At 33.5% G+C, this 72,089-nt stretch overlaps 1 long non-coding RNA gene across 1 annotated transcript; it reads left to right on the top strand.

The window, feature by feature from the left end:
* The first annotated feature begins 14,244 nt into the window (after window positions 1-14,244).
* Window positions 14,245-32,269, top strand: LOC145258175 (uncharacterized). Its single transcript, XR_013864065.1, has 2 exons — window positions 14,245-14,310; window positions 32,063-32,269. It is a non-coding gene; the product is annotated as an uncharacterized LOC145258175 (long non-coding RNA).
* Window positions 32,270-72,089: the final 39,820 nt, after the last annotated feature.

The raw sequence follows: 72,089 nt of genomic DNA, 5'->3' as shown, positions 1-72,089 counted from the left end.
ATTACCCTGCTTTCTGTTGTGTTTGAAAAGTGATAATTATCTACTGAAGAGCTGCAAAAGACATGCTACGAATGAGGACTGGTGTTGGGATGATTAATCGGAAAATCGGAATATTTAAAGGTATCGGAATCGGAAAAATTTGTTCCTATTTTCCGATACCAAAAACGATTCTCTTAATTATTTTTTTTATTTGATTTTGTTTAAAGCAAAATCTTTGCTGCTGGTAGTGATGATAAAATAATAAATATTTATTTTATCCCCAACAAGTGTATTTTTATGTTTAAGAAAATTTAACATGTGTTTTTGCAGTAATCAAAAAAAAAAATATCAACGCTATAGTTAAATATTTAGAGATTTATAAAGCATCGGAATCGTGAATTTAGTATGGAATCTGTAATTGTATCGGAATTGGGAATAAATGTTGGCATCGTTCCATCACTAATGGAGACTAAAAGATGAATGCAGCAAAAAATGGAGACTAAAGGTAAATGCAGCAAAAGTAAAAACATTCGACTAGTTCAACCATTGTAGACGATTTCTCCCACTCTCTATCTATGCCTAAGTCTAAATGCAGATTCCATGAACAAAGTTTCTTTCGCAAAACGCTGTTCCGCTGTCCTTCCCAGTTAGATACATGGTTGCCTTCAAATCCAATGTAATCAAGTTCTTGTTGAGCTGTCCCGAAAAATAATCAAATTCTACCCAATTTACACCATTAATTATTACTACACTACCACCTTACATTAATTAAGTCTTATCCTTGAGTGGCCTTTATGCCTTGATTAGTGGTGACTCCCAAGTGAAACAAGTAAAAAAAAATTAAAAAATTAAAAAGCTTATGGACGACACAAAGAAGTTAACATGGACGCATTTTAAGAACAAGGTGATAATATAATGTCATACTAGCGTGTTCTTAGAGTTCTGAATTTTTCAGATGAAGTATGAATGTTTGTATTGTTTGGATTAATCAGACAATTCTTTCCCCTATGTCAGAAACGTCACTCATAAAATGTGAGAACTAAAGGACAAAATGAGGGAAGCAAGAGTTATGAGGTCGCCGAAAGTAAATTTTACAGGTAAAAGACTTAAAATGTTTTTGACTTCTAAATGAAGGTATGATTCCAATGATTTTGACGATTGTTTTTATAACCACAGTTATAACAATCAACCAATCAGAAGCTTCAAAAGTTATAAAAAATGTCGAATTTTGGATTCAATCAGTTCACTGAGAAAAAAAAATTGAAGTGTAGTATCAGATAGATACTACACTTTGATCTTGGCCCCGAAGGATACTGCTGCTTTTGGTAAGTACCATTAATCGTTTATGACATCATAAAGGATTAATGGATTTTGGCCACTATTATTCATCCTTTGTGATGTCATACTTCTTTTAGTACCTAACTATGTATTATGTTAGATTGCTTTTAACAACTATTATTTATCTTTTGGCTAGGAACAAAATGTAGAATCTGTTCTGCTACTACACTTCACCTTTTCTGATCTCAGAGAGATGCAGGAGAAATCCTTCTAGACTGAGGCAATTCTAATTTTTGTTCCAAATCCAGAGTGCCCCATTTTTGGATTTTCCCTACATTAAAAACTGACCTTGTGTCTAACTCTGCCCCCGTGGGGAGGCAAGTAAATGGGAACTACTGTTTATCCTTTATGATACAATCTATTTTCAATGTCTTTTCAGAATGGTAGGACTCTATGTGGGATATCACAAAAAAGAGTCATTTCTCCTCCTTCGCCCAAAAACCGAAACAGTTTACACTTTGATTTGAGTTTGTAGGCCATGCAGTTTGTTTGTTTTCATTTGAAGATAATTATTTTGAAGAGGTCATCTTGTTTGCGCACGGTGACAAGCAAAGAATATAATAAACATGATTTAAATCCTCTATCAATTCTGTATTGGCCACACAAAAGCATTTCCCTAATCTTGAGTAGTCTATGTATATCTATATAATTTACATAATGTGCCTGTACACCACAAACACATATGTAAATTAGATGGCAAAGTAACAAGTCTCTTTACTTTCATATAAGAATAATTTTGCTTGTATACAATACTATTACGAATAATATAAAAGTAGACACTTGTTATCTTTAGTAATACAATAAGAATATCTATCTATCTATACTCTTATAAATTTGTGTGTTTTTGTGTATTGATATTCATATTAAAAACCCTTTTTTTCTTTTTATTTAAAGAGAAAATACAACTTTGTTATATATGCGTCATGGAATTGCATTCATCTGCAAAAGATCTGGCTAATTTGTATATTCTTTTAAACATTGATTTTAATTGAGATCTCCAGCTATGGTATAGCTGGAAATGTCTTTTCAATTATTAAATCATTTCTCTCTGATAGGGTCTTAAGAGTAGTGGCTGATGGGCAGAAATCAGAAGCTCATAGTATTAATGCTGGAGTCCCTCCGAGTCCATCCTGGGTCCAACTCTCTTCCTGATCTATATTAATGATCTTCCAAATCACATCCTTATATCATTCATAGACATTTTTGCTGATGACACTACCATCTGTGGCAGCACATCAAAGGCCTTAAACGACCAAGTTCTCTCTGATTCTTTCTCCTCTGATCTTAAGCATTTGGTACAATGGGGGGAAAAGTGGCTGGTTACTTTTAATGCATCTAAAACCAAGCTTCTATCTTTGCATCATCAACGTTCTGATCCCCATTTGGCATCAATTGAAATGAATGGCTCTCGTCTTGTGGAGGCTCCATGTTTTGACAAGCTTCTGGGCTTGACCTTTACTCCTGATCTAAAATGGAATACATACATCAAATCCGTTGCCAAGATCACTGGAAAAATATTGGGATCCTTCTATCGATCCAGTAGATATTTACCTGCTGATGTAATTCTCTTCCTACACAAGAGCCAGGTACGTCCAAGGATGGAGTATTGCTGTCACATCTGGGCAGGAGCTGCTAGGAAGAACTTATCCTGCCTTGACAGAGTTCAGAATAGACTTCGTAGCTTAGTGGGGGACGCCCTTTTCTCTTCCCTGCAATCTCTTTCCCACAAAAGAGACGTTAAGAGTCTGTATCTTCTTTATCGTTATCTTCATGGTAAGTGCTGTCCGAGCTTCAATCTATGGTCCCCCCTCACCAAACTTTCACGAAAAACACTCGTCTAGTCAAAACCACTATCAATACTTTCTAACACTCTTTATCTGTGCCTAAACCTAAACGTAGATTCCATGAGCAGAGCTTCTTTCTAGGAACTGCTCATCTGTGGAACTCTCTTCCGTTTGCCTGCTTTCCAGCTCTGTTTTATCATTATTTTCATGGCAAGTGCTCGTCTGAGCTCCAATCTATGGTCCCCCCTCGCCAAACATTCATGAGAAATACTCGTTTGGCTGAAAATACTATCAATAATTTCCCCCACTCTTTATCTGTACTTAAACCTAAACGTAGCTTCCATGAACAAAGCTTCTTTCTAAGAACTGCACACCTGTGGAACTTTCTACCGTTTACCTGCTTTCCAACTGACTACAAGATGGCCATCTTCAAGTCCAATGTAAACAAGTTCATGGTGAGCCGTTCCCCTTAAGTAATCCAATTTACCAAATTTACACTTCTAACGCTTACTATGATATTGTCCTTTTGACTACTGTACACGCTTGGACCCTTATCCTTGAGTGGCCTCTGGGCCTTGATAAGTGGTAATTCTTTTGTAAGAAGAAAAAAAATTCCCTATTAGTTTTTTCGATTTTCTTATGGGATGATCATCTTTAGTTAACTATTATGTGTAATTATATTCATGCAGATACATGATTTATACTTGCATAATATTTGTGTAAAAAGCTTATAGTAAACCTCTTTCTATATATATTTATGTATGCGTATATATGTGTTAGTGTGTTCATCAAAAACGAAACTGGAAGAAAAAGTGCAAATTCTAGAACTGCCCTCTATCATGAAAGAGGAGATAATTTGAGGCTGGAATGCCTCCTTGTGAATGTATGCATAATTGTGTAGAAAAAGAGTAGGTCATGGTACATATACAAGAAATCGCATTTGAATTATCTATGGAGAACTGTTAACAGTTTAAATCTCTGACTGGAGATATAAAGTTTATAAAACAAAATCGAGTAGAGTTTACTATTGATGCACGATAAATTAAGGCACAATAAATGTACAACAAACTATGACAACTGTTTCAACTGATATTCTATTAAAGTGATACTTAGATGCATTATTCTAGCAACCTGGGGTCCTTATGTCAAGAATAACAGGAAACAAACAATTTTAATTTAGACAGACTGGCATGTTATTTATTGTTTTCATTTTTCATATTTTTCTATTTTTGCTAAAAATCTTTGTAAAAAGTAAAGAATTTTTTTCATATCGACGAGGCAAGATTGAAGGAAATTAAATAATCTTTTGATACAATTACTTTTCATTGGCATTTTACTTTATTGGGAGATGACAGTGGTTCAATGGTTAACGACATGGACAGATGACCTGGGTGTCTCTGTTATGTAAGGGACAGACGCCAGTAAGTAATAAAGCAAAACTATATAAGTTTGGAAATGATATTAGGAAAAGGCTAGAATCGAACCCAGTAGGCAAATGTTTAAAGATAATAGATTTTGAAATCATAGGAATGCAGAACGATTTAAATTATTCTTGCAAATAACTAAATATTATTTATGTCAGAGATAGAGTGATTGTCCATTCTTTTAGAAATAACTGGATATTAAATATGTCAGTTAAAAGAATGGCAATAACAAAGTTGAAAATGTTATGCAACAAATAGGTTAAATGATACAATTTAATTTACGGATTTCTTTTGTTTATTCAATGTGTGTATATACATGTGCAAAGGGCACGGGTAAATTGAAACGTGATAAAGTCACGTTAGTTGACCACACTTCTGACATATAAATATAAAAGCGAAAATGTGTGTATGTATGTATGTATGTGTGTGCACTCTTTCTGTATGTCCACAAAAGGTTTTTTTCGTTGGCCTTCTCGTTTAGCTCGCTCCTTCTTAAAACTTTTTATATCACGTCTAAATCATAATAACTACGACTGAAGAATGGGGGTTGTGGCTATCTTTAATTTGCCCAACTTTTTCCAGCTATTTTCGATCGCTGCATCTTCGAAAAGCGAATGGTGGGGCAGGGGAAACAGTAACTGGCTTGCAGCGCAAAACTAGGTCAAACATCACACCACTTAACTTCCTCGCACCTATATATTTCACTTTATAAACCTTAACTTAACACATTTATCAGTTTCTCTCTCCTCATGGCCGAGATGGCTAGGTCTCAGGTTTTTTTCCATTTCCTTTCCATCTTCACGTCAAGTCTTCGGGGTTCAATCCTACCTTCTTACTAAAACTTTTTTTTTCTTTTACACCTCCAAACACCCAGCCAAAGTTTTTTTTTAACACACACACCTCTAAACATCTGGGCAATGCCGGGTACCTCCGCTAGTCACAAAGAAAGGAGATTCTCAATATATTGAGGCAGGGTTCGAGTTAGAGAGGTCAGTCACAGACAGTGATAGAGTCAGTTAGAGACGAGAGTCAGACAGTGACTTAATGAAGCTGATGCCCTTAGAGGCGAAGGGAGTAAGAGTAGACCATATAGCCATACAAGCTTGAATTCCTGAGTCATCAATCAGCCAGTTGATGAATAAAGAATCACCATCTATATTTTGTAAACTTGTCTGATTTTGTTGTCATTCCACCAACTGAAAAGGTAAATATATTTTCTTAAATGAACTTTGTATAACACCCTCCAAGTATTGTCTGTCCGCTTCTCCATCATAAGTAAAGTATCTCCCCTCTATCTGTGTTAACAAGAACTGTATAAATGTCTCAGCTCCGTATTATAATATGATAAAAGAATTATCATCAAAGTCGTCATAATGTAAACAGATATAAATGTCATTATCATCCCCCGTTATGTGTCTCCAATATGGATCTGCTACCTTAAATCTCTAGTTCAAATCCAGTTCGTTCCACAAAAAAATCACTTTCACTTGGGATGTGTGCAACCCTCACATGGTCTCTCCCGTAAACACCTGATGTCTTTCTGGAAATAATTCTGAACAGAAAAATATCGGGGAAAGCAATGTTAACAATAGAATTTTAGGTTTGGTTTGGTTTGGTTTGGTTTGGTTTGGTTGTTTTGTTTTACGGCATATCAATCCTTTTCGGTTTATTTAATGCCAAATCAAATTACTTTGAAACAGTTTTTATACTTCAAGTTCTTTATATCTTTAAGTATTTTTTTTTCTTTTTTTTTACATGGTAGTCACCACTTATCAAGGCCCGGAAGCCACTTGGATATAAGGGTTCTTGTGTGTACAGTAATCAATGGAATAATATCGTAGTAATCATTAGTAATGGAGATCTGATGAAGTGTCTTACTTAAGGGGGCAGTTCATCAGGAATTTGTTTATGTTGGACTTGAAAACATCCAAGTTGTAGTCAGGTGGGAAACAGGCAAACGGAAGAGAGTTCCACACGCATGCACTTCTAAGAAAGAAGCTTTGTTCATGGAATCTACGTTTTGATTTAGGCACAGATAAAGAATGGGGAAAATTATTGACAGTAGTTTCAGCTAGACGGGTGTTTTTCGTGAAAGATTGGCGAGGGGGGACCAGAGATTGGAGCTCAGACGAGCACTTGCCATGGAAATAACAATAAAACAAAGACAGGCTCGCAACATCTCTTCTGTGGGAGAGAGGTTGCACTATTTATTTGTAAAGTTTAGTTTGGTTGTTTTATGGCATATCAACCCTTTTTGGGTTATTTAATGCCGAATCCAGTTATTTTGGAAATAGTATTCATGTTGCATCCAGTTATTTTGTAAAAGGTTTTTATTCTTCAATCTCTTTGTATCTTCAATCACTAGTTTGTAGTGTTTGGTTTGGTTGTTTTATAGTGGATTTTATTGTTTTTGTTTCCTGTCCTGCATGAATGGGTTTTGCAATGGGAGAGGGAAAAGGTTTACAGCATTAATGTTTGGTACATTTTAAGTTAGGAAACCAGTCATGAAGTGGGGGACATAGGAAGAGGAAGGGGAAATGAGAAGAAGAAAAAGGGGGAAAAGGTGGGTTGGTAATTTTGTTTTTGGTTTTGCAGAACATAATTAAGTTTTGCAAAAGGAAGTCGAAAAACAAAAAGCATTTCATCTCAGGAAGGCAATATCTTCAGGCAACCTGATCTGGTAGCACCAGAGAATTTTTGGATTCATACGATGATGATGATGATTTTTACCTTAACATCAACTATTAAAAAAACAAACAAACAAACAAACAAAAAACATTTACGATTTGAACGAAGTAAACAAATCATTTTTCTTTTAACTTAAGGGAACATTGTTTTCTTTTGATGTTTGACTCACATTTTGTAAAAATAATATTGAAAAATAGATTGGAGGTGGAAGGACCTGAATGCTCAACGTTTCGCCCGATTTATGCAAGCTTTTTCAAGAGGAATGGTCATTAACGAGGAGGTCGGAAGATTTGAAGCTATATATAATGATGGGGGAGAGCAGCATTTTTTTTCTGTAAATTAGATGACTATATACATATATACGTTTTATGATTAGAGAAAATAATAATAAGTTGGAGTAAACTAGCGTACTAAGTTGAAAGATTGCGTCTAAAAATAAAAAAGTAATAAAATACATAAGTTGATAAAATGAAATGAGAAAATTAATTGGGCTAAAATATCGTGGAGATTTAAAAGATTGCATCTAAAAATATAACCGTGATAGATTAAATAAATAAATAAATAAAATGAAACTAGATTGCGAGAAAATTAATTGGGCTAATATTCTCTCTAAGTTTGAAAAAGAAACTTGTTTATTTTTTACAAAGATTTTATAACAAGAAGAAGAAAAAAAAAACAGAGGGAGCCATTTCAAAGTTTAAGACATAATTTTATTGCATATCATTCTTATATAGTGTCCTCATTTCCAGATTGCATTTTTGAAATTCACCAGCTGTGACATCTTCACTGCAATGAGAAGGAAGTAAGTATCAGCTAGCTATGTAAAGATCTCATATTGCTCAGATCAACCACCAACCTCTTCTTTCGGTGCACAAACGAAACCTGCCTTTAGTCTCATGCTATCAGCATCAGCACATATTCTTCAACAGACAAGATGGTGATACGTGAACACGGGCACTTACTTTCCAATGATTTCAGAGAGATAAATACCTGTTAGACGCTAGAAGACTAAGCTGTGTAACCAACTGGCATTGCTCAGATCAACCACCAAATTCCTTTTTTTGCATGCAAATGAAGCCCGCCTTTAGCCTTTTGCTATTGGCACCAGCTCATAGTCTTCATCATACACGTGGATTTACTTTCCTATGATTTCGGCACAAACGTCCAAATTAATCTATATAATTATAAAACTCTGTGGACCCATCCAGCTGCCCAACTGCCCTTACATCTTGTCTATCAAAAACATTGTTGCCATGGAAACCGTTTTGTCTATGATCATATCTATAAAAGTGAGAATGTGTGTATGTGTGCGTGAGAACACTTCTCAACCTATATACTCAACGGGGATTTTTGATCTACAAACTTGAAATTTGGTATACAGCATATTCAGACATGTGTAAAACATTTTAGTTCATTTTTATCCGGAAAAACTGGCTGTTACGAGTTAAATTTAAAAATTGGTATGTGGGAATCGTCGGACTTTTATCTGTTTGCTAACTGTTCAACGAATGTACATGCATGAATGATTCACATGACAGATTCGTTATGTTAAAAATAAGTAAGTTTGAAGACACTTTTTAAAGATCGTGTCAAGCCGGCCTAATAGTTATCGTACTTGACTCACTGTCTCTAGATTTTGGTTTCGATCTCAGCGCGAGTGTTTTCTGTTTTTTTACTTATTAGAAGTAAATTGTTTAGAAAAACATAATACTCGCACATCTCAGTTTCTGTATAAATTAAAATATAATATTTATACCTATTTTACAACAAGAACAATAGCAGCGGCAGAATAACAAATCTATAAAATATTTGCTTGATTTGTAAGCTTGTTACTGATTGGATCAAATGCTTTATTTCGATTTGGATTTAATCAATCAGAAACAATCTCTTATTGAGTTGTGTATCTGTTCTTAGTTATTATAAAGAAGAATGTTTGTAGTTTCCGATTAGTTAGCCGCCAGAAGGCAAAGCTGTGTAATCAACGCATATCGCTAAGATAAACCACCAAACTTCTCTTTTGGTGCGCAAACAAAACCTGCCTTTAGTCTTGAGCTATCGGCATCAGACAATTCTTATAAACCAACTCTTATTCCTATCTACGTATGTACAAACTTTTGAATGACATTCTCCTCTTATGGATTCTCAACAAATTTTCCTCCTCCAGATTTGTGAACTTATAATAAATAACGTTTTCTTTATGTTTCTGAATTTTTGAGATGAGGATTGGCTATTCATATTATTTGGATTCTTCAGACTACTGTTCCCATCTTGAACGCTATTTTCACAACGTTTTGGTCGATGTAAACTCCATTCTTCAAGTGCACCTTGCCAAATCTTTCTGTCGAACTTGGGGAATCTGCACAGAATTTTGAATGGAACCCTTTATTTAATCCACGGGGATAGCAAGCACTTATTCCGTCAGCCAAGTCCTAAGTAATTTGTAATAGAAATCGCGGATCGGTAAATACAGAAGTACCAACTTATGAGAGAATCCTATGCACAGAGATATACATCCATACATACTTAACTTTACATAAATAGAGATAAGTATCTATTTATTAAAGTTTATTTAGTGTTGCCTCAGTTCCTTATTCAGCAACTTATGATTATTCAGAAAGAAAAAAGTACAGTTTAAAAATAGATTAATATTATAATTTGAAATGAAAAAGTTCAAACTCTTATCATTTGGATTTTTTGGACTACTGTTCTCATCCCGAGTGTCATTTTCACAACGTTTCAGTCGATGTAACCTTTGACCTTCTTCAGGTATATATTGTTGAACTACGGGAATCTTTCTGTCAAACTCGATTATCTGCACAGAATTTCAAATGGAAACTCCATGGGGTAGCATGCTCTTGTTCTGTTAGCCATGACTGGGTAGAAGTCCTAAGTAATTCGTAATTGTATTTTGAGTGTCGTCCACACTGAAGATTAAACCTTCAACCTCCAGATGAGTGTAATTTTACAATTAATTCTGTTAAAATAGTTGACGACTCTTAGTTGTGTGAAGATTGTTAGCAACGTACCAATTCTAAATATAACATTTCTGCTATCATTTGTTTTATCTTCACTGCATATCAAGTAAAATTATTTATTTCTCGTTCTGGAGTTTCGGTGTTGTTTACGGCCGTGAGTAACGCACAGATATACGCATAGATAACACATAACGTTGTTTAATCAATAGATGTAATGTTCTTATCAGTGACGTGCAATGTCTCTACTATCGGTTAATGTGAACAGAATTGAATGCTTCCTAAGTCGGCACGTTTTCACAGTTAGGGGTCAAAGGTCACACAGCATTCATCCCAATTAGGATATTGCTCCAACGATTGCAAATGGATTAAGAAAACAGTCATATAAGCTATAATTCTACAGCTACAGCATACTCACGTGGACACAGCTATTCTCGTTAGATCATGGAAGTTAAGCAACATTGAGCCTGGTCAGTATCAGACGAGTGACCATTGAGGAATACTAGGCAGCATATATAGGAGGCCATCGACACCTCCTGGCAAGAACTGCTAACATCAACTTTCCTGACCAGGATAAACATGTAATTGGAGACTGCTTGTGAACGATATTCTAATGAAACTTTCTCCTTTGGAGGAAGCCATTTCAACCTGCCTAGAGTGAATGCCACTGTTTTTTTTTGGTTTTTTGTTTATTATTCTGCAAGGGTTCTACACAGGTACTTATTTCATAAATAAAATACAATGTCACTTTGTTATATAACGAGGGTCATACAATATGGTTTCCGTTGTTTAATCAATAGGAGATGTTCTTATCAGTAACATGCAATGTCCCTACTATCGTGTAATTTTACAACTAAATTTTACCAAGTACTTTACTTACTACACCACAGGACCTTGCGAGTTCGACAAGATCCACTTGAAGAAGGTTGGAGATTACATCGACCCAAATGTTGTGAAAATAACATTCAAGATGAGAAAAGTAGTCCGAACAATCCAAATAATAGGGACACTTTGTCTTGACTCAAGGATTTTCAATATTAATTTTCTTTGACATGATATATGAGTATTTAACCTCTCTATTACAAACACCTGTCTTTTGTTTGTTGAACGCGGATGATCAATAAAGTATGATGTATTATGTATGGATTTAGTCTTTGTCACCAATTTACTTATGATTAAATATAGTTCCACTACAATACGTTTACAATTTTTTATATATAGGATTTTTCTGATATTTGGTTTAATCTTCTCCTATTTTATTTAAATAAGTATTTGTGGGTTTGTATTACTGTACACATAGATTCGAAAAAGTTGTCAAAAAACAAATATATAACAAATAAATATTATCAAAGGGCAGATAAGTTACTTTTCTCCCAAACTGGATACATTTTTTTTGTTTTTATTCAACGTAACATGTTTATTCAGCTCGAAAAACATACAGTGTTTACCGATGTATTGGAAAATTCAAAATGGCGCCCGACACTCTCTTTAACATGGTAAGTTTGGGAAAAGGTGTTATAAATAATAAACTAGATAAAATACTATTTAAAAAACACCGACTATATGTCAACTTATGTCACGGTAACATATAATGAGCGAATTTCTAACAGTATTTTGTCTAGTTTATTATTTATAACATCTTTTCCTGAACTTACCGTGTTAAAGAGAGTGTCGGACGCCATTTTGAATTTTCCAATACATCGGTAAAAACTGTATGCTTTTCGAGCTGAATAAACATGTTAAATTGAATAAAAACACGAAAAATATATCCAGTTTGGCAGAAAAGTAACTTATCTTGCCTTTGATAACATTTATTTGTTATATATTTGTTTTTTGACAACTTTTTCGAATCTATGTGTACAGTAATACAAACCCGTATTTGCAAAATGTAACGTTGCAAACAAGAAAAATAAATAAATAAAATCCAGTTTGGCGTTTTTTTCTGTTTTTTACAAAAGCATTTATTACCGTTACTTTCGGCACCACTTAAAAAAAGTCGGTGCTAGTGCACTTACTGATCCGCGCTATTCTTTTAAATAGTATTTTCAAGTTTAATTAAAGTTTTACGATATCTGTTTTTATTAAATTGTTAGGTGAAAGTACAGAATAGGTACATAACACGCTCCTGTCCCCATGTTAAGAATGGCTTTCTCAATAACAACGTCATTATTTCAGCACGGATCAGTAAGTGCATGAGTACCAAAAGGTCTATTGCTACCACATGTTCATTATTTTACCTGGTACTGTTTCTCCTTCTTCTGACCGCATGCCAGTCACATCCAGCCCATTCTCGTTCTCAACATCACACGTCCATTTTTTCTTGATGTCTACTTTGATTCTGCTCTGAGCACGTGGTGTATTTTTCTCTCCCCCCCCTTTTTCTTCTTGCGCATACTCCCTATTTTGCATATCCGCTTTTTGGGCTGCTGCTGCTGCTAATTTCTTTGCAAGCCAGCCATCCTTTGCAGCTGCCGATACTTTCCCACATGCTCATATGCCCTATTTAACAAAAATAGCAAAATGAAAAAATAATTCCATGTGTATTTATCAAAATTAAATATAAACGAGAAACACAGGCAAACGAGATCGTGTTGGCAATCATGCAATATAGTTTATGTTCATCAACGTTTCGTCTTTATTTCAAGACTTCCTCAACATGATTAAATTCTATTTTGTTTTCTTCAATTTAATCATCCTAAAGAAGTCTTGAAATAAAGACGACACGTTGATGAACATGTAACATGGTTTGTTCCTTTTTCATCTCTCCATCTTGTTGAAATATCATTTCTTTTATCCTCATCATATATATATATATATATATAAATAAAAAATCAATACGAAAAATATATAAATGTTTATACCTTTTCTGTATTTATTTCCTGTGTGTTGACGTGTAGAAATACAAAAACTCTTTCGAAAAAAAAAACAAGACTGTTTCCTTCAAAAGCATATAATTTTCAACCGATCCTTCAATCTTCCTCAGTGTGAATGATAGAAAACATGAGTTTACAGGCAGGGTTAGCAGCAGGAGGGGCACGGGTATAGTCATTAAGGTAAAGATATATTTGGATATGACCCTTCCAACATTTTTGACTTGGAATGGTCAGCAACTTGTGTAGCCTCTATTCAAAACTTAGTCTTTCATAAAACTTTGAATTGGACACCCATGCATCCCACGAACATACTCGCATATGTGAACATACATGCATATACACTCGCGCTCTACCACATATGCTTCTTCATGTATCCATACATACACAGGATACGTGCACACACGTTTATAGACGTGCGTACATATACAGCTTGAGATTGATGAGCAGATGTAAGTGATAAGCTAAGTGGATGCTAAGTAGAATCTTTTTACCAAAAGCTTGGACTTATAGATTTATTATGGTTCTAGGTTCTGGATTGTCTCTTTTTTCACAGTTTGATTAATATATACAAAAGGTACACTCTTTCTCAAATTAATTTTCATACTAAGAAGGGACTTTTATACACTTTTATTTCATTTCTATACAAACTATTTATTCAAAAGAAATCTACATTATAGAAGTTACCTCATTTACATATTACATTAAAGAAATTCTATTTTAATAATTGGTTCTGTATTATTAATGTCTATTAGTATTAGAATGTTTTAATTGTTCTGTTTGGAATATTATATAAAGTTGGTTTATTTAATTTGTTTTGAATTTAATTCATATTTAATTTATCTTTAATTATTAACCGACATCAGCTGCATTTAAAACCGGAAGTAAGCTTTATTTATGAGAGTTTACCCTTTAATCTATGAGAAATATTTCCCCGTTTGTGAAGGTGGATGTGTTTTATACCTCCATAAATACAACATTCAGGAAATTAATTGTTTTGGTAAAAAAAGAAAAAAAAAAAAAAAAAAAAAAGAAGAAATTTTAATTCTGCCATATGACAAAGCTAGCACAATTTTAATAATAAATAATTTCAATAGTTAATTACATTTTTATAGAATAAATATAATTAATATTAACATTAATTCTTAGACATCAATAAAAAAAAAAAGAAGACTTTTGAAATTAAATACGAAAATATAAGTAAACAGATGTGATCTGTTCGTTACACGTTACATTTCAAATTAACGACCAAAAGGTTAGTTTATAGTTTCAATTCTTTTCAATTTTTTTAATTACGTTTTATATTTTATGAAATTCAGTTTGTGGTCCCCTGACAAAGGAGGGATTGGACCTGGTAATTTACTCCTGTTTGTTCATTCACACTTTTCTTAATAACCACGCCTTGGATTTTTTAAAAGATTTTGCACAAATCATGGTAAAAATAAATTTTTTCCAGAACGAATTTTCTGGGATAATTCTGATTATCCCGTAAGGGCATTATAGGAGTAAAATTGCTTCCAAATTGTTCGTCCCATTTATTTGTTTGCACTTTTCTCAATAACCACTTTTTTGAAATTTTGCACAAACATTAGTCATGATGAAAGTAAATTTTTGCCAGAACTAATTTTCCGGGAGAACTCTGGTTTATCCCCTAGGGGCCATTGTAGGGGTAACATTGCCCCCAAATCGTTTGTTTGCTCACACTTTTCTCAATAACCACTCTTTAATAAAAAATTTTTTTTGCATAAACATTAGTCATGGTGAAAGTAAATTTTTTGTCAGAACCGATTTTCCGGGATAGCTTTGCTTGCCTCCTTAGGAGGCATTATGAGGGAAAAATTGCACCCAAATCGTTCATCCATTCATTTGTTAGCATTTTTCTCAATAACCACGCCTTGGATTTTTAAAAAAAGTTTGTCATGGTGAAAGGAAAGTTTTCACTCGTGGAGGGGGATCCTGCATGCTTGGCTTGTTTTATTAGTAAATTACTAACTTTCTGTGTTGTAAGTTATTTTCCAGAAAATAAATTTCGTTCAGTTTACATACGTGACGTTAAAAAGAATGAGTTAACAAAAAAAAAAACAAAAAAAAAATCGTTGAAAACTTTAAAAATGTTGTTTACGTGAATCAAATGATAATTTTTATGTGTGTGTACTTATGCAGAATAAGGACCATGCTGAAACAATAAGATTATTATTTAGAAAGCTATTTTAACATGGGGAGGGGATGGAGTTTTATAAACATTATATAAAATTACAAAAGATGCTGTAAAAATTGAATTTAACTTGAAAATCTTATATAAAATTAAAAGAAAAAAAATAGCACGTTCATATTCTGCAGAAGTACCATGTATTTTTTTTTTTCTTTTCGTTCCATTCCCCCATCTTTTTGTAAATATTTGTTTTGGTAAGCAACTTTATTAGAATAGCCAACAGAACAAAAAGAAGTTTTAAAAATCTATATACAACAAATAAATATTGCCAAAAGCAAGGTAAGTTGCTCTACTACCTATCTGGATAAGTTTTTTTTGTGTATTAACTTATTTTAAAGTGTTTATTATTATTATGAAAAATAAAAGTAGTGGAAAGCTTTTCAAGTTAAAATGAAAAAAAAACAATGGTGTTTTTCTCAGAGCTATAGTCGAGCCCCGAAACAAACAAACAAAACAATGTATATTAAATTCTGTGCAATGTTCTAAGTCTTTAAAATTGAATTAAAAATTCATTATTGGACTTTATAAAGTATGATCTTTTTGAAGTCTTTTCTTTTTAAAATCTCATTGGAGTTTCAAAAATAAAAACAATAAAAGTAGAATATGAAGGTAAAAAATTTTTTCAATAATTCCATCAACTTCAATTCAATTAATATTATGTCACTATTTTTTTCATGTGTTTTTACTATTTTTTCTTTTTTATGATGAAATTCATTTTTAGCGTATCTTAAACACTTATGATTTTACACTAAATTTTTCCAATATTTGCTTAATAAACACAATTTAACAAAATTATTTTTAATAACCGTTACCTTTTGATACATATACAATATTTCATTAAAAAAATCTTCAAAATTAGATTTTTTTATCAGATTTAGTTTTTTTTTTTTTATTGTAACTGTGTAAAAGAATTATTTTTTAACTACAGCAAATTATTTAAAATTTTTAACCTTTTTATCCGTATTCAAAATTGTCTTTACAAACAAAAATTAAGCCGGTGAAAGAAATTTAATTTTTCTTAACCTGCTCAAAGCGTTACATGATTATTAGCCATGCAACATTGCAGCATTATTCATGTCGGCTTTTCCTACAAATGTTTCATTTTAGTTATTTTATTATTATTATGTTTTCCTTAGTGTTGACAGAAAAAAATCATCATAAAAATGAATTCGATAATTACTCGGCTTAAAAAAAATACTTCTTTTTCTCCAGCTATTATGAAGCACAATAGATGTAACCCCATCCATCTATAGCCTTGAGCCCCTGGAGGGGCATAGGCCATTCACAACTTTGTAGACGCTTTTGTAGCGAGGAGTTCTTTTTTCGAGGTGAAGGTGCTGGCCCCACGCCCAACCTTTCCAGAAGGTACATACAGCGCCGAGCCTTAAAGGAGGAGCATTCTGGCCTAGCAAAAATTGCCTGAGCATCCTTGTTGACATTCTCTGGTATCGGCTCCTCAAGCAGCAAGCGATAAGTTTGCCCCACCTGAAAGCTGGGTGATAAAGCCTGGAAGGGTGAACTTCTCTGGTGATATACAGGCGGCATACCTCAGTCTGACAGGTACTGAGCCACATAAATGGCCCTGTACTTGTTGGGCTGATTGTTAAGAATGGATTTTTGACTGGTACTTTCTACACAAGTTTCCAAGCAGCAAGGAGACTCATCCCATGTATGATAGACAAAAAAAAATGTTCCAAACAATTTCTTATTGCCTTACAATCCATCTGAGCTCCAATCTCTGGTCCCCCCTCGCCAGTCTTTTACGAGAAACACCCGTCTAGCTGAAGCTACTGTCAATAATTTTCCCCACTCTCTATCTGTGCCTAAATCAAAACGTAGATTCCATGAACAAAGCTTCTTTCTTAGAACAGCACGCCAGTGAAACTCTGTTCCGTCTGCCTGTTTTCCATCTGACTACAACTTGGATGTCTTCAAATCCAATGTAAACAAATTCTTGATGAACCGCCCCCTTAAGTAGACACTTTATGAAATCTCAACACTAACATACAACGTACTGTACATGCAATAACCCTTATCCCTGAGTGGCTTCCGGGCCTTGATAAGTGGTGACCTCCTTGTAAAAAAAAAAAAAAAAAAAAAAATTGTTCTGGCGATTCAACTGCCATATCAATGTTAAAATTTGTTCATCAATTAATTCAATTCATCTATAAAATAAATCTCACCTGTCTGTTTAAATGTATGTATGTATGCATGTATGTCTCACAAAACTTTCGACAGAGGCGATGGATCCTGACAAGATCGGTATCATCTTGAAGCTCAACATCTCGGACGACAAATATTGAAAAATTGGCCAAAGCATTAATTCCTTAACCCTAAATTCAGCCATTTTGTACAAGTAAGGGTCGATTTTTTTCCCCGACATTTTAGCAAGTCATCGTCACTATTGGATTGACTTCTATTAATTTGAAGGCTTTTGACTTCCGATCGCGCCATGGAGACATTGGCTAAGACGTCAAATTTTCTTTCACTTTCTTTTCCGCCTTTGCAGCATGGGTTTGAGTCTGCCTACTACCACTTTTTATTTTTGCTCAGCACACACCTTCAAACACCCAGGCACCTAGGCTAATCAAATCTATATCAAAGGGGTCAGATCAAGCTGTGCTGTACAAGTCAATGGTCAAGAATTACAGGTGATCAATGAAATCCGCCAATGTCAAAACATGAGATATGTGTCATCCGCAGAAGTAGCATGGTGAGTTTGTAGAAGACTAGGATAAAAATACCCTAAACTCGCTACAAGAAAAAATAATGAAACGAATTGAATGAAGGAAAAAAAGATCTCAAATGCTGGAATAAAATAAACATGTCGTTTATTTTCTGTTGAGAAATAAAAGTCTTGGGTGTACACGTGTTCATTCAGCCGTTGACGACTACATGCGTGGAAGGAAAAGGGAATGCAATAGAGAAACGCGAAGTGGCAAGCCGGCCTGTAGAAAGAGAGGGTTAAGCTCAGTAGAGCGTTGTGCACATGTCTGTTTTGATGGACCAAAGCCGAAGGGGAGATAGAGTGAGAAAGAGTGAGAATATCAATCCAGTTCATGGAGAGAGAAAGCGTATAAAGTGTACGTACTGTCTGTTAGCTCTTTGTCCCACATAGTAGCAAGTGGCGTGAGGTACGCGCGTGCTGAAAAGGCATGCTGTCGGTCCGTAGACCGACCAGCTCGAAAGCTGGGCCGAAAAAGGAAGAAGCCGCTTATTGCTCTTTCTTTTATACTTGTTTCTGGTGGTCTTTTGCGCATGTGTGGATTTCCTTTGAAAGGGGAAGTGATGTTGTCCTTGTGTGCGTACGTGTGCGCGTGTGTGAGTATACACGTGAATGTGAGTGTATGTACGCGAACGTGAATATATGTACGTGTGTGGATGTGGACGCGTATGTTTGTGTGCACGTATGTATATGACAAGTAATATAGCTTGAAATGTGAACGCGTGTTTTTGTGTGAGACTAGAAAAGGCTCGCGCAAGTTCTTGAACATCCCACACATGAGCATTTCCCACCAGTTGTTGGTTTGCCAGTTCATCTTGACAATAAGCAAAAAGTGCTCTTTAATGAGCAAAACAATATGAAAATATATCACTAACTGTTTTTAAGAAAAAACATGTTTTTGCAAAACTCTTTTGGTTAATTATTTTCGAATTAATTTTTTAAAGATTAAAAATTAAAAAAAATTTTTTTTATTTTTTTTTAATTAAAAAAAGACAATAAGAAATATAATTTCGTTGTTGATGACTGGTCTTGTTTATTTTTGGGTTGTGTTTTAAATAAGCACGGTACTAAAGGCTGCTCTTAGCCCCCCCCCCCTCGCCTTCATACAACTTTGACAGATTTTTTTCCAGCTCTATCAAATATAATATTTTGGCAATTCAGTATACTTCAAAAGACTCAAGAACTGGAGAATGCTATTTTTTGCGACTTCTCCTGAATGAAGTGAGAAGACCAACTTCATTCCAAGATCTAAGAATTAGAAATTTTAAATAAATATTTATTTTAAAAAAATTACAAATTTTGCACGAGTCATGCTTTGAATTTCACTTGAATGTACAAAAGCCAGGTATCATGGTTCAATTATGTTGTAAAAAGAAGCATTTATTTCAAACATGCTCCTGTTTTATAAAAGAATCTACAGTTGGTTTTCTAGGCTGGGCCATCTGCTTGTGCAGTGATAATACTTCTCAAATGCACGTGTGATGCTAGATTGTATAAAAGTGTTAACTTTGGTCAAAATCGATTTCCTTCTTTAATCGGCTTTTTTATTATTGATTTTTTAAATACTTATCAAGCGCATTTCGATACAAAACTTACGTAAGAACACTCCCAGACACATCAAGTACCTTTGTGTGAAAATATTTTTAAAATTGGGCCAGCCGTTTCCGAATCCATAGGAAACAAACTCACACATACGCAGTTCCTTTTATATAATAGTAGAGATAGAGATATATTCGCTTTATTGGTTGTTAACTATACTGCATTGTCATTCTGCCTGATAGATTACTAGTTGTATCTAACCGGTCTTGCTCAGGAGTCTTTTTGCTTTCATTTTTGGGTACTTGTAAAGAAATGTGGATGTCAGGTTTTACGAAGTCAGTTCCGAGTATTGATTGAGAATCCCGAGTCAGTCTCAGAAATGGCAGAAGCATTTTATGATTTAATAGCCGTGAAAAAAAAAAATAAATAAATAAAAGACGCGTGACAATGTTAAGGGTTAAGTTAGGGGTAATTAAAAAAAAGGGGGGGGTCTTATGAATAGAAAGGTTGAAAAAACTTCCTCAAAAACGAAAAAATATGGTGACTTTCAAACCGTAAACTGCTTCGGCGATTTCCGGAGTTGTCTAGCGATTGTTCGTTAATCCTCGGAAATGAGTCGAAGAACTCGCATTTTTATTTCGTTTTTTTTTTTTTTTTTTTTTCCTCATATTTAACAAATTATTTATATAAAAAAAAAATATAGGCTTTCGTTGAATTAAATTATTACATTTTGGTCAAAAATTATGTGGGTGTCCCTCATTAACTGCCTCCCTATGATAGATATGAAATCTGACATATTGCATGGTCGTGATATTGCATCGGCGGACATTTTGACTTGTTCTCCAATCGGCTATGTAAGGCGATATACGAAAGCGAAAACTAATAAAGATTGGAGATAAAATCAAATACGTCGCCATCCTCTTGTCTGTATTATTATTTTTTTTTTTTAACAATTATGTCGTAAAACAAAGCACAACTGTAAATATTCAAACATTTTAATAATTAGAATCACAAAATATTTGATTACAAATTACTGCATTTAGCATTAAATGACCACGAAAAGTTGATATGCCGTACCGAACCATCAACCCTTCTCTCTTTTTCTCTCCCCTTCTCTATCTATCTACCCACCCTTTTCTCGCACACGCTTTGATATATACAGTCTTTTACATCATTTTCTCTTTCTCTTTTACACCCCCCCCGCACACACACACACACACACACTCTCTCTGCCCAAAACATTTTCAGTCTATTTATGAAAAGAGAAATTCAAAATAAACCGTTTTTTTTCTCCTGCGTTAAAAGATACGAATTTAGGAAAACTCGTCCCCGGAAAACTCGTCCCCGGAAAACTCGACCCCTTTTGCTAGGTAGGAAAACTGGTCCCTTATTGAATAAACATCGATTGAAAACACATTTTATGATCGTTCTTGAAGAAGATATTGTCTTTAAAAGAGAATACATATCCCATAATATTTTTTTAAAAATATTTTTACTTGTTTACTGTTGTTTTAAAAAAATTAAATTAATTTTTTTAAGTTTTCGTTTTCTACCTAGCTTTGAAAGATTTTGGTCTTTCAACTTATTTTAAAAAGTTTATTTAGTTTAAAAAAAAAAAAAAAGTAATGTTGAGTGTTACTTATGAACAACAAATGTCCGACATTAGAGGATCACGTCTTAGGAGTATAATAGCTCAAAAATAGAAAATTAAAGAAAATATTAAGGTAGATATAGTTTTAAAACGAGCCCCACCCCCCAAAAAAAAGAAAATAAATTTGTATATTTTTAGGTAATAATAGGTTTTTATTTATAACACCTTTTCCCAAACTTACCGTGTTAAAGAGAGAATCAGACGCCATCTTGAATTTTCCAATACATCGGTAAACACTGTATGTTTTTCGAGATGAATAAACATGTTACATTGAATAAAAACACGAAAAATATATCCAGTTTGGTAGAAAAGTAACTTATCTTGCCTTTGATAACATTTATTTGTTATATATTTGTTTTTTGACAACTTTTTCGAATCTATGTGTACAGTAATACAAACCCGTTTTCGTTTTTTACCTATATTTGTAAGTTTTTGGTGTTTAAACTTATTTTAAAGAGTTTATTTAATTAAAAAGAAATAACAAGTAATGTCGCACTCGACATTACTTAGTAAATAATTTTTAACAAAAAAATGTCCGAAGATTAAAGAAAATACTGAGGTAGATATAGTTTTAAAACGAGCCTCCACCACCTCCAAAAGAAAATAAATTTGTATATTTTTAAGTACTGCACAACTGCACAAGTGCCCCCGAACTGACTTTTAAACGATACCCTCTCTTCCCCATGTTAAGAATGGCTTTCGAAATAATAACGTTATTATTTCAGCGCGGTACCAAAATTACATAAGACCATGTTTTCTTTTTTGTTGTTTTGTAATAACACGAGAATTATTTAAACTGAATTAATTCTTCTAAATAAAATAATTGCTTTCTTTGATAATACGTGTTTTCTTTCTTTATTTTTGTTTCGTAATGACACAAAAACTGTTAAAACTAGAGTATTTTTTTTTTTTTAATAAATATTTGATTTCGTTTTTCGTATCTTGACTCCGTGATCAAGTTTATTTTTTTAAAGTAAGAGTTAAAAATCATTTTTAAAAATATTATGGGGGTGCATAATTTCTTTGAAAAACAATATCTCCTTCAAGAACGGTAATAAAATGTGTTTTCAATCGATATTTATTCAATAAGGGACCAGTTTTCCTACCTAGCAAAACGGGCAGATTTTTCCGGGTACGAGTTTTCCGGGTACGAGTTTTCTGGAGACGAGTTTTCTAGGCACCAAAAGATACAGTTATTAATTATAAAACTTTTAAAAATAGACGAACCTATCCGGCGTTGCCCGGAATTTAAAAAATATTTTAAAAGTTATATGTTTTTTTCTTTTTACCACATTATTAAAAAAAAATAAATAAATAAATAATAAACTTGTTGTCACTCAGACTCCAGAGAACGCCACAAGTTGTTCTCAAAGAGAAATCTTTAATGATGGTCTGTGTGAGTAAAATATAAATAAATAACAAGAGTAGTAGTTGTAGTAGTAGTAGTTGTTGTTGTTAGTTAACTAGTTAGTTGGTTAGTTAGTTCAGTAGAATAATGTCTAATGAATTTAATGTAGTTACTTTTTTTGGTTATAGTTACAAGAAAGTTGTAAAATATAAGAAAGGGGGTGAGTTAACTAGTTCATCTATTAAAGAAATAAAATGCAGATACAGATAAACGGATAGTCTCAAGGACAAAAAATGTCATCCGAACTAATCGTATTAAGATAGTGCTCACCTTAGGTGGGTTGAACCAGCTTCCTTCAAAGGAGGAAATATCTAGGAAATAACAAATTCACAAATGGTCTCCAGTCGCCTGTATATCCCCTATCAGGGGAGATGACGATGGCATTAGGTTTTTGCAGTTGTAGCAGAGAACATACAACGTCACTTAACTTTGGTGATCTAGCATAAACTAGTGTGTCAATGTGATTATGCCATAAATCAGAAGCCGACAACTCATTCGACCCTGTGGGCCAGATTGTGTTCTAATGATAGGTCATGAACTGGACGAAGGCCATTAATGAAAAATTAAGGAAAATTACATATACAGAACCCTATCAATCTAAATATTTCAAACCATAATGAAAATAAAAGATTTAAAATTAAAAAAAAAAAACACCTAACAAAATCAGTTTTTCTTATTAAGAAACATCAAAATTCTTCAAAGTGAAAAAAAAAATCACCTGAAACGAAATGGATGAAATTATGATGTGTATGTTTGAGACGATGATTGAAAAGGTAAAAACATTGAAAGATTCTAGTAACTTACATAGGGTAAGGGATAAGAGGGAAGTCACTGTTGAATGAATGAAATAGGAAACCGAATGGGACAACATTGCCATTTTGAAGTTGTCCTCCACTTAATGTCTGTCGTCGGTTGGTTGATCAAATTGGCTCTCAGTTTTTGTTTTATTGTTTATTTTTTTTGTCATTTTTAACACAGAAATGGAAGTGATTGGGTTTTGATTGTGCTTTTGCAGTCATATTATTCAAATTCTGCTGGATGGATCAGAGAAAGATTTGTTGAATTCGAAAGCCTTTCCTATCATGTTAAAATAGAGTTGGTAATCAGGCTTTTGAGCTTGTCTGCCCCACCCCAAGGTTGTAGGTTGCCGGCCCTTGCTGCAAGATCAAGTGGAACAAAAATGACAGATTGCTAACCGTAAAAACAGAAGTGAATTTATGAAAAGGAAAGTGATGTAATAATAGAAAAACAAGGGTTTCTAATGTTAGGCTTAAAATTACACACACTGGAGACTATCCTATATTTTTACAAAGACAAAATTTGTCCAAACGTGGAGTATTATTGCCACATCTGGGCTGGTGCATCTACAACTAGTCTCTCCCTCTTAGACAGAGTCCAAAAAAGAGTCTCCAATCCAACAAACAGCAAAAAGTCTCTAATCCAACAAGCAGCAAAATTCTACCCCTTCACTATAGAGGTCCCTAAATGTCAGAAAGCCTTCTACTCTAATAGTTTCTTCCCTTGGACTGCTAGACTTTGGAATTCCCTCCCTGTTTGCTGCTTCCCTGACTGTACTAAACTGCAGAAGTTTAAATGTAATGTGAATAGACATCCAGCTGCTCAACTCCCCACAGTCCCATGTTAGAGACAAGATTCCCGATAGTAGCCCCTCCAGTCTCAAAAAAAAAAAAAAAATTGCGATTAACCAATAAGAATATACTAAATATGAGTTAGCACAAATATAACTTGAAAGCTGTATACTTCACTCTGTCTCTTTTTGTCAATTTTTTTTTTTTGAGGGGGAGGGGAGAGAGTGCGATAACGGACATGATGTTATTAATTAGTGATTAATAAATAACTGATCTCCCATGCGACACGATGTTTATCTGAATTATTTCTGTCTGCTTTTTAAAGAAAAGAATGTCTATTTAAGTTTACTTTTAGCTCTTTGTCAGCCAGTAGCGACATGCAGGGGACTGTGGTGGTGGTGGTGGGAGAGAGGTGATATGCATCCCAATTTTTTTTATTGGGGGAGGGGATGGAAGAATCATATATTCAAATTATCTCCTCTCTCATAATATTTCTCAGTACTAGGACTTATACTTGAGTCTTTGGGATATGCAATCAAAGAACTGTCTCCAGGCATTACCAGGTCTCTGCTTGCCACAAAACGGAAATAACATTTTCGTAGACACAAACACAGGAAATAAGACAGAGGCATCCAGGCATATTCAGATTACCTCCCTTTCTCATATTTCTCGGTACAGTAGCATCCCAGGATATGGTGGCCCTAGGATACGTTTTTTTCGAGTTATGATGTGGAATACAATGTTTTTTTAGGCCCCTGGTTACGGTATTTGCACCACCTTACAATGTTATTTATAATATTATTTGATTATTTTGTTACTAATTTTTAATGCCGTATCCTGGCGTTCTAGTGTATTAGGACTTATACTCAAGTCTTTAGGGAATACAAACCAAGAGTTGAGTTACTTGGTTGGCAAGCGTAGAAGTAATATAATGCCAGTTGATCTTGAGTTTATTACCGCCTTGCATCAACATGATGATGAGAAAGAATGCCAGTTTGTCTATGTCAAACTGCTTTGTATTTGCCCGAAAAAAAAAAAAAAAACCTGGGCAGAAATCAGCAGGCTTCCAGTGGGCATGTCAGTAATGCACCAATTAACTGCGTATCAATACAGTGACCGAATTACAACTAGACATAATGCAAGATATTGCACATTTAAAAAAAATAGATTTCTCATGTAAGTATTACAGGCAGAATTTTCATGGTCATAGCCTTTTTGCAAGCGTTTCTCACCTGTGGAACACATTGCCACTGGACTACTTCCCTGCTAATTACCACTTGGTCGTCTTTAATTTGAATGGTAACAAGTTTCTGTTAGGGACCAACCAGAGAGTAATGAAACGCAGTTCATAGTAGTGATGGGAAAATTTCAGTGTTTTTTCCGATTCCAATACAGTTATTGATTCCGTAGTAAATTCCAGATTCCAATACAAGTACCGATTTTTTAGAAATCTCTAAATATTTAACCATAGAGGTGTTATGTTTTCCTGATAATTGTTAAATACGTGTTAAATGCAGATATTTTCTCAAATGTGACAATGCACTTGTAGGCGATGATCTATAGATTTTAGTTTTATTATTAGTTTAAAATCAATGAATATTTATTGATTTTTATCATTACTATCAGCAGTGGAAGATTTTGTTTTAAACAAAATCAAATGAAAAACGACAAAGGAATCGATTTTGGCATCGGAAAATAGGCACAGATTTTTCCGATTTCGATACCGATTCCGATGCCTCTAAAAGTTCTGATTTTTCCAATTAATCTTCCCAATACTAGTTCATACCATTGATCAATATAAGTACTTCCGTAGTGTTCTGCATCTTTCGGATGGCATTTATTTCTGTCTCCTTTTAACCCTTATCATTGAGTGGCTCTTGACCTTGACCAGTGATTTCTTCGGAAAGATAAAAAGCAAACAAAAAAAGTATTACATTTCTCAATTTTTGAGATGAGGATTGGTTATTTATATTATTTGGATTCATCAGACTACTGTTTTCATCTTGAGTAGGGGGTATACCGATTAATCGGTATGTAATAGATAATCGGTTTAATCGGCCACTTTACTGATTAACTGGTAATTGGCAAATTTACCGATTAATCGGACGATTACTTACTTTTCTCTTTCCTATTAGATTTCAATCATTTTATCACTGCCAAGGGACTCATCAGATAGCTTTGACACATTAACATAGTAACTATTAATTTAACTTAACATTTAATTAAATGTCTGGTCACTATTATGGCTTTTTGCTTTTATTAAATAAACTTAGAAAATAGAAAGTACAATTCCCAATTCTTAAATGAATATGATTAAACAATTAGATAAGAAAAAAGAAATTACAAACCAACTACAAAGTACAAATTGTAATTCTTTAATTGAATAACTATCAGCTGAAGTTCTGCACCTGCTGCTGCTCTACTTTCCTATTCTTGCTGCCTGCCTCCTCTGCTCTCATAGTCCACTCAATATTTAAAGTTGAATACTTTTAAGTTTATTGAGATGAGTATTATTTATTCATTTATTTATTACGGATTATCCTCCTCATCTTTTAGTCGTTGTTTGATGATGTTTCAGACAACTATTCCTCTGGCCTTCGTCAGGTGGTTACCATGACGGAATAGGAACTCCGAATCTCCTAACTGCATCCTCAGCAATTATTGCCTTCCATAGTTGTTGTCTTCTCACCACGTTTTGGCCAACTAAGCTTCTGGCCGGCTTTGGGTAGGATTGAAACCGGTGTCTTCAGACAATGTTCACTCGGAACAGTAGAGATTCAATATCCCTATCCACTGCACCATGGGCCCATGGAACAGTGGATAGAGACGTTGAATCTCTCAATTTACTGTACAATACCTCAACATAAAAACTGAAGATAATTTGCTTTGACAGTGATTTAAGGTACAAAATAATAATGTTAATTCGATAAGAAGAGATTGGAGGCATGTTTTCCAGATGTTTAGACCAACTATTTGCCTCAAATTCAGTGCACTTGTAAAAATCTATATGTTAACAGCGCGTCATACCTGTTATTTGATAATATGGTGTAGATGATGCAGGTCCCTTCGATAAAATTTAACTGGCAAGCAAAAGAGGAAGTTAACTTATTTTCGTTTATAATATAATTCATATTAGTATTATTTATGATAACAAAATTTGCTGATAAATCAGCATTCGAAAACCTATTAATCAGACGATTATCAAAGGCTGATTAATCGCTAATCGGCTAATTTGATAATCGGTACATCCCTGATCTTGAGTGTCATTTTCACAATGCAAGGACCTGCGGTGCAGTGTACTTAGAAAAATCCATTATCCATTGTGAAAGCGATATCCTCCAGAAGGTTGAAGGTTCAATCCTTAGTGTGGCCAACCGAAAAATATAATTGCAAATTATTTAGGACCTTTATCCAGTCGTGGCTGACAGAACGAGAACATGCTACTTTCCGTGAAGTAAATAAAGGGTTTCGTTCGAAATTCTATCCAAATTCCTGAGTTCGGCAGAAACATTCACGAGTTTGACGAGATACGCCTAATGAAGATCGGAGGTTACAGTGAAAATCAAAATGAGAATAGTAGTCTGATGAATCCAAATAATACAAAAAAAAGTATGACAAACTGATCTGCAAAAAAAAAAAAAAATTACGAAACACCTCATTCATTTGTCTAGAAATCAAGTTGACTTTTCGCTGAGCTAATAATTTCTTAATTTCACATATGAAAAAAAATTTGGAAACAAAAAAAGCTGAAACTATTTTAACAATCCAGAAAATTTATACAACAAAAATTTGGAGACTAAAATAACTTGTTAATTTGACAAACTAAAATTACTCTTCTGTATTGACTGGTTGACTGGTACGCATCCACTGACCTACATACTGATCTATCTACCTACCTATCTATCTATCCTTGTCCCTTCCTATTTATCTGTCTTGATCCTATCTGTCTGTCTATCTATCTATCTATTCATCCATCGATTTATCTATATATCGGTTCATTAATCTGTCTAGCCATCTTACCCATTCATTTATCGATCGACCTATCTATCTATCTGTCATTTATTCATCTATCTATCTATCTTAGTCTAATATCACCTGTCCATCTATGTTTTTAAGTGTCATATTTATATGCATTTATATGTATGAACGTATGCATGTACGCATTCATCTACCTATCTATCTATCTATCTATTGTATATTCTTTCCCCTTTGTCATGACTACTAAGAGCAGAGGAGGGTGTACACGGATGAACAGAAACTACAGTGGGTTTCTCCCTTTCCATGACTCCTTTTTGGTCCTCCCCCCTCCCCGAGAAAAGGAGGGTGGACCTGTAAATTCACCCTTGTCTGTCCACACTTTTCTCAATAACTACGCCTTGGAATTTTTTGAAATTTTGCACAAACATTAAACATGGTATGAGTAAAAAAGTAACAGAACGGATTTTCCAGGAAAATTCCGCTTGCCCCCCCCCCCCCGGGTGCCTTTCGGGTTAAAATGGCTAAAATTGACACTTTTGTTCTTATTAAAAAAAATTGATGCCTTGGATTTTTATAAAACTTTCTGAAAAATTGTAACTAACTGATTTCTATATAATTTTGTTTGTCTATACTTTGCGATAACTCTTTGTCCCCAGAGGCTCTTTTAGGGCTAATAAAAAAACTCCATTTTTGGGACTATTTTACCATATTTGTCCAAACTTTTCTGTGTATGTCTATTTAGCAGTTTTGCATGGTGCTGAACTCAAATTTAAATATGTTAAGGCCTTGGAGACTTTTGGGGCTAAATGGGGTGGGGTGGGGGCAAATGATGGACGTAGTCATTTTTTTTTTGCATGGTGCAGAAGTCAAATTTACATATGTTAATGCCTAAAACTGCACCATTTGTTCATTTTCACCAGAATTTGACGTCCCCTGGGAACTTTTGGGACTAAATGGGGGATGGGGGGGGGCAATGCTGAATTTAATGATTTTTTTTATGCCTCGTTCACTGTGCACTCACGGGGGCCATCCATGCTTCACTTGTTTTTGTCTTTCTGTCCCTTAAGACAATAAGACAACAAAATTAGTGCAAATAATGTGTAATTTTTATCTGTATAATTTTATTATTTCTTATTGTATACGTTTCAGTAATGTCCTTTTTCATATTTATTTCAATAAATCGCTACAAAATACAAATACTGAAGAACTAACAACTGCAAAATGTTTTTGACTCCTAATAGGGGTATGAGACGAATGGATTCGCCAATCATTTTTATAACCAACGGCTGTGCTAAACAACCAATGAAAACGTTTCAAAATTATTATAAAAATTGTCGAATTTTGGATTCAATCAGTTCGCCGTTTACTACGTCATGGACCGCATTTAATTCTTGGCCGCCATCTTGGTTACTGATCTGAACTACGCCGCCATCTTGGTTACTCATCTGAACTACGCCGCCATCTTTGTTCAACACAATATCTCAGAACTTAACAGGTTAACTACGCCACGGACTGCATTTGATTCTTGGTCACCATCTTGGTTACTGATCTGAACTACGCCGCCATCTTTGTTCAACACAATGTCTCAAAACTTAACAGGTTATTCGCCCAGCCACCGTCTTTTCTTTGACGGATCGGAATCTAAATTCGAATTGTGGCAGGTAAAATTTCTGGGATATCTAAGGATTCGAAAACTACACAAAGTCATACAATCTCCAACAGAAAATCCAAACGACTCCGAATTTCTCGAAAAGAACGCGACTGTTTTTGCAGAACTGATTCAGTGTTTAGGCGATAGAAGTCTATCTCTGATTATAAGAGACACATTGGATGATGGAAGGAAAGCATTGAACATATTAAGAGAACATTATTTATCAAAAGGGAAACCGAAAATAATATTCCTATATACAGAATTAACGTCTCTGAAATGTAATGAGGATGAAATGATTACTGACTACGTTATAAGGGCAGAAACAACCGCCAATGCCTTAAAACTCTCAGGTGAAATAATAAGCGATAGCTTGTTGATATCAATGAGCCTCAAAGGACTCGGCATACTTAACCTATTTCGCAGCTCAAAATGCCATAAAAAGGGTTAAATGTATAAAATTCAATGATACATTAAATTTTAAAAATGGCGATCCAGTGGATGAAAAACGTGAAATATTACCTAGCATCTTAATCGATCACAATGAAAATATTAATAACAACAACAATTACAGTACTTCTGATGAAAATAGTAACCAGACACGTCGATACCCAATAAGGGAGCGAAAAAGGCCAAGCTTCTTGCAAATTGGAAAGATACAAGATTACACCGTGGATTACTGTCATTCATTGAACAGTGCACCGGAAAGTTATAATGAGGCGATTAATTCAGAAAATCACCAAGAATGGGAACAAGCTATGGTATCCGAATTGAAAGCTTTATCTGAAAATAACACATACGAAATAGTAGCAAAACCAACAGATAAAAATATAATTTCTTCACGCTGGGTTTTTTCCAAAAAAATCACAGCTTCTGGCAGGGAAACTTTTAAAGCAAGATTTGTGGCAAAAGGTTTCTCACAAATTTCTGGAGTGGAATATTTTGCAACATTTTCACCAACGATAAATTTAACGATAATTAGAATTTTATTACAACTTGCCACTCAATACAATTTAAAAATACATCAAATGGATGTAAAAAATGCTTATTTAAATGCTCCGATTGACTGTGAAATCTACATTTGCCCTCCAGAGGGATTTAAAATAAAAAATAAAAATTGGGTGTGGAAATTAAATAAATCGTTATATGGACTAAAACAAAGTGCACACAATTGGAATTTAACACTCCATAATTATTTAATATAACAGGAATTCAAACAATGTCCCGTAGACATGTGCATGTATACCAAAAATGTAGGTAATAAATTGTTGATTTGGGTTTTTTGGGTTGATGATATATTACTCGCCTCAAACTGTGACAACACTTTAAAAGATGTTAAAAATGAATTAAATAAAAAATTTAAAATGGCCAATCTTGGACGACTGTCATAGTTCCTCGGTATATAATTTACCTGTGAAAATGTATCTATAACTATGAACCAATCATGATACATTGAAAAATTCTGCTCAAGTTCGGAATGCAAGATTGTAAGCCGCGTTCAACTCCCGTCGAAATGGACATAAATAAAAATATAGGGACCGAAACAAAACTCATAGATAACCGAATATAGATGGAAATGGTAGGGAGCCTCATCTACTTGATAACCGCAACAAGGCCTGACAATGTTACACTGTAACAAAACTATCTCAAAACTTATCGAAACCGACAATTAAAAACCTTAATTGTGCAAAACAAATCCTTCGTTACCTAAAAGGAACCAAGGAAAAATCTTTAAGATTTAAAAAATCTACACATCCTCTAAATTTAGAAGGCTTTTTGGATTCAGATTGGGCTAACTCTGAGGATAGAAAGAGTATAGCGGGGTATTGTTTTAGACTGTCAAAGACTGGACCTATGATCTCTTGGAAAACTAAAAAGCAACAAATTGTAGCCCTTTCTATTTGTGAAGCAGTATATGTGGCTCTTACTAATTCTGCGCAGGAGGCAATTTTTCTGAACACCCTTCTAAAATCTATTTTAAAACCAGATCTAAGTAAAAAACCTGTAGTAATTCATTGTGATAATCAGAGCAGTATCTTATTAGCAAATAATTCTATGATTTATCAAAGGTCGAAGCATATTGATATCAGATATCATTTTATAACAGATGAAATAAGTAAAAAATTTATTACTCTTACTTATGTGACGTCTGAAAATAATATAGCCGACATTTTCACTAAACCTATAAAAAGAATAAAATTAAGACATTTTATAACCGAACTTTTTGGAATCTAATTATGAATAAATCTCTTTTCAGAAACCCAAAAGGAGAAGCATGAACAGTCAAAATCACACCAAAAAAAAAAAAAAAAATTTGTAAATTGTCCCGGGCACGACGTTAAACTGCGACCATTTCTACCTTACTAACCAAATTAACCAACTAATACCTAACATAATGTTTCCAGTTTTTGTTACAAAAGAATAAAAATAAAAAAGCCACTTGTTAAAACCCTTTTGTAAACTTCCTATTTGTCAAATAGTTCTTTTTGTATCTCTTTTTTTCTTTTTGGCAACATTTGTTAAAACAAAACAAAAAATGTATATTTGTGATTTTTTGTGCATATGTTTATATGTATTTGAAAAGTATTCTATTTGTATGTTTATATATATTTGAAAAGTGTTTATTTTTATATGTATCAAAAAAAAAAAAATGGCTTCTTTTTGCACACATTATACCAATATATTAATAATTCTTTTTGACCAATGAGAATAAAGACAAGTTCCCCCAAAACAAGAAAAAAAAAAAAAAAAAAACAATTATTTTATTGGCTTATATTTCTTTGTTCATTTATTTTTTTATTTATTTATTTTTCTTTCTTTTTCTCAAGTGAAACCAAAATTGAATCCCAAAGGATTTTTCCATTATATCAAAAAAGGGTGTGTGTAAAATGTTTTTGACTCCTAATGGGGGTAGTTATTTATTTGCCGCCCACCTCGGCAAAATGTGGCACAAGGCCGGAAAGTGGGGATCCAGCAGGCTCCCCTAAAGGAGGGGCACTCCTACAATTTAAAAAATTGCCTGATTAACCCCGTCAGCATTCCCCGGTAGGGGCGCCTCAGGCAGTAAGCAATGAACTAACTCCACTGGAAAGCCCAGTGGCAAGCCCTGGGAGGGTGGACCTCCTAGATATTACCCAGGCGGCGTACCTCAGTCCAACAGGTGCTGGGCCGGTTCCCGGCCCCTCATCTGTTGGGCTGAGTGTCAAGTGATGAATCCTTGACGAGTACTACTACCCTGTCTCCCTACAGCCGAAGCCACTAGGAGACCTTCCGCATCAGAGGACTAATGGGGGTATGAGACGAATGGATTCGCCAATCATTTTTATAACCAACGGCTGTGCTAAACAACTAATGAAAACGTTTCAAAATTATTATAAAAATTGTCGAATTTTGGATTCAATCAGTTCGCCGTTTACTACGTCACGGACCACATTTAATTCTTGGCTGCCATCTTGGTTACTGATCTGAACTACACCGCCATCTTAGTTACTGATCTGAACTATGCCGCCATCTTTGTTCAACACAATATCTCAGAACTTAACAGGTTAACTACGCCACGGACCGCATTTGATTCTTGGCTGCCATCTTGGTTACTGATCTGAACTACGCCGCCATCTTTGTTCAACACAATGTCTCAAAACTTAACAACAACAATAAATAAAAAGCAAAGGTACTGTTTTGCCTCTTCACTGGTTCCGGTGACACTAAGCAGAAAATTAGGAAAAACACTAGCTGACTATAAACGGTTTCCAAAGCATTTGCCTTGAGAGAAACCTTTCAGTTCTTGTTTAGAATTTCACCCATATCAAAAAAAAAAAAAAGGAAATAAAGAAAAATCTGTATGATGTATGTACCCATGACGAAACAAAAATATCATATTCCAAAAATCATAAATTGATCAAGTAGTTTTATTTTTATAAAGAAAATTATTTTTAAGTGGTTAATGAGGAATTCGTAAGCATTACAATATAAATTTTGCAAGTTTGAATAATTGTTGAGTCATCTCCCTTTGCTTTTGCCTTGGCGTGGGGGATTTTTTTTTTCAAAATAGTGGACTAGATAGCCCATCTTCTGCTACCCATAAAATTTTATTTTCTTATTTAAAAATAGGGCTACTTGAACAATTTATGTAATTTTTGGAATATGACATTTTCGTTTTACCACAGATACATGCATCATACAGATTTTTCTTAATTTTTGTTTTTTGATATAAGGGTAAGTTTGGGCAAGGGCCGGATTTTTTTTTTACGGTGGTTGTAGCTTCTCTTCAGACCTGATTGCCAGTCAGAATTGAAGACAATTTTTTTTCGTCTACTACCACATATAATAATAATTGTTCCAACTAATAATAATAATAATAATAATAATAATAATAATAATAATTATTATTATTATTCCCAAGATAAGTAAAGGCATCTCTCTCTCTCTCTCTCTCTCTCTCTCTCTCTCTCTCTCTCTCTCTCTCTCTCTCTCCACATATTAGCCAAGGAATTTTCATATTACACACATCATACCTCATCCTCTCACTTCTCAATAACATGTCGATCGCATCATCACCTTTCCTTTAATGAAATAAATATGATATTTATATAGCCTAGCTATAATTTTTCTGGTTGGCACATACTTTGAAATTTTCAAAATCTGAGAGGTTTAATGTTCTAAAAAAAATAAAGATATGTATAGATCAAAAATGATATTCAGCTTGAGGTCCATTCTCTCCCAGAACCGGTGATTCCATAAATTTCCTTCACGTTTCTGTAACAGTAGTATTTTTTTTGTGTTGCATGGAGACGATTCAAGAAGCTGCTGTTAATCCTTATATCCACACATTTTTTTTTTAGAACTCATGTCAAGGTCTTTTTTGGCTTGTGTTCGCTCCGCCATCTTGCACAGCAGTAAGGCATGGACCCCAAATGCTTTTTATTTGCAACAGCTTCAGCATAATGACGAGATTATGCTTATTGCAGATATCTGGATGTTGCTTGCGCAATAGATGGTCGAATGGTGACACTTCTGGATATGGACGGCATCTGACTTGATGTTGAAACTGCTTTCTGCTACCAAGACGACATTTTAAATGTCAGTGGTTGTTGTGAAAGTGATCATTACTTGCTGTTGTGTTGTCTGTAGAAAAGATCCAAGAAGCTGCTGCCAATCCTTACAGCTAGGCACATTTTTTTCAGGTAAGGCTTTTTCAACCTGTCGCTTCACCATCTTACATCGCAGTGAGAGATGCGTTCCAAATGCTTCTGACTTGCAACATCTTCCACATAATAGCTGGGCCATAATCAGGTGTATGTGCGGCAGTAAAGTTTTTAGCATTTTAACTCATTTTAAAGCGCTTATTGGTTATATTCAGCTAGCATACTTCCTAACTTCAGGCATGGCTGCTACTGGAAGCGGTGACAAGGTAAATCAGTTCCTTCACTCTTTTCTCTCACGCCTGTGCATTTACTCTATGTTTTTCCGCTCATTTTTATTTATTATTATTTAATAATCAATGAAAAGATTCTTCCGTCTTATTTTAATCAAGAATTATTGAAACTAGTTTTTATTTTTATTTTTTTAAGAATTATTGAAAACACTTTTTTGCGCTCATTTTATTTTATTTCTTTAAAGAATTATTGAAAACACTTTTTAAAATCTTTTAAAACTATGTTGAGAACATTATGTAGTGGATACGTTTTTCATAATGTTTGAAATTTTGTTATTTTGATTTCAATAATTTCATTTGTTATTTTGATTTCAATAATTTCATTTGTTATTTTGATTTTAATAATTTTATTTTTATACTTTCATAAACATTATATTTATTATATAAATTCAAATAAAATCTTTTATTTTTAAAATTATAAAAAATTATTTTTATAATTTCATACACATATTTCTTATAAAATTTCGAACAAAATAAAAACTTTTCTTTTTTTTAAATTTTATTATTAAAAGTGCAAAAAGACTATTTGTGTTATTTTTATCTGTATAATTTCGTTAATTTTTATTGTATATTTTTCGATAATGTCTTTTTCTTATATTTTATTTCAATAAATTGCTTTACAATAGAAATACTGAAGAACAATAAAAGTGAAGGAACTGATTTGCCGGTAGCAGCGACGCCGGAAGTTAAGTATGTAAGCTCACTATAACTAGCCATGCTCTATCAGAAGATTGGTATTGGTGGGATTTTGGAATGTCATACATGTTTAATTCCTCAGGTGGTTTGTATATGTACAGCGTGCAACCTCCTGTATCAACTCAACAACATGCATGGGTAACCCAGACATGAGGGTTCATGGAAGATCAAGGTCGACCTGGCTTGAGTGCATACAAAGTGACTTTACTGCTTGTAACATGACCGGATCGGACCACATGGAGAGTAGATGTCAGACGTTTCTAGGCATTGTCCCCCTTATAAAAAATTCACAGCAAACACTCGCCTGGCTACAAAAACTATCAGCAGTTTCCCTTACTCTCTATCCGTGCCTAAAGATAAACGAAATTTCATGAGCAAAGCTTTTTTCCTAGAAGTGCTTGTCCGTTGAACACAATACCATGCAACTACTTCCCAGCTGACTATAACATGATCGTTTTCAAGTCCAACTTAAACAACTTCTTGATGAGCCGTACTCTTAAATTAATTTCTATCTAATTTCCACCATAACCAATCATCACGGTGTTACTTATTGAGCACTCATCAACCCATATCCATAAGTGGTCTCCGGGCCTTGATAAGTGGTGATTCTGTAGTATTAAAAAAAAAAAAAATATATATATATATATATATATATATATATATATATATATATATATATATATATATATATGACATGATAGCATTGACACACCAGTTACCATGAGATCACCAACGTTTATCATGCTTAGTACTTAATCGGTGATGATTTCAGAATACCAAGTGCTGTATACGGGAGTGTTTTCAGTTTTTTTATGGAAATCACGCCAGACAAAGCATAAAGCCACGTGATTTAAGGAGCTAAAAATAAAATAGTACTTCAAGGTCAAAAACTTCTCAACGATAAGTGTTAGATAGCATAGATTCCGAACCAGAAAACAGCAATCTTCCCTTCTTTGTCAGAAACATCGCTTTATGGAATGTGAGAACTAAAGGATAAAATAAAGGAAGTGAGAGTTATGAGGTTACCAAAAGTAAACCACCGTGATCCTGGCCACTTCCTCTCTTTGGACATCAGACTGCCTTTTATATGTGCCGCAATGCTGTCAAACCAATAAATTCTCTGATTCTCTAAATATTCAGATGATATGCAAATCCGTTTGAAGGCTTGGCCCCTTTCTACTTGAGAAATCAATAAAATAAAAATGAAAATTTCATTTGCATTTAAAATGAAATCAAAAGCAATCTTCGGCAGTCCGATTACACATTAACTAATCACACCAGCTGTGACACGAATTTCAACGTCAACGCGAGGATAAATTAAAAGATGGTGATTATGATGATATATGCAAAGGTCGTTCCGAAAGTAAGACCTCCTATTTTTTTACTAAAAAAGCTAAAACCTAAAATAGCTATAAAGTACGATTAAAACGAGCAACCTTTTGTGATCCAGAATTTATTTTTCTACAGTCACCACAATTCTCAATGCACTTTTGCCAGCCTCTTTTGATGACTTGGTCGTAAAAGTCGGGAGCGCGCTTTGTCGCTCACATCTCTGCTGCCACTCTTATATCAACGAACCCATCTCCTGACTGAACTGACATCAACTGCATTGACTTCGTAAACGTTCAACAGGTGCCCTTGATTGTTGATCGGTTCAATTTTTTCTGCATGGAGGAAGTCAATGACGTATCTTTGCTTCTAAGTCACGCCCATGACAGGTGTTGCTTTCTTAGTATCTCACACCATCAGTATCTGCAACATAGAGTTAAAACTTTCAGGTCATGAATGCATAAGTTCAGTCATCTTAACAATGCAATTTGCAGTCCCCCCCTGATCCATTCAGTCAGAAAAAATAGGAGGCTCTCAGCCAAAGGACTCTGTAATGGGACTTTATCTGTTTCAGTCTGGTCAGACAAAAATCTGCAAGTCCGTCATTCAACCTTTAGAAAGCGAATACCACTTGTAATATTCCCCTAAAATAAACATTATTATTTGCTTATGAACTTGGTTTGTGGTTTTTGTTTTCAGAGAGAGAATTACAAGCATCAACTTTGGAATGGGCCTGTGCAGTGAACACACAGTATGTTCATACCGTGTAGTTACTCAACAGAGAAAGACATAATGTACATACAAAAATAGATATATCATGATTTTTTTTTAGGGGTACAAAACTTTATTATAGCTGTTAAAAAGTTAGACTGAGTTTTTTTTGTATCAATGGTAAAAAGAAGGACAGACGGAAAACATTTAATGAAGGTTGAAAAAAAAATTCACTAAATCAAGGGGTAGAGTCAGCTGACCGGGTTTTGCCCCCACTTTTCAAAGCCAAATCGAGGGCTTTTTTTTTTGTATAGGGAAACGAATTCAATTGGGGAAACAACTAAAATAAAATCAAACTATTGGAAAGAAAAAAAAATAGGGGACAACTAACATAAATTTATCGTTATGATAATTATACAATGGAGAGGAAATGCCTTAGTGACTAATCACATCCAGATCCAAAAGACAATCCCTCTACTTACAGAGAAAAGGTCTCTTTAAATGGACATGAATAGTCTGCAAGACCTTCTGATAAAGTAACGAATGAGCGTGACTTAGAATAGAAAATGAGTCACTGCTGAAATTCATTGTACATCGTGGGTTTTTAAGCAAATGGTTCGTTATAGCAAAACCATACGTATTACTCAAAACATCCGTTGATCGATAGATTCCCCCGGTTTGAATTTGTTCCCCTATACAAAAAAAAAAAATTGATTTTGAAAATGAGGGCGAAATCTAGTCGGCTGATTCTAGCCCCTTATTTAATTAATTAATTTTTTTAACCTCCATTAAATGTTTTCCCTCCATCCTTCTTTTTACCATACAAAAAAACTCAGTCTGACTTTTTTAACAGCTATAACCACTTACTGGTGCATATAAAAGTCTTATACACCCGTGTCATAGTCGAGCCCAGGTTCTTCTCTGTTGATACAAAACCATTCGGACACCGATGTTGATTTATAAAGAATTTACAAAAAAAAAAAAGAAATATAACAGAAAACATCAAAGGGACAGGTCACTTTCTGTATGCATGAGAAAGGGAGAGAGAGACAGATAATTCATCTCGTTACACCCAGCTACACTGTGTCCCCCCCCCTCCCGCATTGGGAACAGTGCCCTAGACATGTTTTCCTGCTTGAAATTTCACCAGCTAAGAGACAGAAAATCTCTGATTAGAAGTCATGTGGTTTCATCGACTTCCGTCTAGAGTCACCTCTGACTCTTAAGATGTCACTCAGACCTTTCTATTTAAACAACGGTCCTCGTTAGGTAACAATAGCCTGTTATATAATTTAGACAATAAATGAATACCGACGCTGTACTTTTTTCTGTGTATAATAATATATTTTGAATGCAGATTAAAGTCAAAAACGTTTATTGAAAAAGAGAACATAAAACAGAAAACATTAGAGAAGTGTTACTTTTGTACATATGTGTATGTGCGTGTGCGTGTGTGTGAGAGAGAGAAAGAGAGAGAGAGAAAGAGAGAGAGAGACAAATATGTAGATAGGCAGAGAGCTCGACCCACTTCGCTAAGCCAGATTGTTGTTGTTGTTGTTGTCGTTGTTGTTGTTACCCCCCCCTTTCATCTTTGAACTATCATTAGACAAAGAGATAGAAAATCTCCACGAGAAAAACACGTGGTTCCATTCCATTCTGGGGTCATCTCTTACACTTAAGGTGTCACTCAAACTTTTCTATTCAAGTATGGCCCTCGTTATATAGCATAAAGTGACATTGTATTTACCCGTGTAGAACCCTAGCAGAATAATTTAAAAAAAAAAAAAACACACACAAAAAAACAGTGGCATTCACTCTAGAAAGGTTGAAACAGCTTCCACCAAAGGAGGAAGTTTAATTAGAATATCAAGTTCACTAGCGGTCTCCAATTGCATGTCTATCCTGGTCAGGAAAGTTGATGTTAGCAGTTCTTGCCGGGAGGTGTTGATGTCCTCCTATATATGCTGCCTAGTATTCCTCAATGGTCACTCGTCTGATACTGACCAGGCTCAATGTTGCTTAACTTCCATGATCTAACGAGAATAGCTGTGTCCACGTGAGTATGCTGTAGCTGTAGAATTATAGCTTATATGACTGCTTTCTTAATCCATTTGCAATCGTTGGAGCAATATCCTAATTGGGATGAATGCTGTGTGACCTTTGACCCTTAACTGTGAAAACGTGCCTACTTAGAAAGCTTCTAATTTTGTCCATATTAAATGATGGTGTTTATTTGCTCCCCCACTGAGCAAATTAGGCACAAGGCCGTTTTTAATGTGAGGTAAAAACCAGCTCCCCTAAAAGTAGGCAAAAAGGGGGCACTCTGGTTACCAAAAATAATAATTGTCCCAGTATAGAGGGTTTCCCCTCCATTGACTGGTACAAATTATCTTAAGTGCAGCATCTGCCGGAACAGATACTACACTTTGATCTTGGCCCATATTAAATGATAGTAGCGACATTGCACGTCACTGATAAGAACATTACATCTATTGATTAAACAACGTTATGTGTTATCTATGCGTATATCTGTGTGTTACTCACGACCGTAAACAACACCGAAACTCCAGAACGAGAAATAAATAATTTTACTTGATATGCAGTGGAGATAAAACAAATGATAGCAGAAATGTTATATTTAGAATTGGTACGTTGCTAACAATCTTCACACAACTGAGAGTCGTCAACTATTTTAACAGAATTAATTGTAAAATTACACTCATCTGGAGGTTGAAGGTTCAATCCTCATTGCGTGCGATACTCAAAATACAATTACAAATTACTTAGGACTTCTATCCAGTCATAGCTGACAGAACAAGAGCATGCTATCCCCGTGGAGTAAATAAAGGGTTCCATTTAAAATTCTGTGCAGATAATCGAGTTTGATAGAAAGATTCCTGTAGTTCAACAAAATATACCTGAAGAAGGTCAAAGGTTACATCGACTGAAACGTTATGAAAATGACACTCGGGATGAGAACAATAGTCCAAAGAATCTAAATAAGAGTTTGAACTTTTTCATTTCAAATTATAATATTAATCTATTTTTAAATTGTACTTTTTTTTCTGAATAAACATAGGTTGCAGGATAAGGAACAAAGGTAACACTAAATAAACTTATCTCTATTTATGTAAAGTTAAGAATGTATAGATGTATATCTCTGTGCATAGGATTGTCTCATAAGTTGGTACTTCTGCATTTATCGACCCACGATTCTTGCGAAGTTATTCAGGTGTGCCTGAAAGATAGCGGGAATAACCGGAAACGGCCGTCCGAGCCTTCCTTTACTGTTAAATCGTTATAGGCAAATAATAAAATGGTAAACGGAAAAACATGGGAATACAATAAATACAAAATAAAAAAAAAAAAAGATAACATTAAACTACTGTAAGTTTAATGAAAAAATATTTTTTTCACTTGTAAGAAAAATTTTTTTGTTGAATAAATATTTTTTGTTTGTTTTTTTTTTTTTTGACCAAAAGTTTTTGAATAAAACTTTTAAGGGAGAAAGTTTTTTGTGTATTTTTTTTCTATGTATGAAAACAAATTTAAAAAAGAATGGAAGAAAAGTTGTAAGGAATGCTTTTTTTTTTTTTTTTTCCAGAAATGTTTTTTTAATGTTATTGTTTGTTATTTGATGGAGGGGTTTGTAATACTTACTTTTTCATTTCTTTCTTTCTTTTCTTTTTTTTTTTTTTTTTTTGCTTTCTGAATGATTTATTTTAATTTTTAATTTAATTTTATGCATATAGAAATATTTTTTATACACACACACACGTTTTCTTAGACTGTTATTGGCTAAAGCTCGACAGAGCATTTGATCTCGCTTTCTCATTTGTTAATCGTTTCTACTACTGAGATCGGCCTAAGCGTTCCTCGCATCGCATTATCGGCCGTTTCCGGTTATTCCCGTCATCTGCCGGGCACACCTGAAAAATTTTGTGGAAATCACTGGTTGGTAAATGCAGAAGTACCCATAAGTTAATTAACCGATTATTATGAATATATATATATATAGAGAGAGAATAAATAACAAAAAACTATATTCCAAAATTCATGATGTTAACCATCTTATAATTTATTCTTTTAATTCAGTTGACTTTTACAATTCTTGAAAGTATATGTTTCGTAGCGCAAAATCAATCACTTAATTATTATATCAATCAGTGAATCTATTATGCCCTCAACTCATCAGAATAAATAGCAACAATCAATCCGTCATAAGGAAATGAAGTGTGATTTGACATGATTAAAATCTGATAAAATAAAATTCAAAATGGCGTAATGGAAACATATTAAAGGTATATGCAACTTCTCTTCTAATTTTCGGATTTTAATCATGTCAAATCACATTTCATTGTCTTATGACGGATTGATTGTTGCTATTTCTTCTGATGAGTGAAGGGCATAATAGATTCACTGATTGATATAATAATTAAGTGATTAATTTTGTACTACAAAACAGATACTGCCAAGAATTGTAAAAGTCAACCGAATTAAAGAAATAAATTATAAGATGGTCAAAATCATGAATTTTGAAATACAGTTTTTTTGTCATTTATTCTCTATATTGCTCTGTAATTACATTGAGCTTCTTAAATAAGGATTGGTATATATTATAAGAAAATATATTTCTACATAAATATATATACTTTCATGTTCTTCCTTTGCTAAAACATAACTTTTATACCCGATTCATATTAAATGTTGGTGTTGTTCTTGGCCACTCCAAAAGACGATATCGTCTAAGATGGAATCTACCAAGGCCCCACAATTAAACTTTTCTAATAATCTTCGGTTATTCAATTTTTCATAGAGAATATGAAGCAAAAAGGAAAGTATAAGCAATCTTGGGCAACGCCAGGTCAGGACAGCTAGTAAATAAATAAATGGTATGCTTCAAGCCCCCCCCCCCTCCCGGGACCGGTCTGTAAATGATATGCACGAGCGCAATAAAGATTAGCATTACGGTAATTATTCATGCTTATATATTGTTTTCTCAGAAAGAAAAAAATTTGCTTTTAATCAAGAAATTAGCTGAGACTACGATTGGCCTTACGGTTATTTAAATATATAAAAAAAAAAAATAAAAAAATAAAAGAAAAGAAAAGAAAAAATAAAACTGTGACATCTGTTGAACCAAGTTTTTTTCTCTTCCATTGTTAAGCCTTTCTATGTCAAGTTTCTGAGAGACAGTTTGAGGTGAGGATAGAGGGTGAGAAGGTCGATCGTAGCCATTTTTCTTTTCCCTATTTTGCATACAGAGAGAGTAACTCAATATCTTCACAGTTTATATAAAATGGTAATTTTTCGTAGAAGGTAAAAAAAAAAAACAAAGAGGTTGAAAAAATGTAATAATATATAGAATTAATATCATACTAACGTGGATTTTATAGTTCATATATTCAATTTTTCAAAAGAAATAAATGATGAGAAATACAAATTACATAAAACCTTACATTATATCATCCGATCAATAAGAAAGAAAAAGGGTAACAAGAAAGAAAAACCTTTGACCATGGGATTTTGAAATTCATCAGAAAAGGGAAAAAGTCAGGATTATACAGATATAAAAACAAAAGCTGGCTTATGAACATTTAAATCAGAAATGAACAAGTGAAGCATGCATGGTCCTCCTGGGAGTGCACAGTGAACGAGGCATAAAAAAATGACTAAGTTCCGCCTTCATTCCCCACCATTTAGTCCCAAAAGTTCCCAGTGGATGTCAAATCCTAGTGACAATGAACAAATGGTGCAGTTTTAGACCTTAACATATGTAAATTTGTAGTTCTACACCATGCAAAAAAAAAAAAGAAATAACTAAGTTCATCATTTGCCCTACCCCATTTAGCCCCAAAAGTCCCCAAAGCCTTAACATATTTAAATTTGAGTTCAGCACCATGCAAAACTGCTAAATAGACATACACAGAAAATTTTGGATAAATATGGTAAAATAGTCCCCAAAATGGAGTGTTTTTATTAGTCCTAAAAGAGTCCCTGGGGCACACCCAATAGTATAAACAAACAAAATTATATAGAAATCAGTTAGTTACAACTTTTAAGAAAGTTTTATAAAAATCCAAGGCATAAATTTGTCAATTTTAGCCATTTAATTCCGAAAGGCACCCCTAGGTGGGCAACCGGAATTTTCCCGGAAAATCTGTTCTGTTACTTTTTTACTCATATCATGTTTAATGTTTGTGCAAAATTTCAAAAAATTCCAAGGCGTAGTTATTGACAAAAGTGCGGACAGATGAACGAACGAACAGACGCACGGACAAGGGTGAATTTACAGGTCCACCCGCTTTTTATCGGGGGACCAAAACCCGTGTAGTGCTCTTACTGTCTGTATAGGTTTGCTTTGCTTAAAGATTATATCTTTATTAGGTTCATGCATTATATATATATATATATATATATATATATATATATATATATATATATATATATATATTTATTTATATTATAGAGGATTAGAACATCATCAAGAAAAAAATAATATTTCTTATTTGAGTTTCCTGTCGAAAAATACATTCATATAAAACAAAATTTACAGTCTTAAATTGTGTTTGTGTGTGTGTCTAAAGTTTAGTGGTTAAATTTAAATTCTGAAATCAAAATATAGACACATATATTCGAGTTAAGAATTTATTGTTTGACAAAAAGAATATATAGAAGGGCTTCCCTTCCCTTCTATATATTCCTTTTGTCAAACAATAAATTCTTAACTCGAATATATGTGTCTATATTTTGATTTCAGAATTTAAATTTAACCACAAACATATATATTGCTCTATTCTTAAAGGTTGAGCTTTTCCTTTTTGGCTAGGATCACCCTGAATGTATTACCTCTAGTAATATCTATCAGGATTTTTCATCGGATTTTAATCTGTCTTATCTCGCTTATATATATATATATATATATATATATATATATATATATATATATATATTTTTTTTTTTTTTTTTTTTTTTTTACACGGAGATCACCACTTATCAAGGCCCGGAAGCCACTCAGGGATAAGGGTTATTGCAAGTACATTACGTTAGTGAGGAGATTTGATGAAGTGTTTACTTAAGGGGGCGGTTCATTAGGAATTTGTTAACATTAGACTTGAAGACATCCAAGTTGTAGTCCGGAGGGAAGCAGGCAGATGGAACAGAGTTCCACAGGCGTGCAGTTCTAAGAAAGAAGCTTTGTTCATGAAATCTGCGTTTTGATTTAGGCGCAGATATAGAGTGGGGGAAATTTTTCACAGTGGATTCAGCTAGACGGGTGTTTTTCGTGAAAGATTGGCGAGGGGGGACCAGGGATTGGAGTTCAGACGAGCACCTGTCATGAAAATAACGATAAAACAAGGATAGGCTCGCAACGTCTCTTCTGTGGGAGAGGGGTTGCAGGGTAGAGAAAAGGGCATCCCCCACTAAACCACAAAGTCTATTTTGTACTCTGTCAAGGCATGATAGGCTGTTTTTGGCAGCTCCTGCCCAGATATGGCAACAGTATTCCATCCTTGGCCGTACTTGGCTTTTATATAGATAGAGAATTGCATCAGTAGTGAGATATCTTCTGGAGCGGTAGAAGGATCCCACCATCTTTCCAGCGACCTTGGCAACAGACTTGATGTACGTGTTCCATTTCAGATCAGGAGTAAAGGTCAAACCCAGAAGCTTGTCAAAACACGGGGCCTCACCCAGACGAGAGCCATCCATCACAATTGATGCCAGCTGGGGATCAGAGCGTTGATGATGTAAGGATAGGAGTTTGGTTTTGGATGCATTAAAGGTAACTAGCCACATCTTCCCCCACTGAACCACGCGTTCGAGATCAGAGGAGAGAGAATCAGAGAGAACTTCGTCATTTACAGCCTTTGATGTGTTGCCGTAGATGGTCGTGTCATCAGCATAGATGTCAACGAATGATTTAAGTATGTGTTTAGGGAGGTCATTGATGTAGATCAGGAAGAGAGTTGGGCCCAGGATTGACCCCTGAGGGACTCCAGCATTTATATTGCAGGCCTCCGATTTTTGACCATCTACCACTACTCTTATGAGCCTATCGGAGAGAAATGATTTAATGATTGAGAAAACATTTCCAGTTATACCGTAGCTGGAAATCTTGTGAAGTAGACCCTTATGCCATACTTTGTCGAAGGCCTTTGATATGTCAAGAGCAATTGCCCTAGAAAGGAAGCCTGTGTCAAGAGATTCACTAATCCTGTGGGATATAGCCGTCAGCACATCTGCGGTCGATCTTGCAGAGCGGAAACCATATTGTGTGTCACTAAGAAGGTTATTCCTACTGAGGTGGTTGACTATTTCTCTATTTAATATGGATTCCAGCAACTTACTCATAACACAGAGAAGACTTATTGGTCTGTACTGAGAGGGAGATGACTTATCACCTGAATTCTTAAATACAGGGCAAACTGATGAGGTCTTCCAGGGGGTCGGAAAGCACTTCTCCTTAAGGCAGCGCTTGAATAGTTTCGTAAGTATGGGAGCAAGTTCTGGTTGAAGCTTTTTTAACACTATAATTGGGATGCCATCAGGGCCAGTTGCTTTACTGGAATCTAGGTTTTTTATTAGCTTGGCGACCTCATGCACGGATATTTGTATGTTACCTAGCTTGTTCTGTGTTATAGGAGGAAATATGGGGAGTTGATGGCCTTCGTCGCAAAGGGTAGAATTAGCTGCAAAGTTCTTTGCAAATAGTTTGGCCTTGTCTGACGCTGACGAGATGACCTCTGGTCCATTGATAATGGTTGGGATAGAACGCACACTTCTGTTCAGGATCCTATTTGTTACTTGCCAAAACTGGTGGGAACCAAGCCGCTGATCAGCTACCTTGGATTTAACAGACTGGGCATATAGCTCTCTTGCATTTTTTATTACTATATTACTATATATATATATATATTGATATTGATATTGAAAATATTCAAATTTTCAACAACACTTATAAGCCTATAACGAAGGTATACAAAATTATAAAAATTCGACGAGGAGTATAAATAAAACAATAAAAACCCTTGTTCCATGGAGTTTCAAAGAGAGCAAATCTTCTCATCAGACGGAAGAGGATTGCAAAATATACAATGATTTTGTGTATATATATATATATATATATATATATATATATATATATATATATATATATATATATATATATATATACAAGAACACAGTATAAGACTGTAAATTATATTTTACGTTAATTATTGTTCGACAGGAAACTCAAATTCCTTAATCCGCAGAGTTTCAAACAAATGCTTTCTTCTTATCAGAGGAAGGATATTAGTAAATGGATATTGGTTGGATTACTATTAAATATTAATATTTATATTCACTTTAAGTTTACAGAAGCTTTTGGATTGTAAACTTAATTTTTTTCTTTATATATATATATATATATATATATATATATATATATATATATATATATATATATATATATATATATATTTCTATACTGGTAGCCAAATTGAATATAAAAATACTCATATCTTTAGTTCTATGGGAAGAAGCTACATAAAGATTTGCAGGCTTTTTGAAGATTATAATACTATTCTATGGTTAAAATTTTATGACAATTGGTAAAAAAAAGAACCTATATTTTCAAACCAATAAAATTTGCTCAAATTTGCCTTCATTTGTATATATAGTGTCCTAGCAGGCCAGCTTCAGTTTTACTGCTTTGGGATGAATTTTGCTTCAGGTTTTTTTTTGCTTGGTTGTCTCTCCTGTGGCCTTGCCAGGCCACAAATATATACCAGAAGATCACAACAACGTTGGTACTGTAAGTTCCAAACCCAAACAAAAGGAATCCACTATAGTTTGACTCCTTGCTATAAACAGACACTAAAGAGAGTCTGGTATTACAGCCAACACAATTATAGGCCTCCATTGTTTGAATTTGAGACCGATGGTACCAATGGTTTTTTAAGTTCTGTAATACATATATAAATATATACTATGATGTACTTTTTAATTTTCTTAATAATCAAGCACTCTGTTGAGGGTTCTCTGCCACTAACCTTACACACCTATATATATATATATATATATATATATATATATATATATATATATATATATATATATATATATATGTTATAATAATTGTGCAGTTTGTTGGATTTTTTCCTACGGATCTTACCAAGGTATATATATATATAGATATATATATATATATACACACCTTGGTAAGATCGGTAGGAAAAAATCCAACAAACTGCACAATTATTCTAACATATATATATATATATATATATATATATATATATATATATATATATATATATATATATATATATATATATATATATATGCATATATAAGAGCAAGCAGTTAATAAATATGTTTAAAAAAAATTTGAAAAAGAGTTAAAAACATTTTTAATCTGAAAAGGAAACACTTGATAAGTGGATAGTCCTTAATCCATGGAGTTTCGAAGAAATACTTTCCTTCTCATCAGAGGGTAGGAATTAGCAAAATGCGGGATCGTATTTTGCATACAAAAGTATTTGATGAAACTGCAAGTAAGTCAAAGATCTTACTTGATAACAAAAAGTGAAGCAGAGGGAATATGGTGAAGAAAAAGGTGATTACACGTGGATATATATATATATATATATATATATATATATATATATATATATATACATATATATATATATATATATATATATACATATATATATATATATACATATATATATATATATATATATATATATATACATATATATATATATATATATATATATATATATATTAGACCACGGGGGAGACAAACAAGCAAAAAAAAAAAAAACACTGTAAGCAAATTCATCCCAAAGCCACAAAACTAAATCTAGCCTGCCAAGACACTATATTTACAAATGTATGCAAATTTCATATATATATATATATATATATATATATATATATATATATATATATATATATATATATATATATATATATATATATATATAATTTATATATATATATAATTTATATATATATATATAATTTATATATATATATAATTTATATATATATATAATTTATATATATATATATATAATTTATATATATATATAATTTATATATATATATATATATATATATAATTTATATATATAATTTATATATATATATATAATTTATATATATATAATTTATATATATATATATAATTTATATATATATATAATTTATATATATATATATATAATTTATATATATAATTTATATATATATATATAATTTATATAATTTATATATATATATAATTTATATATATATATAATTTATATATATATATATAATATATATATATATATAATTTATATATATATATAATATATATATATATAATATATATATATATATATATAATATATATATATATAATATATATATATATATAATATATATATATATATAATTTATGTATATATATATATCATTTATATATATATATAATTTATATATATATATATAATTTATATATATATATATAATTTATATATATATATATATAATTTATATATATATGTATAATTTATATATATATATATAATTCATATATATATATATAATTTATATATATATATATAATTTATATATATATATATATAATTTATATATATATATATAATTTATATATATATATATAATTTATATATATATATATAATTTATATATATATATATATAAATTATATATATATATATATATAAATTATATATATATATATATAATTCATATATATATATAATTCATATATATATATATATATATATATATATATATATATAATTTATCACAAAATGAGTACACTCCTCACATTTCTGTAGATATTTAAGTCTGTCTCATCATGGGACAACATTGAGAAAATGACACTTTGACATAGTGTATGTTAATATTAACAACTTTCTCACTTTTGTTGGCAGGTGTTTAGCTTTCAATGGTTATATTTTGAGTTATTTTGAGGGGAAAATAAATTAAGTCTGTTATATAAACAGACTACTTTTCATTGTGTCAAAGTATCATTTTGTCAGTGTTGTCTCATGATGAGATAGACTTAAATGTCTGCAGAAATGTATGTATATATATATATATATATATATATATATATATATATATATATATATATATATATATATATATGTATACCTTGATAAGATTAGTAGAAAGAAATTCAAGTGTTCAATTATTACAACATTTCCAAAAATTGAAATTTAAAATAAGCGCGTAGTATTTATTTTTATATAGTGTTACAGAAGATCAAATCAAAACATGATACCGTCGGTTTCAAATTCTGCCGATTATCCTCCATCATACATACATACAACACACACACACACACACACACACACACACACACACACACACACACACACACATATATATATTTTGGCAGCAAGTCATTATTCAAGCACGTCTGATTGACATGACAGAGTTCTTCTTTTTTCTGAGTTTGTTGGATATCTTTTCAATTCGCCGAGCGGTCTTTTTTTATTTTAGCTGTCATGTTGTATATTATGGTCTCCAAAAGTTGTGCAGCCAACAAGCGCTTTCTATAGGTACATCCGATCGTCATCAGGAGCGATTGTTGTTGCTGTCGTTTTCTTTTTCTTTATTGAGGCTTGGCGCATTTTTTTTTTTTTTTACATGGTTGTCACCACTTATCAAGGCCCGGAAGCCACTCGGATATAAGGGTTATTGCGTGTACAGTAATCAATGGGATAGTATCGTAGTAACCGTTAGTATTGGAGATTTGATAAAGTGTCTTACTTAAAGGGGGGGGTCATCAGGAATTTGTTTATGTTGGACCTGAAGACATCCAAGTTGTAGTCAGGTGGGAAACAGGCAAACAGAAGAGAGTTCCACAGGCGTGCACTTCTAAGAAAGAAGCTTTGTTCATGGAATCTATGTTTGGATTTAGGCACAGATAAAGAGTGAGGAAAATTACTGACAGTGGTTTCAGCTAGACGGGAGTTTATCGGGAAAGATTGGCGAGGGGGGACTAGATTGGAGCTCAGACGAGCACTTGTCATGGAAGTAACGATAAAACAAAGACAGGCTCGCAACGTCTCTTCTGTGGGAGAGAGGTTGCAGGGAAGAGAAAAGGGCATCCCCCACTAAGCCACAAAGTCTATTTTGTACTCTGCCAAGGCAGGATAGGCTGTTTTTAGCAGTTCCTGCCCAGATGTGGCAGCAGTACTCCATCCTTGGATGTACTTGGCTTTTATATAGATAGAGAATGCAATCCAGTTAATAAGGGAATGTAGTTGTTTAATTACTATGGCTTCTAGTAATTTTAGGCTTTGTGTGCAATTGCTGAGGTATCGAATTTTAGTATTGTTAGTTAAAATATTTCTAATGTCGGACAACTGTAGGATTTTATCATGGAATGTTAGGTGTTGTTTTGTGGCTCTGTTGTCAGCTAAAGCATAGGTTAGTCGTCGGGAGAGTGTTGTTGTGGTGTGGCCTATGTATGCGTTGTATGAGTTTATATATATATATATATATATATATATATATATATATATATATATATATATATATATGAGGAGAGTTGCTAAGTAAAATTTACAAAATTCATTGTTCAAAAAATATTGTTCAAAAACAAAAAGATTATTTGCATGAAGTTTAAAAAAATTGAGGCTTCTTTCTTCAAAAGAAATTAACTAGTTGTATGAGGGCCGTTCCAAAGTAAAGCCTCCTGTTTTTTTAACTAAAACATTTAAAGAGCTACAAAGACGGGAGTGGTACCATTGAAATGAGCGATCTTTCGTACTCCAGAATTTATTTTTCTACATAGTCACAACCATTCTCAATTCACATTTGCCAACGATGAATGTGGCTGGGCATCCGGTGCGCACTTTGTCATATGGGGATCGTTCCAAAAATAAGGCCTCTTATTTTTTTTTTTTTAACTTAGGAATTTTGCTAGGAATTCAGTGATACATCGGTGCTTCTGATGCATGTCCATGACAGGGGTTGTTTTCTTAGACTCTCAGATCGTCAATGAGTGCGTAAGTTCAGTCATCATAACAAAATTATTTGCAATCCTTTCTCATACATTCAAGCAGAATAAAAAATAGGAGCATTACTTTTGGAACGCCCCCCCCCGTATATATTTTGTATGTTTCTGTTGTATTATTTGCTTTTGAACAATAAATTTTCTAAATGTTTAATTGCATAATTTGATTCGCCTCATATAATAAACTATTACAGTCGTTTAAAACATAATAGAAGTATTATTTTTTATTTTTTAAAAACAATGTTTACAAAATGTCTACGAACGTGCATAGACATTTTGTAAACATTGTTTTTAAAAAATAAAAAATAATACTTCTATTATGTTTTAAACGACTGTAATAGTTTATTTTGGAAGTATATTTCATAAAGAAAATTGACAACCCACTTTAAAAACAGAAATTACGAGTTTTATATATTTTATTCGCAGTTTTTTGTTGGGGGTGTCAAAAATTCCGCCTAAAATTCTGATACACCTACCGGATCACGTGACTCTTCTGGCGGCCATGTTGTAAGCCCTAACGGTATTTTTGGAGATTACCTAAATATGTAGATAGTAATATTGGTATGAATATTTCTATTATCAATTTTAATACATATATATTCACAAAATCTGCTATATAAAACAAAACTGAAACAAAAACTTTTAACGTTTCTGAATTTTTTAGATTTATTATTCATCGGACTACTGTTCTCATCTGGAGTGTGATTTTCAAGATACACCTGAAGAAGGTCAGAGGTTATATCGACCGAAACGTTGTGAAAATCACGCTCAAGATGAGAACAGTAGTCCGATGAATCCAAATAATACAAAAAACTTTTAATAATAAACAATTCATTAAACACGAGATAAAAACTTTGATATTTATTAATATAAAAAGATAAAGATTTATTTATGTAAATTGATAAATATTAACATGTTTGTAATTTTGGGGCAAATTTATTTATCTTTTATAAGACCGTAAAAAATGAAAAGAAAAAGAAACAAATTTGTCTGAATGGTGATGCGCATGCGCGTGTGGGGCAGGGTGCTTTCTTAAATTTTTTTTTTTTTTTTTTTGCTTATAACTTAGAAATGGATTACAGTTTACTGAAAATGAAGTCAGTCCTCCTAAAACCAGTTTCAAGCGAAACGTTTGTTATATTTAAATCAAGACCATCTTTGAATTTAAAACAATAAACGAAAATGAATGTTGCTAACGACGAGAGATAGCTAGCTAGCCATATAGATAGATAGAGAGAGAGGTGGGGGATTGGGTCAACTGTATCTTTATTCCTTTCTTTATAAACTCTTATGCCTCACCGGTACATCTTCCTTTCTAGCTAGCTAAGAGATATTACTTTCATTTAAATTACCTCCTTTGAAAATTAATGAACACAATATAATATTTTGTTTGTTCCTTCCTTAGTCTGTTCGTACGTTAGGCTTTGAATTAGGCCAAATACAATTTTTGAAGGCCGAATTGCTTCAAAAAGAAGTCAAATTCACCATATTCGGCTTTAAAAAGGTCAATCTAGCAACTCTGGACAAAAATATAATAGTGACCTCCCTTTGATGTAGTCTCGTTTTCGAGTATCATTATAATAATATATGATCATTGTTGTAACCGTGTGAGAAAGAAACTCCTAGCAATAGTTTTGAAAATGTTGTGTTTGTGGATGCGTGCTTAATGATGATATTTGACGAAAGCTTCCAGTGCAACAACACCAAGTTTCTGACAGTGCGCGATCAAAGGGATTCTCCCCTCTAGTTTAATGCTGCACAGCTAGGTGTATCAGAATGTTTGTAGGAATTTTTGACACCCCTAACACGAAACTGCGAATAAAAAACTCGTAATTTCTCTTTTAAAAGTGGGTTTTTTATTTTCTTTATGGATTATGCTTCCAAAATAAACTATTGAAGTTGTATAAAAAGTAATAGAAATATTATTTTTTTATTTAAAAAAAAAAACAGTAATGAAATTAATTGAATTTTACGAGTTCAGTATTTTTCAATTTTTAAACTTTAAAAATCTATCAAAATTTTTCTATTGATTCTATTTTTACGATATTTTCAGGGTCAATGTGAAATTTTATGCTCTTTCCAATAAACCGAATATAATATTTTGGACTAGCGGGGGTACCCGGCGTTGCCCGAGTGTTTGTTTCCGGGACGGGGCGGGAGTTTTAAAAAATGTTATGGTAGGTAAGTAGGAAGGATCAAACCCGGAGTCATGAGTAAAAGTAGGAAAATAAAGTGTGAAAAAAAAAACAAAACAAAAAAAACATCTGTAACGTTAACAGGTCGGCCACCAAGAAAAGTCCATTCCAGTTGTTTAGGAAAAAAAAAAAAAAAACGACTACGGTAGGTCGGCGCGAACGTGAAAATATAATGTGAATTGTCCAGCACGCTAACCACTGCGCCACAGAGCACTGCAGCTTAGTTTAGTGATTTTAAATAACTTCACATGAAAGAACTACGAAGCCAAACCGGTGTTCTCTTCTCAACTGTTCCTTGTGAACGATCCCCAAACGGTGTTAAGTGGTGGCAGGGGGAGGAGGAATTTATTAGAGAGAAAATATTTTACCACTTCCATTGATCTTAACCGATTTTGGCCGTGACTTCTCAGCAGAAAAAGTATAGAAATCTAAGATTATCGAGGAATTTGAGAAATAATAAGCCTATAACACACCTCAGATATTGTTCTGCCGTTTGTGCATATTATATTTGCATGAAATATCTTGATTTTTAATCCTATTAATGTCAAAATCAGACGGGAAAAAAATGAGTTCATTTTATTTATATATAGAGAAGAGATAAACGTTTTTTTTTAATTTACGCCCTCCTATTTTGAAATGTCTATTAAAAATTAAATAATTAATTTATGTGCCAAAGTTTTATATATCACAAATTGAAGATAAAAGATCAATAAATAATATATTCTAATTTAAAACAAACAACAAAAAAGAACAGTTTTTTGGAAATTTACCTGTAAAGTCCGAAGTTTAAAACCTTTTTTATTTTTTAAAACACGTTTTGTATTTTTTTTAAATGAAACCTTGGTTCTTGCCCCTTTAATCGAAAAAAAAAATTAGGGTTTAAATTACATTTTTCGAGTAGTTATAAGCTTGGAAAGACAGGGGATCGAATTAATTCATGCCCCCATTTTGAAATGTCTATTAAAAAGTAAATAATTAATTTATGTGGCAAAGTTTTATATATCACAAATTGAAGATAAAAGATCAATAAATATATTCTAATTTAAAACAAAAAAAAAGAACTGTTTTTTGGAAATTTACCTGTGAAGTCCGAAGTTTAAAACCTTTTTTTTTTAAACCACGTTGTTTGTATATTTTGGGTTTTTTTTTTTTAATGAAACCTTTGTCCTTGCTCCTTTAATTGAAAAGAAAAATTAAGTTTTGAATTACATTTTTCGAGTCATTATAAGCTTGGAAAGACAGGGGATCGAATTAATTCACGCCCCCCCATTTAGAAATGTCGATTAAAAAGTAAATATGTGCCAAAGACAGGGGGTCGAATTATTCAATATTTTTCACAAAGTTTCTGACACACCTACTGCACAGCTGTCTGATCATCGTATGGTCCTTATGCTGAAGCCGTTGCAAGTCAGAAGTATTTGAGGCTTATGTCTCTGTGCCAAAATGACAGGGCAAAGCAGCGATTAGATTACATTGTTTCATTATACATGCAAATCATGAAGCACAGTAAGAATGTAGACGATCGCATATTCAACAATTTGCTCGTGGCGCCCTTTCGAATAACAAAGCGATTCGGGAGTTCGTATATGAGTCGGTATCGCACCTGATACGTCACAGCTGGTTATTTCATAACAAAGGGGGTTGAAGATTTAATCAAGACTTGTATTCGTCATTAGATCTGTGTCTTACGTTTATTTTTGTTGTATTGCTGAGTGAATTCTATTAGCTAATCTGTCGTGGTTCTTATATCATAAGTTGCTGTTCGTTTTGCTCTTAGCAAAGCCTCAATTAATAAAATGGCTCCCTCCTCCATCTGCTGAAGTAGGCAAAAAATGGTACAAAGAAAGTCGGTAAGGTTAAACCTGCCCATAATAGTGATGGAAAGAAAATGAAGAGGAAGACCGGTTTCGGACATTTGGCCATGGGTCAAACAACACGCGGGTCTCCTCTTATGTATATATGTTAAATAAATCATTAATCGCATGACGATGTCTCTGTTACAATTTATTATTCTTTCTGCTGGACTGATTGAACTCTGACTGTTATGTGTCCAAAATCGCCACTGGACACCCAATGAATGGCACGATTCTCTGTCATTTGCTTCCTTTTCATCGCAAGAATGTGTGACACAAGATCGGAAGATGGAGAGAGTCAAGCCAGCACCTCTAAAGAATAAGCACTGTGGCTTTTTTAAAAATTGCCTGAGCAGTACTGTCAGAATTTCCTGATCAGGGCACCTCAGACAATAAGCTAGAATACCCGAAAGACAGGAGGGAAGGCCTGCGAGGGAGGAACCCCCAGGACTAATCAGAATAAATGCCACAGCCTGCCAGATAAAAGACCACTGAAGTAACCCAGTTTCTGCCAAACTGATTGTTGAGATAGGTATCTCAACTGGTATCAGAGATCGGATTCCTTCCTATCACAGAATGATGTGACACAAGATCGAAAGGTGGGGAGAATCAAGGTTATCTCCACCTCTTATGGGTGAACATGTTGGTCTTTTAAAAATTACATGGGCAACCCCATCGGTATTCCCCGGTAGGTGCACCTCAGGCAGTAAGCAATAAACTTACTCTACTCAAAAGACGGAAGGCAAAGCCTGAGAGAGTGAATCTTCCAGGACTACTCAGAATAAATGCCTCAGCCTGCCAGATAAAAGGCCACTGAAATGACCCAATTTCTGTCAAACTGACTGTCGAGATAGGAAGCTCAACTGGCTTGTATCAGCGATTGGAACAAGTGACCAAATGAATGGCGCGAATCTCTGCCACCGACAAAGCCAAACTTCCGGCAAAGAACTTTGCCACAAATTCCAATTTTTGTGAGCAGGGCCATCTAATGCTGGAATTTCCCCCATGACTGAAAATACTCTATCCGATATATATATATATATATATATATATATATATATATATATATATATATATATATATATATATATATTGATACTACTACAGCATTTGAATCACACAAAACCGACTTTTTCTGCTGCAGAATTAATTAAACAGACAAACAAAACTGAATGAAAATGAACTCGGATCAAAATCAAAACGAGGCAGCGTTTAAAAAAAAAAAAAAATGAAACAACATTTAAAGCAAGAAAAGCACTCACAGTATATTTATTTTTATTTAAAAAAATATTGATAGAGAATATATGTTAACTAATTTAGATAATATGTGAAATAATTTTCACATTTCTCTCTATTTTTTTTTTTTTGCAAGAATGCTAAATTAAAAAAATATTTTCAGTACTAGATCAACTATCAAACCAGATAAAAATCAAACCGTATTTTTTTTACGTTGACTCTCACCCTAACGCTGTAACAAAGCCGATGATGCGTATATAACAGTATTATGCATCTCGACATATGCAAATGACCAAGCAGTGGCTCAAGGTGACATCACAATGGAAGAAGAGAGAGGAAAGAAAAGGCAGGGTGATTAGGAACTATGTGGCAGGCAACTGGAGGAGGGGGAGGCAAGTGCTGGTTTGAGATAGACGTGTAACCCTCTGGAGGCATGACAGACTGGAAAGGACGTGTTGAGACGGCAGAGTTTTGTTAACTACATCATAGTCCCGTCAAAATATGAAATGATATAAACAAATTGTATTTTTTTGCGATTTTATGTCAGGTTGGGTCCATTATATATCATACTAAAAGTTGGACAAGATTCGAGCATGGGAAAGTTTCAAATTTCGAAGTTGAACATTTGCGACTTACGAGTTATTTTCCATTATGTTTTAAATCTTTAACTTGGTCATGGCAGACCAGAGGAACTGTAAAAAAAAAAAACAGTGTGCAGGCGTAGTTTGGATAGTACCGTTAATAAATGCCTTTTGCTAAAACTGAAAAAAAAAGCCAAGTCGAATTTCCTTCTTTCCTTTGTTTCTTTGTGAGACTTTTATACAAATTTTTTTTTTTTTTACTTGGGATTCACCACTTATCAAGGCCCGGATGCCACTCAAGGATAAGGGTTAATGAATGTAAGGTGGTAGTGTAGTAATCGTTCATGGTATAAATTGGATAGAATTTGATTATTTATGGATACAGCTGGACAAGAACTTGTTTACATAAGATCTGAAGGCTACCACGTTGTATTCAACCGGGAAGCAGGCCAGTGAAACAGTGTTCCACAGGCGGGAAGTTTTGGTAAAGAAACTTTGTTCATGGAATGAACGGTTCCCTGCTAACCTGTAACTACAACGTTACAATTCTAATCTACTTTTATTGCCTTCGGTAACACTTATTTGTTGACTGTTTTGTTTTTTTGTTTTTGTTTTCACCTTTTATTTTTCTGTTGGAAATTCTTGACAATCATTAATTCATGATTTAATCAATTTACAATTTAACATGTCATCTGCTTTCCTCGCCTTCTGATCAGATAAGCACTTCAGCAAATTCAGAGTGTTTACATAAACAGTCGGAAAAAAAGCCAAACATAAAGTTAGTTTTGTCTGGTTCAAAAGCTGTATCAGTATCAATATATCTATCTGAAATGTTGCCAAACTTACCTGAAACCTTAATGCCAGCAAAGAAACTGCCAATATTTCAGCCATTTTGCTACGGACTCTGCCGTCGGAACTTGTCTACATCCTTTCAATATTATTCAACCGTTGCTTAAAGGAAAAATATTTTCCATCTTCTTGGAAAATATCGTTGGTCTACAAAACATTTAAAAATACTGGAGATTGGTCTTCTGCAACTCAGTACAAATCAATCAATATCCTGTGCATCATGAATAAGTTGGTTGAACCTGATAATTGATGAAATAATTATTTTATTATTTCTCTGTCCTACTAAATAAGGGGTGAAAAAAAACACAAAAACAAAAAATAAATCAGAATAGTCAACAAATAAGTGTTACCAAAGGCTATAAAAGTAGGTTAGGGTTATATTAGTGTTAGGATAAAAAAAAAATTGTTCAATTTTTGAGTTGACCCAATACTGAAAAACAATTTTAAATCTAACTTTCTTGTGAAATATATATATATATATATATATATATATATATATATATATATATATATATAGCAAATTATAGAGCAATTGCTATTTAGATGGGATAATACATAGAATATTACGACCAGTAATATTTTGTAAATCTTATAATCACAGGTTTCCATACCAGCTGATTGTTGGATAAATCTATTCGAGAATACACACACACACACACACACACACACACACACACACACACACACACACATATAAATATTTTTTTTTTTTTTTTGCATGCCACATGATGTAATCTTCAAATAAACTTTTGTACTTGTAAACTCCTGTAAAATTGTCATTACTAACTGAACTTTTCTATAAGCAATATCGCCTGAAGGGATCTCTAGTTACCTGTAACACACTGATCGAAACCTGCTCATGAATGTGACATATTAATGCTTTTGTAAAATAAATAAAAAGTATAACTTGTCTTACTTGCATTAATCTCATTAAAACTTCATTGGTTGTTTTATCTCTGAAAAATATTAACTTGGAATTATATATGACCTGATGTTACCCGAGATTGAATGATGATCAACGAATGTTTCGCACTCCCATATTTTTATTGTCATTGAAATCGATTGATTGCCTGCTCTAATTAAGAACACATCACGATGCACTGAGAGGAAGCTTCATATGCCTTTTACAGTGACTATGTTCACAATATATTGCAATCTACATTGCACTGTAGAGAATCTATTGTTAATTTTATAAAATTATTTTTATGAATATAATGGCTTGAATTAAAGTTTAAAATGCAAAACTCAAGTATCTTGCTTCAATTGTACTCTAAGCAAAAACATTCATGTCAAATGCGCCCTTGTCGTATCAAATAACTTACTGTTGATTTTATATGCCTGGCAATGCTGCTTGTGTGGTGATAGTGGCTTGAATTTAATTTTAAAATGAAAATGTCAAGTATCATTGTGAAATTGTGCTTTAAACAGAAGCATTCATTTCGAACGCGCCCCTGTCATATCAAAGAACCTACTGTTGATTTTATATGTTGGGTCTTTCAGCTTGTATGGTAATAAAACTTCTCAAATGCACTTGTAATGGTAGACTGTGTATGATCTTAACTTTGGTCAAAATCGCCTGTTTCTTTTTTCATCGGATTATTTTGATTGTCGATACTTATCAAAGACATTCCAACACAAAACCTATCTAAGAACAATTGCAGGCACATAAAGTACATTTGTGTGAAATTTCATAAAAATCGACTCATCCAGGGAACGAGCTCACCAACACACAGACAAGTTCCTTTTATATAATAGTGGAGATAAAGATAGAGATACATAAAAGTTATTTCAGCGATTGTCTAGAAATTTTTCATCAATAATTTTTTTCCATGAAAATAAAACGTCAACAACCTCAGCAAAAACAATCTACTTAGCAACAAGTTGGATTATATCCTGCAAGGTCAACGTTGAATGTAATAACTAATTATCACATCGGATCAGTGAATCTCTTGACGAGAACTTTGTTTCTAGCGCAATAGGCCTTGACATACGAGGTGCCTTCAATAAGTTTCCAGACTATTTTTGTATGGGCAATTTTATTGATAGTACACACATAGATCTCTAGTCCCCTTCAAAGTAATCTCCTCTGGCTGCAATGCACTTGCTGTACCGTTCCAATAATTTCTGGAAGGCTCCATGGAAGTCCTCTTGTGTGAGCGTGTCAATGACCCTTGTCACAGCCTCTTTCATTCCCTCAATTGTCCCATAACGACAGCCTTTAAGATTTTCCTTGAGCTTAGGGATTAACCAAAAGTCGCAGGGAATAAAGTCTGGACTACATGGAGGGTGAGGAACTGTCTTGATGCCCATCTTGGTGAAATAGTGTGTGATCTTCTCTGAACACCCTTGGGACAAACTTTGCACAAATTGTGTGTACAGTTCCTACACTGACATTAAACTTTGCACTTATTGTCTCTATAGACACACGACGGTCCTTAACCATGAAATTCTTTATTTGGCCAATCAACTGATGTTTTGACTCCCTTACTCCTTTTACACCTTCCATCATCCCTCACAGATTCCTCGCCTTTCTTGAATCTCTTATGCCACTCAAAAATTGATGCTTGATTCATGCAAGATGGTCCAAAAGCAGTCTAAAGCAGTTCATACGTTTCTGTGGCATTTTTCCAAGTTAAAACAGAATTTTATTGCATATCGTTCTTCTAAAGTGTCCTCACGTTCAGATTGCATTTTTGAAATTTACCAGCTGTGACAATTAGGCTTTAGTAGGATGCATTCCAATTCCTGTTGTAGCTGTTCGTTTGAATCTGAAATCATAAAAATTGGTCAGTCATCTCATAAGATGTATAGTAACAGCATACTGAATTTTCAAGAGTCTACGATAAATGCCTGTACAAAAAAGTCTGAAACCTTATTGAATGCACGTCATAATCAAGGTTTTCAATAGGTTTAGCACAGAGGTTTCCCACATTTTTAACATGGTGGCACATTGCTGAATTTTAAAAATATTTGCTGCACTCCTATCATAAAAAATAAATATTTTCTGAATAAAATAAAATATGCATAAAGTGCGCTTGAAAGCCAAATCACAACGTAATATTAGGAAAACAAATATTTTACTTGTTGTTTTGTTTCTTTTTTTTCCTTTTCTTCTTCCTTGCCATGTTGTAAAGTTTTCTTTCTCCAACTTTACAACATGGCAAGGAAGAAGAAAAGGAAAAAACAAAACAACACACTGAACATGGGGTATATCTCTGAAATATATTTGTGATAAATTTCAAACAAGTAAAATATTTGTTCATTTTCCTAATATTACGTTCTGATTTGGCTTTGAAGCGCACTTGATGCATATTTTATTTTATTCAAATTAAAACAACGTTTCTATATGAACTCACACCCTTGACGTTAAATATTTTCTACTCGTAAAAATATTTTACAATAAAATAATAAAAAAAATAGATTATATAATGAAAATTTTTATTCACATAAATCAACATATCCTGTATTCAATACCTGATATAATACACCATAATCACGTTGACACACGGGTTTTTATTGGATCATCACAGTTAAGCAATGTTGAGCCTGGCTAGTACCAGATGGAAGATTTGGGAATACCAAGCGCTGTATGTAGGAGGACGTCGACACCTCCCTGCAAGTGCTGCAAAAACCTAACGTCGTCATCTCTCCTAACAGGGATATGCATGCGACTGGGGACCACTTGTGAAGTTTATATTCCTATGAAACTTCCTCCTTTGGGAGAATCTGGTTGAGCCTACCTAGAATGAGTGCCGTTTCAGCACTGTAATATTTGATATAAAATAATAATGGTGAATCTCAGTGGGACAGTTGTGCCTGGTGCTTCTTAACTACTGCTGCAATATGTGGGTGACTATGACATAGACATACTCTTAATTCTTCTCTAATATTTTCAATAATCTTTCACGATTTTTATTTTTAATTTGCAGACTTCAAAAGAATGCTCCAGAGAAAGAAATTTGCCTTTAATGGAGAAGTGGCGCCCATCTCCCTTCCTCGTGGTCTAAAAATTCAAGCATGGCTATCTTCAACTCGCTGTCATAAAAAAAATTGTTTTTCCACTATAAAAAAAGTACTCGATCAAATTAAGTGAATTGTTTTTTGTTCAGAGAACTTCATTCCATAATGGGTACTACAATATAACTTTTTTTTCAATGTTTTCATTTTTAAATGTCTTGATTAAACTGTACAGGTAATGAGAGGTGATAATGGAAACTGAGGTGTGTTCTAAGGCCAAAAACTAGCGTTCTACAATGTCTCCCACTAGACCAGTGGCCCCAACCTTTTTAACATGGCGGCACATTTTTATTTTTTTATTTTTGCAGCATACCTATCACAAAAAATAAGTATTTTCTATTCATAATGTCGTTTTGCAATAAAATAAAAACAAAAAAAAAGATTATATAAGGAAAATTTTTATTCACATAAATTCACATATCCTTTATTCAATATCTGATATAGAATAATAATGGTGAATGTTAATGGGGACAGTTGTGGCTGGTGTTTCTTAACTACTGCTGCAATATGTGAGCGAATGTGAGAGAGAAACACTCTCAACTTTTCTTCAATATTTTTAAGTCTTTCACATTTAAAAAAAAATATGTTGCTTAGGTAAGAAAATGGCAGTTCACATAGATACGAAATTGAGACTTGCAGTAAGATTTTGATGGCTTTTTTTATTTATTGTTGAGTACTTTTGCACAACAGAAATACAAAAGGTATCTGATGGCAGTTGTGCGTACTGACTAGACCCAACGGTGCTAAACTTTAGTGATCTAGCGAGAACTGATGTGTCAGCGTGATTATGTCGTATGCTTCAATATTTGGGCGAATGTCGGAAAGAAACACTCTTAACTCTTTTTCGGTATTTTTAAGTCTTTCACAGTTTTGGTTTAATTTTAATATTGTTTACGTAAGAAAATCTCAGTTCACATAGGAACAAAATTGAGAATTGCAGAAAGATTTTAATGGCTTTCTTTTACTTAGAGTTGGATAGTCTTCCACAACAGAAATCCAAAACAAATTAAATGTCTTTGTTAAACAAAATGAAATTAAATTGCTTCTAGCTATTAATATTAACTGTTTGCAGCACACCAGTAATCATTCTGATCTTGCACAAAAGGTTGGTTCAAAAACTTGCTAGCTATGGAATGTTTGACAATGTCTCCACAATCATCAATCCTTTTTCCTTTATAGATCTATAAAAATAGACATCAGAAATACATACAGCCAATGCCTCTTGCTAGTCTTGCTAGTCTTTCTCTACTCAACCGTTAATGTAAAGAATGTTTTTTCTTAGAAGTTCCTTAAGACATGTAATTTATGTTAAGGGCTGTAGCAGAGAGTGTGTCCTATATCTTTACGAAGCCACGATTCGCTCATGCATGGAGTATTGTTGCCACATCTGGGCTGGTGCATCTACCATTAGTCTCTTACCCTTTGACAGGGTCCAAAAAAGAGTCTCAGATCTAATAGAACCCGCACTATTAGCTAAGCTCCAACCTCTGTCGCATCGCCACAGTGTTGCATCCCTGTGCCTGTTTTACAAGTACTTTAATGGAATCTGCTCTGATGAACTCATAGCACTTGGAACCCCTTCAACATACATACTCCCAACTTCCCACCTCTTCACTGTTAAGGTCCTTAGTTGCCAGAAAGCCTTCTACTCTAATAGTTTCTTCTCTTGAAATGTTAGACTTTGGAATTCTGTTCCGATTTCCAGCTTCCCTGGCTGTACTATGTAAGTAAATTTAACGTTGCGTTTAATACATACGGTATTTCTGTTTATGATAAATAAGAAATCTGCACTAACTAAAATAAAATATTTATGTGTATTTTATGATTGTGCCACGCCGGACGGCTTGCTAGTATATATATATATATATATATATATATATATATATATATATATATATATATATAAGTAAATTTTTGGTACAGCAAAATGGAAGGAGAAATTTCAGAGGAAACATAATTTAATTTAAATACAAAAAAAAAACGGGCAGGTGAAATTATTAAAATTTCCTTAAGGCCTTATCGTCTGACCCTCTAAGAGGAAACGTCAGAATGATAAATTAAAAACTAAGAAACGAATGAGGGAAGAAGGGAATTTTTTTTTTTTTGGTTTCAGTTGGAAGAACAGTGAAGAAAAAAAAAATATATATATATATATATATATATATATATATATATATATCACTGTTCAGGTGGTTTTAAATCAATGAATATCTCCAACTGATGTTTCAGAATCTTTTGTCTACACAGGCTAGGTCGAGAGTTGTTAATAACTAACGCCTCAATGATATTGAGATGATAGTTCGACCTCGCACTGTATAAAACAGAAAACCACCCATCGGAATATTGATCGGAACACCTATTTATACTCAACAGGTGATTACCAAAGGCGGACTCATGAGCTTGGGAGTGCCCGGATGTTCTCGAAACCTGGTGTAGTCGAATATCCCGAGGGATATGTTGAGATATTCTCATTTCTAATCTTTGGGATGTTTTGCCAACGTAGTCAGCTCCACACTGACAAACAAATTTATAAACAACAGAATTCTTTTGAATGGTTGGCAAAACATCTTTACGAAAAGAAGAGAAAAAGGTTCGAGTTGTGTAAACTACTCTAAGCATAGTAGCTGGAAAACAACGTTGAGTAGCAGAAGAAATCCTTTTAACAATATGAAGGCCAACAGGACCCAACCATGGTAATTTTAAATAAATGGGACAACGTGATGGACCAATATGTTTAACACTATTAAATGTAGTAATTTTACGTTCAATAGTAGATTTTATTATATTAATGGGATATCCATATATATATATATATATATATATATATATATATATATATATATATATATATATAATAAAATAAAATTGGATTTTACCGTCATTGGATAATTTACCTTTCACCAGACTATCCATTCACATGAAATCACATTTTTCTTCACCATATTCCCTCTGCTTCACTTTTTGTTATCAAGTAAGATCTTTGACTTACTTGCAGCTTCATCAAATACTTTTGTATGCAAAATCCGATCCCGCATTTTGCTAATCCTTACCCTCTGATGAGAAGGAAAGTATTTATTTGAAACTCTGTGGATTAAGGACTATCCACTTATTAAATGTTTCCTTTTCAGATTAAATATGTTTTTAACTCTTTTTCAAAATGTTTTTTAACATGTTTTATTAACTATTTGCTCTTTATATATATATATATATATATATATATATATATATATATATATATATATATATATATATATATATATATATAGTTGAATGATTTAAATCATTTTTCAAATCAAGTTCCAAATAAAGAGCATACATAAAATAGTCGTTTACATCTGTTTCAAGGCATTGTTTATTTTAAGTCATAGAACGAACGATAACTTTTTTAAACACTGGTTTATCTTCAAAACAAAATTTCCATAGATTCGCAGCAAAAATTAAAAATCCAGAGTAATTTCTCTCCCACCCATGACTGTGCAATCGCGAGGCTACTTTCCAGTTGACTGTATTGTGCTCGTTTTCAAATCAAATATAAATAAGTTCTTGTTGAGCCGTCCTCTTAAACAAATCAAATATAAATAAGTTCTTGTTGAGCCGTCCTCTTAAACAAATCAAATATAAATAAGTTCTTGTTGAGCCGTCCTCTTAAACAAATCAAATATAAATAAGTTCTTGTTTAGCCGTCCTCTTAAACAAATCAAATATAAATAAGTTCTTGTTGAGCCGTCCTCTTAAACAAATCAAATATAAATAAGTTCTTGTTGAGCCGTCCTCTTAAACAAATCAAATATAAATAAGTTCTTGTTGAGCCGTCCTCTTAAATAATCAAATATAAATAAGTTCTTGTTGAGCCGTCGTCTTAAATAATCAAATATAAATAAGTTCTTGTTGAGCCGTCCTCTTAAACAAATCAAATATAAATAAGTTCTTGTTGAGCCGTCCTCTTAAACAAATCAAATATAAACAAGTTCTTGTTGAGCCGTCCTCTTAAACAAATCAAATATAAATAAGTTCTTGTTGAGCCGTCCTCTTAAATAATCAAATATAAATAAGTTCTTGTTGAGCCGTCGTCTTAAATAATCAAATATAAATAAGTTTTGTTGAGCCGTCCTCTTAAACAAATCAAATATAAACAAGTTCTTGTTGAGCCGTCCTCTTAAACAAATCAAATATAAATAAGTTCTTGTTGAGCCGTCCTCTTAAATAATCAAATATAAATAAGTTCTTGTTGAGCCGTCGTCTTAAATAATCAAATATAAATAAGTTCTTGTTGAGCCGTCCTCTTAAACAAATCAAATATAAACAAGTTCTTGTTGAGCCGTCCTCTTAAACAAATCAAATATAAATAAGTTCTTGTTGAGCCGTCCTCTTAAACAAATCAAATATAAATAAGTTCTTGTTGGGCCGTCCTCTTAAATAATCAAATATAAATAAGTTCTTGTTGAGCCGTCGTCTTAAATAATCAAATATAAATAAGTTCTTGTTGAGCCGTCCTCTTAAATAATCAAATATAAATAAGTTCTTGTTGAGCCGTCCTCTTAAATAATCAAATCCTATCCAAGTTCTACCATTACGGATCATCACACCATTTTCTTACAGTCTACCCGACACTCATTAACCCTTATCCTCGAGTGGCTCTTGGGCTTTGATAAATGGTGACCCTCCCCCTCCTTCATAAAAAAATCTTAAAAAGACCGCCAATCTCTAGAATGCATTAGGCTTGTGACAACATTTGCCAGTATAATAATTTAGTACTGGCTGACATGGACAGGTACTTTAGCTAACATAGATGAAGCTGAAATATTTATTTGAGCACATCTACGTTGTTTCTGTGCTCATATCTCCTAGTTGTTTGTATTTATCCAAGTTTCCTTTAACCGATTTGTCACCATGACAACTAATTCTCTCAGCTCCATAAATTATTGTGCGGCTTGGCTACGATACTGGTTTAGAAAAAAGAAGTAAAAAAAACAAAAAAAACAAACAAACAAACAAACAAACAAACGAGGTCAAGTCTAATTGCTGGCATAGTTGGCTAAACACGTTCTGTTCGTACACTTATTTGCATAAATATTCATGGGCTTTAGAGTTTGTAAAACCCCTCTGATACGTAGAGATTTGCATACATATTCGGCCACCAAAATTGATGGCTGATTTTAGTTGTTCAGAAACTATCCAAAAATGAACAATACATGTAGTAAATGAGTGGTTCCCAACCTTTGTACATGGCCGCATACTATTAACTTCTTTAAACTTTCGCGGCATACCTATCACAAAAATACATATTTAGATGAATATTTAAGAATGTTTACCAGTGTTTGTTGTTGGCGAAAATTCAAAATGTTTAACAATTTAAACAAATGTAACATAGCGCACAAAAGAGAAATAAAACGATCATATGAGAGACATGGATAACATTCGCGATCACGTACAAGGTGTGAAGAACGCTCGAGAAGACGATCAGGTGAGGGATATCACAGCGGTAAAGCGAGAATGAGGAAATACATCCTATTGCTACAAAGAATAAGCGAGTTGGAGTTATTTCCTATTCTTTTTCTTGGTCTCCTTTGCGACTGAAACTGTACACAACACGTGTTGGTTCCCGGATAACAAACGATTTATTATATATTTAATTTCTTCTTCTTGTAAAAACTGGATGTTGCGTTTATTTTCGGCAGCTGCATAACTTTTGTTTCCCTTATTTTGTTCTTTAGTCCTCATATTTCATTGTTATGTTTTTAGCTTCCCGGAAAATACCGGTCAGTCTTGTATTATGATGAAAACGTTATCGATGCGAACAGTTATGTTTCAAAAGAATAAAATATATTTACATTAAACAGTTTCATGGAATGTAACTTGATGGATGTAATATCGTTCTGATAGTAATGTTTTAACTAAGAATGTTAGAACAAACAAAGATAAGTAACAAAACCCCGGGAAGGATCTTTAGGCTACATGTAGCGATGACGTAATGAATTTTAGATTTACATGTAGGAAGTTAGTTAATGCAATCTGTAACGAGAGTTGGCAATCGAAGGTCGAGAGAGACAGTTAATGAATTGTGATGGCTCCCCACAAAGGGGAGAGTCGATAATTAAGATGTAGAACTGAACACTAGCGTGCCTTTTTCAATAGAAAATGTTATCGATGTGAAAAGTTATGTTTTAAAAGAATAAAAATGTTTATATTAAATAGTTTCCAGGAATGTAATTGGATGGATGAAATGTCATTCTAATAGTTATGTTCTCACTAAGAATGTTACAAGGCAGTTTAGGAATTTAACAGACAAAGAAAATAATAACAAATAGATTTGGGGAAAACGATAGGCGATCAGTTTTAGTTCTTTGGTTACATGAGTGATGGCATAATGAATTTTAGATTTACACTTAGGAAGTTAGTTAAGTCAGTCTGTAATGAGGAGTTTGCAATCGGAGGTAGAGAAAAACGATCAACGAATCGTGAGATTCCAAGAAGGGATGATGGATCAATAATTAAGATGTAGAACTGAAAACCAGCGTGCCCTTTTCAATGGGGAAGAATCGGAAAATAAAGGCTGTAAATACAAGTAAGACTTTCATTGTAAGAGTCTTCATATTGCAGAGTTTTTTTTTTTTTTCAAAGATCTGTAAATGCAAGATCAACCAGATGGAAGGTATGTTTCCCTATTGATGTACACCCCATAAAATTGTATCCGTTCTTTTATTGTTGTTATATGTGAACACGCACGCATACACAAAAAATAGACTGTTATAGATATACACATAACTAGAGACGATCACACGAAATACATAAAACAATACAATAAATCGACAAGTCAGCAGTAAAAAGACTCGTTCATACACGCGTTATATACACGTCATATATACATATAGTACATAAACACTCCGATCAGCTATTTAATACCATTAGAGATGTTTTTCATAAAGAGGAAAGGATTACTGTTTTCCAAGCGAGAAATTGTAGAAGACTTTTATAAAAATCCAACTAAGTGCTTTATTTTAGCCTTTTTTTTCTTTTAAATCTACACTTATTAAATATTGCATTTCCATATATACATCATTTAACACAGCTAAAAGTAGAAAGTGAACCTTGGATTACCTCGTAACTCTCGCTTCCTTTCTTTTGTCCTCACATTCTGCGAATGCTGTTTCTGACAAAGGGGAAAGAAATGCTATTTTCTGGGTTTTAATCTGTCTAACACTTATCGTTGTTTTTTTTCTTTTTTTTTTTACCTTGAAGTAGTTTTTTTTTTGTTTTTACCTTGAACTAGTTTTTTTTTACCTTCTTACATCAAGTGGTACGGCACTTAAAGTAAACTACATGTCTCAAGGAACCTCTATACACAAACATTGTTTGTATAACCGTCGGTTTTAGCATAACATAAGCAGATTGTTGAATATATTCCCTGAACAAGAGTTTTACATATTTACGGTAATAAATTAATTTACTTTGTAATTTCGTTTTCATTTACAGGGTGTCCAAAAAGGGGTTTAGAACTTAAATAGATTCTTTATTTTTGATGATATCTTTCTGTAATTTTAACAAAATCTGACTAAGATATTGGAAAATTAAAAAAAAAAAGATGCAAAATTCAAACAATCTTTATTAATGAAAAATAATGTCTTTTAAATGTTGCCTATTTTCAACATTGTATATTTGTGCTCTTTCCAAAACATTATTCATAACCGATTGCAGAATCTGTGGATTGTGATTTAACCCCCTTCCTTATTAACTTTTGTTCCTGATGTTTTCCTTCAATTCTTGCAAAGTTTGAGGTTTGACGTTTCGAGGTCTGCCAGCTTGCGGAATTAAATAAGAGAGTTAAATTGCAATCCAGAGATTCTGCAATCTGTCATGTATGTTTTGGAAAGAGCACAAATATGCGAAGTTGTGTCTAATTTTGTCCTCGTGGGGAGGCAAGTAAATAGAAACAATAAATATATTCCTAAGGATGTTATATATACGTATATACTATACACTGGAAAAAGCGGGTGAGGGCAGAGCGGTAGCTCTAGATATATCTAAGGCTTTTGACAGGGTATGGCATGAGGATCTCCTCAGGAAAATTAGATCATACGGTATCACTGGTAGAATACTTAACATAATTAAATCCTTCTTAGATAAGAGAAAAATCCAGGTTGTCCTCGACGGTCGTACATCTAAACAATATGATATAAATGCGGGAGTGCCCCAGGGTTCTATCTTTGGACCTCTATTGTTCCTGATATTCATAAATGACCTCCCCGACAAAATTGCCTCTGAGATGGGTATATATGCTGATGACACTACACTCTATGGCAGGCACGACAGGAAGACGAATGAACACATTTCTAAAGAAATGGCAGAAACACTAAAGGAAGACCTCCAATCTGTAGTGGAATGGGGACAAAAATGGTTGGTCACGTTCAATGCTGCCAAGACTAAATTAGTGTCATTCAATAATTACAAGAAACCCTCTCTACCACCTATAGCAATGGCCAGCGACTCTTTATCTGAGAGTACATCTTTCAAACTCCTTGGCCTAACGTTCACAGGAAACATGAGTTGGAACAATTACATTGGAGGCATTGCCAGGGCCGCTGCAAGAAAGGTGGGCTCTCTCTACCGTGCTAGACAACTACTAACACCCAAAAGTATCCTGTACCTCTATAAGGCAACCATTCGCCCATGTATGGAGTATTGCTGTCACATTTGTGCTGGTGCATCTGCTACTAGTCTCTCGCTCCTTGACAAGGTTCAAAAGAGAGTCGCAAACCTGATAGGCCCTGAACTGGCATCTAAGCTTCAGCCTCTGTCCCATCGATGAAATGTTGCATCCCTCTGCCTTTTCTACAAGTATTTTAGTGGTGAATGCTCTGACGAACTGCAATCACTTGTGCCCCCACGACGTGAGCACCCTCGACAAACCCGACAGGCTGCTAGATCCCACCCCCACACTGTAGAGATCCCTAGATGTAAAAGATCTTTCTACTCCAATAATTTCTTCCCCAGAACCACTAGACTTTGGAATTCCATTCCAGGTTCCTGCTTCCCCAACTGTACTGACGTGCAGAAGTTAAAGTGTAATGTGAACCGACATCTTGCTGCCCAAATCCCTACATAGTACACCAGTGGTTGTTGCCCCTGATAGTAGCCCCCTACACCAAAGTGGCAATTTGCCTTGTTTGGGGTGAAAATGTAATGAAAAAAAATTAAAAAATATATACATATATATCTCTACTTTTATGTAAAAGGAACTTTGTCTGTGTGTGTGTATCTGTGTGTGTGGGGAGGGCGTATGTGTGGGTTGTGTGTGAGTTCGTTCCCTATGGATTCGAAAATAGCTGAGCCGATTTTTATGAAATT

The sequence above is a fragment of the Euprymna scolopes genome, chromosome 33 (assembly GCF_053919585.1).
Source record: "Euprymna scolopes isolate OS-2025 chromosome 33, ASM5391958v1, whole genome shotgun sequence".
NCBI lineage: Eukaryota > Metazoa > Mollusca > Cephalopoda > Sepiida > Sepiolidae > Euprymna > Euprymna scolopes.
This window is presented reverse-complemented; position numbering and strand designations above follow the sequence as displayed.